Source organism: Histomonas meleagridis (genome assembly GCF_020186115.1).
Source record: "Histomonas meleagridis strain 2922-C6/04-10x chromosome Unknown contig_68, whole genome shotgun sequence".
In the NCBI taxonomy this organism is placed as follows: domain Eukaryota; phylum Parabasalia; order Tritrichomonadida; family Dientamoebidae; genus Histomonas; species Histomonas meleagridis.
In genome coordinates, this window is record NW_027150909.1 from 1 (window position 1) to 63,164 (window position 63,164).

Below are 63,164 nucleotides of genomic sequence, written 5' to 3' on the forward strand. Positions count from 1 at the left end.
ACGTCAACAATGAATATATCAATGAGTCTTGTTTGATACAATCATTTATTGCAAGTAATTTATTTACAGATAATGAAATTAATATGTTAAGATCATTATTTATAAATACTAGAACAGTTCCATTAGAACAAGTAAAAGATATATCTAATTTATTAAAAATTCATATTAATATTAGATATATGGCTAATAAAGGTTTTACTCACAGAGATTATGGAAAAGAATTTGATAGAACTATAAAATTAATCATTATAGATAATCATTATATGTTAAATGAAAATGTTAATATATCAATTGATAGTATTAAAAATTATAGTAAAAAATAAGATTATAGAACGTCAATTTATTGGCTTGAACCCTTCGGGTGAACATGCTGATAAAACTATATCTATATATTATTTAATTGATACTATAAAACAATGTAATTTATTAAAACCTATAAATATTAATACTTATAATAAATTATGCTGGAGTTATAAAACAGTAAATAAACCTTATAACAGCTACAGGCTAGTAGCCGTGCCTGATAAGAAGAATATACCAAAATGCGTCAAAAGAATGAAACACGGCAAAAAGTTATTTGGTTATGAATTAGATGATGATAAAAAAATAAAATACAGAATAAATGAATTACAACATTTAATAGATATAAATATAACTAAAAATTTACCCCATAAAATAGATGTTGTCAAATACTATAGATATAGTGATTTAATGTTGAAAATAATGTATGAATATGGGTGTTTTGATGGTGTATATGAGTTATCAGGTAATATAGCTAATAAAATACGTAATGAATGTATATTTCCTAAAATAATATGGCAACAAATACATTTAACTGGGAAATATTATTATATAGGGTGGCCGATAAGTAACCGGAATTTTGATGTGTGTTGAATTTCGAAAAAAGTATATAAATAAAAAATTATTGTTTATTGAATGTAGTTTCCATTATTAGCGACACAGGCTTCAAGTCGACGTATTAATTCAAAAAACAAAGATTTATAAAAATCTTCACTTTTTGAGGCGAAAAATTTTTTAATGGCTTCTGTTAGATCATCTTCTGTTTCAAATTCATTTCCAGCAAAAGAATTCTTCATAGTTCCGAACAGGCCAAAATCGCATATAGCTAGATCGGGTGAATATGGGGGATGAGACAGAATAATGAGGCCCGAATGTCTGAGAGATGCTCCTTTAACGGTCTTCGCCGAATGACAGGGTGCATTATCGTAGTGCACCAGGAGCTTGTGTTTCATATTTCTTGATTTCTTCATAAGTTCAGAACCTTCGATATTCATTAAAATGTAATTTATAAAATAATTGGCGTCAATTTTAACGTGTGTTGGTTTGACGTCGATTAATTGTACCCCCTTTCCATTGACAAAAATTGTAAACATCGTCTTTTTTGAAAAATTGGTTTCTTCAACCCTTTCTTCTAGATCATCTACATCAACTACCCACTTACTTTTATATTGGTAGCGATATATGAACAATGACTCATCCCCTGTTAATAAGAATTCGAAGCCTGTTGCTTCTTCTTGTTTAATAATTGGGATAAGAATCTTCGCCAATTTTACTCTGCAACTTTTTTGTTCGGGGGTCAAAAAGTGCGGAACCCATCGAAGATTCATACATTTATATCCCCATGTTTTAGTAAGATGCCTTCTTATTGTATCAGGTGATACATTTAACTCAAGTGCAATCTTACGAGATGAGGAGAATGGCACCTTTTTGAGATGATCCTGGATTGAGACGCTTAATTGTTCGTCTACCGGTCTTCCTTCCTTAGGCAGATTATTTAAATCTTCTCTGCCCATCTTTATCTCTTTAACCCAAAAATACACTTGGGTTTTTGAGAGGGCTTCGTCCCTATATACATCTTTGAGTTCCTTGACTATATCAAGAATCCTCATGTTTTTGCGTAGAAGATACATGATGACGTACCTTTGTTCGATCTGCTTAACGTACAATTTTTAACGTACAGTGGCCGTTTTTCGATTTTTCAGAATCCATTGATTCTGGGTCGACATAGGTGCGGGAAGCTACGGAATCATTCCATAGCCCAGTTTCATCCATCATGAAAATTCGTGATTCAGGAATATTATGTTAACATATCCGGTTACAGTTTCCCTGAACGTTTTCACTTCTTCTAATGTTTCTCTCACCTCTTTTTGGTTGCGTTCTTGGGTCCTCCTACTTGGCCAACCATTGTCCTTCCAGAATTTGCTTATGAATCCATTAGATGCATTTGGAACTCTTCCTTCTGTTACTTCTTTGATTGCCTGACAGGTCCACTCAATTGACACTTCTAGATGTTGATTACGTCTTTCCTTTGGTAACATGATGAGTCTTTCTTTTTCTTCTGATAAGATTAAACACCCTCTTCGAAAATGCACTTGCCTTTGGGATTGTGCTCGAATGGACATATCTTCATGCATCCATCTGTACATGGTAGTTTTTGAAACGGGGGATGAAATGCTTAATTCGTCCCATGTCATTCCTTTTGAACGCGCTTCTGATATTTGGTTCTTGATTGATTCTTTCCCTTCAAACTTGATGAATGAAGCTTTGATGTGGAAATTCATTAATGAATATTGGCGCCAATGATAATTCAAAAATTGATAGATCTTTCAAATTCTTTCTTTCAATATTTCAATGCTTTTTCCAAATAAACATTTGAATTTCTTCAGAAATATTCCAACCTAAAATGAAATGAACTTGAAGTTTAAGTGTAGTGAAAAAAGAGGTTTTGACAATCTAACCTATCGTGAACTATCAGTAAAATAAAAAAAAATAATTAAATAATTTCATTATTTAATTTTTGAGATGGCCTTGGCAGAATCTTTAAGAAAACTTAACATTTCTTTTTCGAACTTTTCCTTCTCTTTCTTATTTTATCTCGATGTTGTTTTCGCTTCATCAGATAATTCAGTAACACAATTAGATATTTCATTTTTGATATACGCTTCGATTTCAGATTTTATATTTTCTTCATTAATTTGGGAAAGAATTCCATTACATTTATTACTTAAAGTCGATTGGATATTACTTGGGAAGACGCCACTGAATTCACATGATTTACTATTTTGCATCTTAATTTTAGCGCTCATTTTCTCAATTGTTAATATAGAATTAATACTATATTTAGCATTTTGAATTTCTTGTTTTCGAGCTGTTGTTTGTTGACTTATCAAATCTGGTAAATTAGTAAACTGTGATGAGTTTACTAAAGCGTTTAAAACTTTGTTATTTATTATTTGTTTTAACTTTTCATCAATTGGAAAAACATTTCGACTTTTATCTATAAATGAATTTACACATCTTTCTAATAATTCATTTTGTATATCTGTTGGTATTTTATTATTTTGTATTGAGTTTTGTATGTTATTTAATTCTGTTTGTACAACAACTTGAATGTTTTCATCGATATATTTATTTATATTTTTTTTGAGTTCATCTTTTGCAATATTATTAATATTAGATTTCAAGTTTTTAATTTCTGTTTTAATGGATTCTTTTGCGTGTTCATCGATATATTTTTCGTTGTTTATTAATGCGTTATTAATTTCGGATTCGATATTATTAATATTACTTAAATTAATGATTTCATCTAAATTATAAATATCATTTTTACTATTAATAATATTTTCGGATTCATTTTCTTTTTGTTTTATAAGTCCAATGATATCGTTATATTTATTTTTAACATTTTCATTAAATGTTTTAATTCTTTCAGCTTTTTCTTCTGCAATTATTGTATTTAATTCACTTAAATTTTTAACTATTTTATCATTAATAATTTTTCTTATTTTCTTATTTGGCATTTCTTCCAAATATTGTAAACAATTATTATATATTTTGTCTTTTAACTTTGGAGTTATTTCATTTAATTGATTAATATTATAACTTTTAATTTCATTTGCTAAATGTTTAACAACAGTTGAAAAAATTACTTCAATTCTTTCTTCAGATTCTTTTAGTTTTTCTTGAATATTTTTCTCGATTTTTTCATTTACATATTGTTCAATATTATTCTTTAAGATGTTCATATGTTCGTCAATGAAATCATTAATGTTTAATTGTTCAATATCATTTAAATGAATATTTTTTTCTTGATAAAACTTTTGTATATATTCATCAATTTCATCTTTAATTTCAATGAAATTAATTGTGTTTAATATCTTATTCGAATCACTATCATCGATTTTCGCTTCTAATTGATCATTTTTGTCATTAAATAATTTGAGAATTCTTTGTTTAACAAATTTAATTTGTTGATTTTTAACTGAATTATAAATGTTATTAATTTCTTGAAATTTTTCTGAAATCGATTCAACATTTTAGCTTGATTTTTGGAGGAATATTTAATGTTTTAACTTCGGGATCAAGTGCTTTATCAAGTTTTTGGAATAACTCATTAAAAATTTCATTTTCATTAAGTTTAGGTAACTCAACATTTAATCCTTTGTTAAGTTTATCTTGAATATCAGAAATTAATTTTTGCAAATCTTTGATTTTTTCATTAATAATTTGATCAACTATTTGTGAACATTTTGTTTCGACGCCTTTTTGTAATTCTTGGCGATATAACTCTGCAACGATTTGTGTAATTTGTTGTTCTTCAGTTAGATTAGCTAATTGCTGAAACATTTGAACTGAATCTTCGGCTTCTAGTATAAAATCTTTTTGCGATACTTCGATATGCTGTATTACATGTTGAGCAAATATTTTAAATCCTTCATTAAAAATAGCATCTTGTTCATATGGACTTTTGTTAATGTTATATTAAGAAAGTGGAATTGCTTCGTTGATTCCAAGATCTTGGAATTTGAGCTTTTTTTTAATTATTTTTTTCATGCATTTGTTTTGGAATTTATCAAATTCAGAAGGTTTATACCCAGAAAGGTTTGATATTAAAGAAATCAAGTGCGTCCGTACTTTGTCGGCGGGTAAACCTTTGCGAATCCGATTTACAATATCAATTATTTCTTTAATCGTTGTTGCAGAATCAATAGTAACATTCTCAGGAAACATTGAAATGAGGACATTGCTAATAGAGGCATATGGTGCAATAAGTTGGAAAATAAGATGTCGATTAACTTCAGTATTTCGAGAACCTGACATAAAACCATCACTACCTTCGGTATCAATGAAAAAAATTTGTGTTTCATCGCCTTCTACGCTTTCTTTTCCAAATCTTTTCCGAAAATCATTATAAGAAATTGGTCCATACATAAAGGCACCTTTTGTGCTTTCGACCACTCCATTTCCTGTTATAGTTCTTTTGTCTCTTGTAAGTAATTTTATAGTTGTTGATTTTCCATTTTGATATGAACCAAAAATAGTAACAAAAACAACTGGTTTTTTTTTGCCTTCATTACAGCTGCATAAAAGACTTCAGGAATTACTTCAAATTTTATTGTTTATCCGTTCTCGTCTTTAATTTCTCTTGTTGTCTCCATGGAGTTAACTTTTTAGAACGGTTCCTATTTACTAAACGGTCGTTTGACACCAAATAGAATAAAATTATCTTGTTGTTCTCATTATTTTAATTATATCATTTTACATGTTCAAGCGGTTCAAAGTCAAATTTGAATGAGTGGACGTATAAAAATCACTCAATCAGCTCGTATCGTTCTCAAAAACAATTTTAGAATAAAGCTTGCTCAAGAAACCGTGGTATTGAATCATATTCGGAAAAATAGAGAAATTAACATCATTACATAGAATGTCAAATAAGTTGAAGACTGTAATATATTTAAAATTCGAAAGCACATAAGTAATGTGATATAAAGAAAATGATAAAAGTATCTCAAGTCAATATTTCGAAGATAATTCGCAAATTAAATTTGTATAGATATTTACTCAATAAAATTGAACATTTCGCTAAAATGCAAAAATTAAATAAAAGAACATAAAATACATCAAATAAATTCAATGATCAAGAATTGTTTATATCAAAAAAAATATATAGTTTGCATCAAGATATTTCAAGGATGAATTAATACAGAAACTATTTCATTGATCATAAATTATTAAACAGGTTAAATAAGTACATCATCAAGATGTTACGTAAATTATCATATCATTCATTTTTTCAATGAATTCATAAATTTAAGAAAATCAAGATTTCATATAATTATTTGGAATATAAAACAAATCACGATTCTATGATATAATTTCAATATTTCTATTTCTTAACAACCCAAGAATCATTTAAATTAACTGTTTACAAATTACAATGATAGAAACAAACAAACAACGTATCTCATCGAATAAAAGGTAAAAATTTGATAATATTTACCGTCATTCAAATTCGTTCCTATCGTCACTTATCGTTGTTGTTATCGTTCAACATAAACCATGCAAATGTCGATTAATGTCACTTTTTGGAATGAAAGAATAAATTTATCTCGTGCTAATCATAATATAATTCTTAGTTTTTTATTAATCAAATATACAACTATGTATATATATTATATATCCATAATATCAAGATCGTAGGATGATCGCTATATACGATGGGTGGAAATCGCAAGTCGAGTTTAATATATAGTATCAATTGAATCATATTATTTCATACAGCACTTATAAAAGCAATTGAAAATGGTCATCTTGGTGTAATTAAAGTGCTTCTTTCACGAAAAGATATTAATATAAAAAGTGTTGATATTGATTTATTCTATTTAAAGTTTATTTATGTGATTTTATATTTCAAAGTAATATTTGGAAATTATACAAATTATTTAACTCAGCACTTATGATTGCAGCTAGAACAGGTCAAGTAGATGCCATTAAATTGCTTCTTAAACAAAAAGGAATTAATGTAAATTCTAAAAATATTTAAATTTTTTAGTTAAAGATTATTTTAATTATTTAAAATTTTTAAATAATATTTGGAAATTATTTGAATCATTTAAAACAACGCTAATTTTCGCATGTAAAAAAGGACACACAGAAATCGTTAAGGTACTTCTTGAAAGTAAAGGTATTTTATATTAAAATTTATTTTCATTTTGAAGATATTTATTTTCTTTTACCAGTAATTTCTTTTTTGAAATGAAATTTTTGATATAATTTATGAAAGAAAGTATTTGTCTTAAACTTTAGAATCATAATTTTAGTTTTATGTCTTATTTTTTGAACTCAGAAACCATTTTCATTATTGTTTTCATAGGAAAGGAATGATTGTTCAGATATTTTGCTTTCTAATTATACCCACATTTGGAATATTTGATAATACAACAAAAACACTTACAATAAAAACTTCAGATGATTTTACAAATACAACACTCTATAAAAATGAAACATTATTTTTGATTATTGCTGATAATATTACTTCAATACCGCCTGGTGTATTTAGTGGGTGGATGAAACTTGCATCTGCTAAAATTGGAAATTCAGTTTCTCTAATTGGTAATAAGACATTTTATAATTGCAAAAATTTAACAAATGTTACCTTTGGCCAAAATGTTAATACGGTTGGTGAAGGTGCATTTCATAACTGCACTAAATTATCAAAAGTTATTTTAAATGAAAAATTGATTAAAATTTCTCAACATTCATTTGCTGAATGCTCAGCACTTGAAACCATTAATTTACCAAATTCGCTATATACCATTGAAGAATTTGCATTTTATAATTGTGAAAATTTGTCTGAAGTAATTTTTGGAGAAAATCTAACATCAATTAGCAATTTTTCATTTTATGAATGCGTTCTACTTGCAAGAATTAAATTTCCTAAATCACTGTCTATAATAGGAGATAAAGCATTTTCTCGTTGCCTTAACTTAAAAGAAGTAATTTTTAACGAAAATCTGATTAGTATTGGTGGGGAATCATTTGCTGAATCTTCACTTGAACGAATTAAATTACCAAATTCACTCTCTACAATTAAAATGCTTGCTTTTTATCTATGTTTAAAATTATCAGATGTTATTTTTGGAAATAACATAACTACAATTGAGCACGATGCATTTGCCTATTGTATTTCTCTTAAAAGTATCGAAATTCCAAATTCATTAACTACTATCAGTTCATATCTTTTTGAGGGTTGTTCTAATTTATCAGTTGTTATTATAGGTGAAAATGTGGTTTCAATTGAGAAACTAGCATTTTATGAATGTACATCTCTATATTGTGTTTATTATTATGGCCACTCACAACCTAATATTAGTAATTATGCATTTGCTAATTGTCCTGTCAAATGTGTAATGACATTAGATTCATATAATTCAACAAAATTTGGTGTATTTAATGTATCAAAAGGAACAACAATCGAAAATTGTAATCCATGGCCAACACATACATTTACACAATCAAACTCATTTACACAATCAAACTCATTTACACAATCTAACTCAAATACACAATCTAACTCAAATACACGATCGAATGCATTTACAACAGCAAATGCATCTTCTGTATCATATACAAATTCTAACATATATTCTAACTCAATCACGAACTCAAATATTACATCAAATTCATTTCCATTAAGATCTACTTCAAAAACTGTTACACTTGCTTTTGGTGCAAGTATTTTTTCTTTGCTAATATTATTTTTGTTTTAAATATCATTTTTGTTTTTATATTCTAAAAACAATAACAGTAATCAATATCATTTCTATAACATAAATAAATTGAATTACAACACTAAATCTTTTTCAAGTTTTTTGAAATTATCTCTTTATATAAAACTTAAATCTTTTTTTTTGAGAAAATTTAATTAACAATAATAAGAATAATAATAATTTGCAATTCATCAAGAAAGAAAAATGATTGAATTTATCTATATAGGGTATAAAAACACCAATAAAAAGTTTATCAAAATGCTTTAGTCAAACTCGACCGTTTAGAAGTTTAAAATAAAAAATTATTTTACTTTTTGTGAGGAGGTATGTATTTGCCTCCTTTATTTTCTTCTTGTGTTTTTTCTTGGGGAATTGATGCTTGCGTTTTGGTACCAAATGTAAAGGAGATCTCTTGTTTGGGTTGAAAACCAAATGGTTTTCGGCCATAACTATCTCTGCTGTAATTATCTCTATAATTGTCTCTTGAGTAATTGTCTCTGCTATAATTATCCCTACGGTTATCAGACCTATTATATCCATAATCATCATCATGTTGTCGAGGAACAGGATATTCATCAGCTTCACTATATTCACCTATTAATATGGTTATATTATTTCTGTATGTAGTCTTGTTCTTCTTAAGTGCAGCAAGTAAATCTCCTTTATCTTGAAATTCAATAATGAAGTATCCTGGGAATGTTTCAACCGATTTAAGGTTAAGGTCACTAAATATGCGTTTTACATCACTTTCTTCGATTTGTGTATTTCCTGTTGTTGCAAGAATACCTAAAACTCGATTTGATTTAACAATTTTAGGGCGACTTTCATGTGAGTTAAACTCTGTGCTTGTTGTTCTTCTTGGTCCTGTTTGTGGAGTTGAAGAATTCAAAAATTGATTTAAAGCATCTTGGCTTTTCTTGTTTTTATTTGCCTTAGATTTTCCCTTATCTTTCTTCTTTTTATTCATGTTTGCTTGTGCCATTTTCATTAGAGCTTCAGCACCTTTTTTTTCAGACATCTCTTATGTTTGGATGGCCAATGTTGAGTCAATTTTTCGGGCACTCCATTTGATTTAGAAAACTAATTTGTGAATTTCATTACGGCCGTTAATATGTTTGGGGTGGGACAAATCCAAATGAAATGGTCTAAACGGTTTTCAATTTTACTAACAATTATTTGAGCTTTATAAAAAATGGGTAGAAAGAGAGCATATTGTCCATATTGCGATGTTTTTTTAGTTCACAACAGTTTGAGGTCACGACGAGATCACTTAGTTGGTTGGAAACACAGAGCATCTTTACAAGCATATTATGCTCGGTTTCTCTCAAGCAATTTGAAACAAGGGAACTCAAATCAAGATGAAGGAGAATCATCAACTGTTACATATGAACGGAAAGCTCCGACATTACAGCCCACAAATTTTGCCTCGGGATCAACATTACCCATTAGCCAAATTAAAACAACATCTATCGTTCCTCCACCTACTATCCCTCAAGGTCCACCAAAAATCGCTGCACCACCAACTGTACCGCAAATGGCAGGTCCGCCAAGACTTGGTCCTCCTTCACTTAGTTCTCCAAATGTTACGCCATCAATAAGTGGGCCTCCAAGACTCGCTCCACCAAGCATCGGTCCTCCGAAGATCGGTCCACCAACAATTGGACCTCCAAAGATTGGACCACCAAAAATCGGCCCTCCAACAATAGGCCCACCTAAGATTGGTCCTCCAACTATAGGTCCTCCAAAGATAGGTGCTGCTTCCCCCAAAAGCTAACTGCCAAAACAATAACCTCTAGATTTTTGTTACAAGATTTTTTATTTTAAATTTAAACTTGCCTATCGAAGCGTATTTTTTTTAAATGTTTCTATATTCTTATCAGTTTGTATCTTTTTTCTATTCCAAAAATATTTAAAGATTCCTAACGATAGAATTGAATGAATGAAAAATTATCGTATTTATATTCAAAAACTGGAGTGTTTGGGAAACCACTTTATATTTTCATTTAGCAATTTTCTTGTCATTATTTGATTAAACAATTTTCTCTAACAAGGATAACACGTTAAAATTTTTCTAATCGCAAAACATATAAAATACAATATATATTTTCACTTTTAGTACAGATTTTTTTGTTTGTTTACATGATTTCCATCTCAGTCCATTAAGAAATCATTTTAAAAAAAATTCCTTTACTTTCATTTTATCGTTTTTTTTTTTTTTAGTAGAACTTCTTATTCATTGTGTTGTTGGAATGCATTTCTTAGTGTTATCACTTTGATATGTCAATATACTAATGTTTACATTTAAAAAAAATTATTTTTTATTAATTGGAACGTTTATGAAAAATAATAGTAGAAATTAGCCTTGTTCGTGTAAGCATTAATTTCTCCTTCTGAAAGGCTCTTCCAAAGATCATTCAATATACGGTTGATTTCTTGTTGTGAGGCTGTCGGATTTTCTTGTTTAATTTTTGGCTTATTTTCCATAGAAAATAAATCTAATGCTTTACTCCTAGAATCAAAGCAAGGGCGACCCCAACGAGTGCTTGAGGTTCTGAAGGAATGCATTGTTGGTCGTGTTGAAAATGTTTGAGGAGCTTGTGAAGATGTTGTCATCAATGTTGATGTGTTGAGGCTTCTTGTATGACTTGGTGTTAGTTGAGGTGTATGGGAATTACAATTGTTGGCAACGGGATGGCTTGAAGAATTTAACAGCGAAGTTAATTTTTGGAACCGGACGTTGTTATCGGTATGGTCTGGAACTTTTGGAACCCATGATGAAATAAGTGGTTTTGCAGTACTCATTAGCCACAAATAGTTTCCGTTTCGGTTTTGACTTGTGAAGTCCCATTATTGAAAAAGTGTCGATGAATGTACGTTTACATTTCCATGAATTTACAGAATAGTATTTGCAGTATAAGCTGACCAATAACATAGTATTTGTACTTATTTGTAAATACATAACAATAATCAAAGAGAATTATTAATTTAAGAGAATAATATGCAATACCAATGTTAAACATAACATAAAAATTAAATTATCCTTTTCAGAATGTATATATTTTGTTAAGAATGCTTCTTTAAAAGTTTCTTTATGTTGTTAGATTCTTAGATTGTTATGAAAAACAAAAACAAAAATACAAATTTAAATCTTCAATTCAACTATAATAAAAATTTAGGAGTATGATTAAAACAATGATCTATTAATTCATAATAGTTTTCTGGCTGTGTATAAAAATTTGAAAAACATTTAATCAAGGTATTTTAAAATAAACGGGAAAAAAAATGGTAAAAATGAGGGTCATAGACATCTTTAATAATTCTTATGGATTGGTTGGTGAACTAAGTCTTTGCACAAGTTTCTCTCGAACTTCTGCTGATTCTTTTTCAAATTGTGAAACTAAATCTTCTGAATGTTTTCTAAGCCTTTCTATCTGTTCATCACATTGCATTTTGAGGTACTCTTCAACAGTTGTTTCATCGCTGATGTTAGACAAATCAATGTTTTCTCTGGAAGACATTAAATAATAAACGTACGAAGTCAAAGAAGAATTCTGAACTTTATTCCTATTGTTCTTCAAAGTTTTAAATCAGAACATTCTGTTAGTAGCACATGAACAATAAGATTATTATTTTTCCCATATGTTGACCTTGACTATAAAAATTCCAATGAAAGGAAATATTTCTATAATCAATATTGGTTATTAACATTTCAGGGTTTATCAAGCATGTTCTTTTTTTCTCATTTTGACAAAAAACTTATCATTAACAACGCGTTGAATTATTTTTTTTTTCTCGAAATTGAATTGTAGATCTATGTGAATGAATTATTGTTTCCATTTTTATAATGAAATAGCGTATATTGATATCGACTGTACTTTATGTATAACTTTGATTAAAAGACTTTTACTTAGATTTAATCCTTTCCAGCCTTCTTAGCGCGGATCTTCTTACAATGTCCACAGCGTTTATGACGGCATTGTTCAGCACGAGCAGAAAGACGAGCATAGCATTTACGGCAAATTCTACGTTGGACGTTTGTTTTTTCTGCAAGAAGACGAAGTGATGGTTCATAGCTATCCTTACCACCGCCACCACGAAGACGGAGAACAAGGTGGAGTGTTGAATCCTTTTGGATGGAATAATCTTGAAGTGTGTTACCGTCTTCCAATTGCTTACCAGCAAAAATCAAACGTTGTTGATCTGGAGGAATACCTTCCTTATCTTGAATCTTGGACTTAACATCTTCAATGCGATCTGTTGGTTCAACTTCAAGTGTGATATGCTTTCCTGTAAGTGTTTTTACAAAGATTTGCATATTGACAAAGGCTCGACCATTGTCAAAACCGCTTTAAATTCAATAAACCAGAAAACAATTTTTGACAAGGTCTGTTTTCGTTTCTGGAATTTTTTTAATTTTTACTAATTACTCTAAGATTTTAAGTTATAAATGTTTTAAGTGATAAACAATATGTACCTATTGATTTCGGAAGTTTAGGCAAAGCAAAAGTATTATGATAATTCTGATTACATATTAAACATTCTGATATAAAAGACTCAGTATATTTTGTATTTGTTCAAATAAAAAAGAACCCACCTGTGTAATAAGTATTTAATTATTTAGTTAACTATATCTTGAAGCAATCCATTTATGTTATTTATATATAAGCAAATTCTTAACTTTAATGCACAAAGCAAACCAAAAAATATCTTTTTGACCAAACTAGTTCTTTATGTTTTCATTTTTCATGAATAAAGATCTTAGCTAAGTTTTTTAAGAACTATAATTTAAAATCTTCTGTAAAAATATCATATCCTTAAGAAATCGAAAAAGCATTTTAAAATTAGTAAAAAAAAGTGATTTTATATTATCTATATTGATCTAAATCTGTCTTATCAAAAACAAACATTATTTTTTAATATGTATTTTGTTATAGGAATTTTTGCTATTCATCATAATGCAGAAATTCCATTAAAACCAGAAGGAAATATTTTCCTTTTCCAATCTTTTAATGATTTAAATTGGAGAAACAAATGGATTATAACTACACTTCCTAACTATACTGGAGAATGGGAAGTAAAAGAATCAAAGCCACCTCAAACATATCCAGGTGAAAAGATGATATATATTAAAGATGAAAAGGCTTACTATGGACTTTCTACTAAATTCAAAGAACCTCTTGATTTAACAGAGAAAACACTTGTATTACAATATGAATTTCGGTATCAAAAATATTTTGATTGTGGAGGTGCATATATTAAACTTATTGGCGAAGAAGACTTTATGCCAACTACATTTTCAAATGAAACCAAATATATCATAATGTTTGGTCCTGATAAATGTGGTTCAAATAATCAAGTTCATTTTATTTTCACATATAAAAATCCAATTACTGGTAAAATTAGTGAGAAACATATGAACGAATACGTAGTAATCAAAAGAAATACACTTACACATCTTTATACATTAATAATTCGTCCTAATAATTCATTTGAAATTCTCATTGATGGAAATTCATCTTTTAATGGTAATCTTCTTGAAGACATTCATCCACCTGTAAATCCACCAAAATATATTGATGATCCAAATGATATCAAACCCGCAAATTGGGTTGATGAAGAAACAATTCCTGATCCAAATGCTAAGAAACCAGATGATTGGGATGATGAACCAGAATTTATCCCTGATCCAAATCAAACTACACCACCAGATGGCTGGTTATTAAATGAACCCAAATATATTCATAATCCTAAATCAGTTAAACCTGATGATTGGGATGATGAAATTCATGGTGAATGGGAAGCTCCATTAATTGAGAATCCAAAATGCGTAAATGCAATTGGATGTGGAAAATATGAACCACCTTTCATACCAAATCCAAAATGGAAAGGAATATGGGAAGCTCCACGTATAGGAAACCCTAAATTCATTGGAGAATGGAAGCCAAAACAAATTCTAAATCCAGTATATTTTGAAGATTTACATCCACATAATTTCCCTTTAATTTATGGTGCTGGATTTGAATTATGGGAAGTTAATAATGACTTAGGATTTAATAATATATTAATTTCAACAGATGAAGAATCAGTGAGAAAATGGAATGAAGAACATTTTATTCCAAAATTTATAAAACAAGAAAAAGATTTAAAAGAAATCGAAATTAAAGAAAGGTTAGAAGAAAGTCGAAAAGAAAAATCAAATAAAGAAGGAAAACAAAATGAACTAACAAATAATTCACAATCAGAAAAAAGAAATAATAAATCAATAAGAAATATATATGAAAATAATCAAATAGCTGTAATCCTTATTTCTTTATCTGTTGCATCAATACCAATTTTAATTTTTACAATATTTAAAGAAAATAAAAATTTAATTGAAGAAAAAGGTAAAATTATTGGAAATAATATCATAAAAATAAATGAAGAAGAAAATAAAACAAATGAAGATGAAAACATTAAAAATGAAAAAGAAAAAGAAGAAGAAAAAGAAATTAAACAAAATAAATCTGACAATGAATAAATAGCAACTAATTTTTTGCCTGATAAATACCATTTGTTTCATATTTATTTTAAATTTTTTTTCTTATAAACTACAAAAAATTTGATAATAAAAATAAACATATTTTTTCATTTATAGTAAAAGTTTGTGCTTATCATATTATTTTTAATTTTATCTCATTAAATAAATATTCTCACAAATCAGTTACATTACAATATTTTTATAATGTAAATGATAATTAATAATTAAATATATGTAGAATTTATTTTATTAATTTTTTTTCTTAACCCACACAAAACTTATATTAATAATTTTTTAAAGGATTTAAGTAATACTTCCCTTTATTTATGTTTTAGAGAACTCTTCATTTTATTTTAAAGGTTGAATTACATCAATTTGATGATATCATTTACTGTTGTTGTCTTTTTCTTCTTCGATATCTAAAAATATTATGAATGATTATTAAAATAAAATTAAGAATAATAAAGAAATAATACTTGCACCAAAAGCAAGTATAACAGTTTTTGAAGTAGATCTTAATGGAAATGAATTTGATGTAATATTTGAGTTCGTGATTGAATTAGAATATATGTTAGAATTTGTATATGTTACAGAAGATGCATTTGCTGTTGTAAATGCATTCGATCGTGTATTTGAGTTAGATTGTGTATTTGAGTTAGATTGTGTATTTGAGTTAGATTGTGTATTTGAGTTAGATTGTGTATTTGAGTTAGATTGTGTATTTGAGTTAGATTGTGTATTTGAGTTAGATTGTGTATTTGAGTTAGATTGTGTATATGAGTTAGATTGTGTATATATGTTAGATTGTGTATATGAGTTAGATTGTGTATATATGTTAGATTGTGTATATATGTTAGATTGTGTATATATGTTAGATTGTGTATTTGAGTTAGATTGTGTATATATGTTAGATTGTGTATATATGTTAGATTGTGTATATATGTTAGATTGTGTAAATGGATGTGTTGGCCATGGATTACAATTTTCGATTGTTGTTCCTTTTGATACAATAAGTTTACTAAATTTTGTTGAATTATACGAATCTAATGTCATTACACATTTGATAGGAGAACCATTAAATGCATCATTACTAATATTAGGTTCCGAGTGGCCATAATAATAAAGACAATTTAGAGATGTACATAAGTAAAATGCTTTTGCCTCAATTGAAACCACATTTTCACCTATAATAACAACTGATAAATTAGAACAACTATCAAAAACAGAAACATTAATAACAGTTAATGAACTTGGAATTTCAATATTTTTAAGAGAAGTACAAGAGGCAAATGTTTTCTGACCAATTTTAGTTAATTTATTTCCAAGAATTACATTTGATAATTTTGTGCATCTATAAAATGCGCTTTCTGCAATTGTGATAACATTTTCACCTAAAGTAGCATTTGATAAATTTTTGCAACTAGAAAATGCAAACTTATCAATTAAAGTTACTGAGTTACCAATTTTAACAGATGCTAGATTACTCCAACCTTTGAATGTAGAATTTGGTATTGTAGTAATTTCACCCTCTATAATTAAAAATAATGTTTCTTTTTTATAATATGTTACATTTGCAAAATCTTTTTGTGTTTTTAATGTAAGTGTTTTTGTTCTATTATCAAATATTTCAAATGTTTGAATTGTAAAAAGATAAAACATAAAAGAAATCATTCTCATTAGTATGAAAATAATATAACAATGATCATCACCTGTATATGAAAAAACGAGACACAAAACTTAAGTAAACAATACAAGACATTGTCTAAATATTAGTTTTTGAATATAATGTTACATAATTTGCAATAATGTACCCACATTCACTTACTGCTTTTAATAAGAGAAAAAGGTCGATCAATGTATGAATATAATTATAAGAACTTCATCATGTTCTCTCTTGAACTATATAAATGCATAATAATATATATATATATATATATATATATACGAAATTAATTTCTTTTTGACATTTAAAATATCAATGCCATCTCAATATCCCAAAATAAATATCACAGTAAAATATATTATTATTTTCAGTTATGCACATTTGTTAAAGATATTTTGGATGCATAAATTAATTTTTCATATCAAAATGCACTTTGATCTCAACTGAAGCAAATAGCAAAAACGGTTTTATTACCAAAAAGTTTTACAAATCTGAAATCAGTGATGCTTCTTGTATTCCTCCTTTTTTTAAGATTGAAACAACCAGTCGGTGAAATTCCAGGACTCCAAAATCTTTCTGGCCAAGAGCTTGTTGATTTTATTACTTCTCATCCAAAGACTGTTGTATTATTTACTGAAAAACCAGAGGATGTTAATGTTCTAAGTCAAGGAATTACAATGTACAAAGACCAAATTAGTTTTGTTCTTTCTCCACCTGAACCATCTCAATGTAATCAATTTCCATGTGTTGTTCCATTTATGAATGGAAAACGAATGCGAATCGGTGACTCAATTATCAGTCCTTTATTTTTCATCAACTGGCTTAAAAGCGTTGCCAATCCACACAATGTCACAATCAATTCCATTGAGCAGTTACGTTTCATACTTTATAACGAATTTCCATCATCCTTTTCTGTTGATGGCGCCGAGATTCCCACAAACTTTCCTGAAGATGCGATTGTATATTCTGTGAATTCTTCTTTATTCTCACTTCTCAATCTTAATGTCACAAAAGGATTTTACTACTACAAAGCTCCTGAGAGACAGCTGCTTGAGTACAACACATATATTGGTTACGAACAAACTTTTTCCTCAATTATTTCCATTTTTGACATTGGTTTGACAACGAAACCGTTAATCGGCGGTTATATAATGGATGGGCATAATTCAACTCTTTGTGAGAAGCATTATAATATTCTTAGTCGCTTAGGGAACAAATATGGGCCTTACATAGACTTCTTTGGATCACATGGTAAACTTTCAAATAGTATTATCAAACTCACAAAACTTCGTTCACCTCAAAAGCCATTTTTCTTCATCTTAAATAGTACTAATCTTAAAACTAATCGTTATTTTGTGTTTGATCCCGAACAATATAACGACGAGAAGTACCTTGACGCCTTCATCGCAAGGATCCAGAAGGGCCAGGAGAAGCCATATGTTTACAGCGAGGAAATTCCCTCAAAGGAGGAAACCGCCAAAACCGTCGGGGGCACCCTCGTTGAAAAGTTCAATCAAAAGGGCGATGATATACTTCTAGCAATCACTGCTTCTTGGTGTAATTACTCAAAGGAGTTTAAGAGAACAGCTGAGGTGCTTTCTAGATACCTTAAAAAATCAAACGTAAGAGTTTATTATATAGACGAAGATAAAAATGACGTTTTGGTAGATTACCCAGATACACAAGGTTACCCAACAATATACTTCTTTAAGGCAAACGAAAAAAATGGTATGCCAGTAATGTACGAAGGTGAGCGCGATTATGAATCAATACTCACTTTCATTAGAAGTAACGCAATGAAGCCATCAAAGGTACCGAAATATAATGAAAAGAAGATAAAGGATATAGAAAGGATATTGGACGAAGTTTCCTCGGAACTTTAAATAAATTTATAAACTCTCTTCATCACACTTAAATTGTTTCAAATTTTTTTTAATTTCTATTTTATAGTATTTATTTAAGTGCTTCCTCAAGAATTTGATTACAAAAGTCTTGAACTGTTATTGATTCATTTGATTTATCATATGAAAGTGTGGATTGTTCTGCGCCAATTTCATCCATGTATTTTGCTGTTTCATCTTTCCTTCTTTCGTTGTATGTAATTATTAAATGCATGCTTTTAGCATTTTGAAAAACTTCGATATATTTGAGGATTGATTTATGGTGGCCTTGTTTTTGCATAGTTTCGAGTCTTCCAACTTCATCAAGGAAAACAATTGCAGGTTTTCCGTTACTATGAATTGAGCATGCAGTATTATAAACTTCGTCAAAAACACTTGGCTCAAAAATATATGGGATTTTTCCTGGCTTTGCATGTTTCCCAAGACGTGCGAATTTGTATGTTTCGAGTGTTCTGTCATTTTTTATTAATGTAAGATCGTATCCAATTCGGTCTCCGTCTTCAAAAGCACTTGGCTGCGTGTATCCCGCAACTTGCAGATCTTGTCTTTGGACAAAGGAGTCAATAATTTGTCGCACTACAACACTTTTCCCACCAAAAACTTTTCCGAAAATCGGAATGTAATAAATTTTCACCATTTCTTATTTGACTGACTTTGTTCCAATCTTTTATAAAGACAAATTAGATGAAATATTGTTTTGTTTATTCTAAAAAAGAAGACGATTAACTTAATGTTGTTCTGGGTCGAGGTACTTCACTGGGATCTTTTCACGAATAACTTCAATTGTTGCTGGTGAATCGAAATCGAACCATTCAGTTACACCGAATTGTGCGCGTGCTGCTGTAACAGCGTCACGAAGTGCCATAAGCACTGAGCATCCCATACGAAGTCCTGCTTCGCCAGAAGCCTTAGATCCGACAACGCCCATATTGTTATAGTCATCATGAAGCAATGTCACTCTGAAGTCGTCTGGGATATCGTCGAGTGTTGGTATCTTATAAGTGGTGACGTTTCTTGTTCGAATGTGTCCGTCCTTCGCCCATATCATTTCTTCGAGTGTGTACAAGCCTTGGCCTTGCACGAAGCCGCCTTCGAGTTGTCCAATATCAATGCCCGGATTGATTGATGACCCGCAGTCATGCACAAGATCAGCCCTAAGGAGTACGTGTTCGCCTGTGAGAACGTCAATTTCGACCATGCTGAATGCGACTGACCAGATGAGATAGAATGACTCGCGCCCTTCATGCGTCTCGTGGTTATAGACTGAGTTCGGCATCTTGTTGAATGCTGATGACTGCATGTCGAACTTGTTGAAGTATGCGTAACCACAGACTTGCGGCCACGTCCAATCTGGATGCTCGTCTCTGATTGGCTGCAGGCGCTCTCTGAGTTCTTTGCATGCATTCTCTACAGCGCGGCCGTGGAGATCTGTGCCTGTTGAACCTGCTGTTGGAGGCATGTTCGCTGTCTTGTCAGTAGCTGTTGGGAGTACTTTGACGAAGCTGTAGTCGATTCCGAGTGTTTCGGCAGCAATCATTGCCATCTTCGTGTGGATGCCTTGGCCCATTTCGATACCGCCGTGTGATACAGTGACAGAACCATCGCCGTATATTTGGACAAGTGCTTGTCCCTTCATCATGAATTCTGATTCGAAGCCCATTGTAGATACAACTGGTGTCATTGCAATGCCACGCTTCTTGTAGACGTGTGTCTTGTTGAATTCTTCTACTTCTTTAACACGTGCATCCCAGTCACATGACTTCTTGCAAACTTCCCAACAACGACGGATTGTTTCATCTGGAAGTTCATAACCAGTGAGTGTCTTATCGCCTTTGTGATAAAGGTTCTTTTCTTTAAGTTCTTCTGGTCGTACGCCTAATGTGTGTGCAAGTTTGGCCATAGCAGTTTCTACTGCAATTAAAGATTGTGGAACACCGAAGCCACGGAAAGCAGTGCATGAAAGTTTGTTTGTACGGTATATGTTACCATATGAGTTAACGTTTGGACATGAGTAACCACCAGTTGCAGAGTAAAGCGTACGGTCCATAACAAGACGTGAAAGATCCATTGTCCAACCAGCGTTAGAATGATAAAGGAAGTCCATCTTAGTGAGCATTCCATTTTCATCACAGCCAATATCATAATCAGTTACATATTCATGGCGCATACCTGCTGTGGAAATATCGTCTTGTCTTTGCATAACGAGTCTGATTGGTCTCTTTGTAACATAACTTGCCATTGCAGCTTGTGCAGCATAGAATTGTGGACGATCTTGTTTACCACCGAAGCCACCACCAAGACGCATTACTTCACAGCGAATCATATTACGTGGAACATTAAGTACTGCAGCAACTGAGTCTTGAATCTTTCCTGGGTTTTGACATGCTGCATATATCTTCCATCCTTCAGTACCTTGTGGAACAACAAGCATTGAATTTGGTTCGAGATAGAAGTGTTCTTGGTTATTGAAATGTGATTGACCTGTGACTTCGTATTTGCATTTAGCTTCTTTAACATTACCTTTATGAAGACCAAGATGATCAACCATAAGGATGTTATCTGTTTCTTTATGTTTTTCGTAATAATCAAGTGCATCATAAATTGTAACAATTGGTGTCTCAGCGTTCTTATATGTGACTTTAACAAGACGTGCACCTTTGATGGCAAGCTTTTCTGTTTCTGCAACTACAACACCAATGACTTGACCATAGAAATTGACTCTACCAATAGCAAAGACATCTTCATCTGCTGGTGGAATAGAACATATCTTCTTTGCTCCTGGAATATCCTTTTCTGAAACAAATGCAATAACACCTTCAAGTGCAAGTGCTTGTGAAGCATCAATTGATTCTATTTCTGCACGTGCATTAGTAGATAAAACTGGATACGCATATGCGCATTTCTCTGGTGGGTCAATATCAGCAACAAATTTGGCTTCACCTGTTGTATGTCCATAAGCAGAGATATGTTGTGGTTGTTGACCAAGAACTTTATCTTTTCTTTGTTCCCAATCTTGATGAGATGTACGTGGCTTACGTTCTGTTGGAATAGAAGCGCTCATTATGTTTGCTGGAATATTACCTTGGATACGATCAAGAACCCAAAGGAAGTACTTGTAGATGCATGCACGAACAAGATCAAGACGAAGTTGTGCTTGACCGACACGATTTGATACTTGAAGGTCCTTAAGAACATCATCACGGAATTGTTCATATGTAGCGAAGTTCCATTCTTTACCTACGAGTGCATTTAATGCATCTTGTGGAATATATTGCTTAGCAGCAACAGCACCAATTGCTAAATGTGCAGCTGTAACTTTCTTGTTTTCGATTGTTATATTGAAGCAGCAATTACAAAGTGCTTGTGAATCTTCACGACGACGACATATCTTATATGACTTAACGAAATCATTTGGTTTAACGAATGGAACAAATACTGTGTAAAGGATTTCGGATGGTTTCAAGTCACGTTTGAGTACGAAGTCTTGTGCTGATACTGTACGAGATTCGCCATTAAGTGAAACAATGTTACATTGTGCATTAAGACCCATAAGGATTGGGCAAAGATCAGAAAGTGCATCACCAGCGCAAAGGGAACCACCGATTGTACCAATGTTTCTAATGTTATAGTTAGCGAATTGTTTTGTAATTGTTGTGATAGCCTTAGAAAGTAATGCTTGTTCACCATCTTTTAATGTTTCCCAATATTGACCGAATTCATTGATAGATACTGAAGCACCAAAGTAAACTCCGTCTTTTTCTGGTGTGATTTGTTTGAGTTCATCAACACGACGTGTTCCGCACATGAATCTCCATACCATATCTGGGTGGTAGCATTTCTTAAAGTTGAGATCAGTAGCACCATTAACAAAACTGCATTGTGCACCTTCTGAAGCACGAACTTTTTTAACTTGTTCGAAGTTGGATGGTGCAAACCATGTTGATTCTGGGCCAGAGACAAGAAGTGGATCTAATGTATGGAAGTTGATAAGTTCTTCTGGGAAATCAGGTGTAACAAGTGGACGTTCACGTGTTGAAATAACATTTTCTATTTCTTCTATATCTCTACCTGTTGTTGTAAGTTCTCCTAATGCTGATTTGTCGAAATCAATTGCATAACGACGAGCTGCATCAAAAATTGGACGATAACCTGTGCAACGACAAAGGTTTGTTGATAATGCTTCGTTAATTTCTTCAATTGTTCTTTCAGGATTTTCTGCGAACAATGCATATAGTGTGGTAACAATACCTGGAGTGCAAAATCCACACTGTGTGCCATGCATTTCAGCAAGATCTTTTTGGATACGATGAAGATGGTCCATTTGGCCAACACCTTCAGCTGTTGTGATTGCACAGCCATCAACAAAAGGAAGTGGAACTAAGCAAGAATTAACGGCAAAATGATGTGCACGTTGTCTTTTTGTATCGTATTCAGCAACTGCAACAGCGCAGCCACCACAACCACCTTCGCCACATGGCTTTTTAACAGATGTATAACCTTGGATTCTGAGCCATTCTAGAAGTGTAGTTTCTGGATCTGGGTTTTCGATTTCGTATCTCTTTCCATTAACATAAAAGATCATGTTATGTCTAACTCTAGTTTGAATTGATTGAACGATTTGACTTTCGCGTTCTGTAAGTTTAGCTGGTTCGATGAACTCAGCACCAGTTGAAAAGAATACATCTTCGTCTGCTTCTAAAACTGAAGGATCAGTGATTTCTGCTCCTTTCTTAAGAAATGCGCGAGTAAATGTTGCTCCAAGTTTCTCTGAAGCTGCAGATAAAAGTGCATCCATGTTGCCTTGGAATGTAATGACAACTGAGGCTTCTTCTCCATTGCGATGAGCAAAGATTCGGACCATTTTTTTAATGCCACTTTTAAATATGTCAAAAACGATGCTCCTAAGAAAAACACACAATTTTCTTCTCAATTTGAGCGGTTGCGTTCCTATTTAACGTACTACAAAACGATGAACAAAACGACGAGGTTGTAAAAATATGACACAGAAATTTTAACTTTTTGAGTTCAAATAACCACCCGTTCATTCAGAAAAATCGGCAACTTAAACCCTATAATTCGGTTATAAAAAGTGCCGTCTTTAATTTGAATGTTTCACAACAGATCAAAAGCCATTCAAAAAGTAGAATGATACGATTACAATCAATTGAAATACAATCATTGGTAAAATTTAACATGCTAACATTCATCCAAAAATCCTATCATGGAAATCAAATATAAATATGACTCACGCTTATTTATGTAAATTTTGAGTTAGAGTAACTACTCTCAACAATTATTATTTAATCATTTCAATGTAACCAATAGACGCTGATTATCAATCATAAAATTTTTCTAAATATTGTATATATTAAAAGAAATTAGTCGTTATAAATTAATGTCACAATATGAAATGTACACATCTAAGTGGAAATAAATTAACTTTCTATCATGGAAATCTATTTTCTCAAAGCAAAAGCAAATGTAACAAAACAAATTTACAAAAATAGACAATTAAATTACTCATCAGGTAACGCTTTCTTCCAATCATTCAATGTATCAGAGTTATCGTTTTCTTGAGAGGCTTGTACGTTTGGTTCAAAGTTTAATTTTACGTTTTCTTGGTTCTGTGTGAATTCATCATAATTTTGCCATATAATTGGAAGAGGTTCTGTTGAAATATCATTTGAAGTTGTAAGGTCATTACCGTCTAAAAACAAAAATTGGTATAAATCCGAATCTGAGTACTCAGATGAAGAATTTGCATCAGTTTTTTCCAACTCCTTAATGACATCTATTTTTTCTGTCCTCATATCTAAAACACGAGCCATTTCTCTTGCAATGGATTGATTTTCCCGTTTAAATAATTCGTCAAATTTATCTATTTGACTGGCAATTTTACATTCAATAACATCTCCTTTTTTTATTCCCTGGCTCGCCAGTGTTTCTGAAGGATTTAAAAAATTTCCATTATGGAATAAAAATACTTTTTCATGCTCAAAACATGAAAATTGGAGTGAATTTGAGAGTTCCTCTGCGGTGGAAGAGCTTCGCGTAACTACAGGGAGGATTGCGCCAGGGAGCCATTGTATTCTGACCTTCAATTCGTCGTCCATTTCCTGGCTTTCTGGGCAATCTTGATTCTGGATGAATTCTTTGGAAAATCATCGTCTTTCTTTGGAATTTTGTAAATATATATCGGTTACTCTCAAATTAAGTCCCTTTTATGGGTGAACAGCTTTTTATTAAAACTTTTTTTCAAAATGATGTATCGGTCATTTAAAAATTTGTAGAAGGGTGTGGGCATCTGAAATGTGATATAAAAACATGTCATTTTGTTAAAAAGTGACATTACCTTTTCCATTTTACAGTTAAAAAAAAAAAAAGAGTAATTCAAAATGCATTAGGTTCATCCAAAACATCAAGCCAAAATGCTTGAAAATATTTTCAAAAATTGATTTCTTATATTTTCTTAATCTGAAGAAATATTAACAAGTTGATATGAAAAATTCTTTTAAGAATGAAAAATTTTATTAAATTCCTTTTGGTTGCAATATAATCGAAGGGTTTCTTACTGTCCACCATAACTTCGATTTATTTTCATCTACTGGCATTTCCACCTCTAACACCAATCTACTTTTATTCTTTGTCATGAACCAAGGCACCAAAACATTATTTTCATTTTCATTTAATTCATCTATAGTCCACGTGATTAACAACTCATTTATATTACCCGTTACATCATCGGAAGGAATCAAACACTTCTTATTCCAATTAGCGTTTAATGTTTGTAATTCGGTGATAGTGATTTCACTTTCGTTTTTACTTTTTTGTAAATCAGTCGAAATCTTCATTCGAATTTTTTCGATTGGCCATTTATTAATATTAGCAGCAGTTTGTTTAGCTGCGTTAATTAATGATTCAGGTGATTTTAATAATCCAAGGCAAATTTTATCATTTTTATTATTAATTATATCATTCAAATGATTAATTCTTAAACAAAAGTCATTAATCCATGTTGTTAAATTATTACAATTAAAGTTATGTTGATTCCAATCTTTTGGTATTATTGATCTTTCTAAATCATTAATAATATTTAAATATCTTTGAGTCAAAATATTATTATTATTAAAAGTATTAATAATTTCATTTATATCATTAATTATAATATTTCTAGTTTCATTAATTGAATTAATTTCATCCAAAATTATTAAATGTATTAAAGAATTTATATTATTTTCATTGTTAATTATCACATTATTATTATTAAGTTTCTCTAACCATTGTCCAAATAACATTTGTATGAAGTTAGAACGTTTCGATTCCATATTATTTTTAGTTATTGATCCGATATTTATCGTTAAAATTTGTTGTAATATTTCATTACCTTTTTGCATGAAAAGGAATTTTCCACTATTTTTAGGTAACCATAAAAATTCTGGTGATTCATTATAAGACAAAGTTGAAACCCAATTTTGTAATTCATTAATATTATTAATTTCATCAGGTAAACTTAATGAGTTATCACCTAATTCGATATTTCCTTTAAATAATAATTTACTTAAATTAATTAATATTCGTTGATCTGAATTTAAGTCAATTCTTCCTCCATAAATACAATATGATATTAAATATCGAATCGCATACCATGGAATTTGTTCTTCATTAATATGACTTCTTCCATTAGCTATAGCTTCTATCCAACGTAAACTAATTTGGATTGTAAATAACAAATCATTATCATTAAATTCATAACTTTTGTTCCATCCTAATTTCTCATATCGAAGTCTTTCCATTATAATCGAATGTAATAATAAGAAATTAATTACTAATTTGCTTCGTTCTTTAGGTATATTCGGCCATTGGAATCCATTAGTAATAACTCGTTGTAAATTAGAGCGAATACCGGTCGAACTTTCAAAGACAATTATATGACATAATCGAAATATATTCGATCCAACTTTAGGATTAATTTCTGTTGTTAAGAAGATTCTAAATTGTGGATTACATTGAATGTTTTGTATGTTTTTAACAAACTTTCGTGTCCATAATGGTGCTAAATGTATATTTTTAATGATGATCCAATTACCTTTTTGTGATGCTAATTGTACTGATTCTTCAATACTTGAATAAGAATCAGATGAACCAATTGCTAATGATATAATTGGTCTTAATGAATTATTTTCAATTAATTCACTCGGATCATAACCGATTGAAGAACATAATAAAATTGGTATATTTGGTTGTGTTTCATTTGATATATTTATAATGTTTAATGGTGGTATATCATTAATATCAAATTCAAATGATTCTTTAATAAATAAATTAATCGTAGAGATAATTCGATCAGGTTTAAATTTACGAATTATTACTAAAACTTTTAAGAGAATAATCGAAGGATTTTCATTTTCAGATTTTAAGATTTGTAATATACTTTCAGGTATATTTTGTTCAGGTGTATCAGAATTAATCCAATCATTAAATGTTATATCATTATTAACTTTCTTAATGAAATCAGGTTCATTACCATTAATTAATGTGCCTCTAATAGCTATATCAAATAATTGTTCATCGATTTTAATACCTTTATAATCTAAAATAATTTGACTAAATCGAAATCCTAATATTGATATATGTTTATTTAATAATGAATATGATACATTAATAAATAAACCTTTCGATATTAATTCGATTAATTCATTAACTTCATCAGCTTTAATAATAATTTTATCGAAAATAGACCAAAAGAATTGTAATGAGAATTGATACATGAAATGTATTAATGACATATCTTTAATAGCAAAGTATAATGATGTTGATACTTTAGCTACTGGTGAATATTTCTCACTAACTTGTGTAATCTCTTGTAATGTTAAATTAGTTTCATTAACTTTTTGTTCGATTCTAATTGATTCTTTCTTAATATCTTCTAATAAATATAATAATTCATCATTTTCTAATATTTCTCCTTTAGTAGTTGAAAACACATTTAACATTTTCTCTTCAAGATTTCGTAAATCAATTTGCATCTCTGCTAAACTTTCATGAAGTTCTTTACGACGTTTTTCTATATCAGGTAACTTAAATTGTAATAATCGTGTTAAGCATTGAGAATATAATGAAAGTGATGTAACAGAGAAGTTAATAATTGTTGTTAAACTACTTAATGAAGGTTGAGGAGAGAAATCAGTATCACGTGTAATAATAAACATCTTAAATGAAGGAGAAATATCAATTTCATTATGATTTAATTCTAATATTATTCTTCCATTAACTTTCTTATATTCTTTAGATAATATTGGTAATATTAATGGATCTATTTGTTCCCCATCTTCGATAAGTATTGGTGTACCAAATCGAACACATGATTCAAATGTTTTAGGGAATTTCTTATCATTAAATGATGTACGAATAATACCTTTATATAAATTCATAATGAATTGTGTAGCTTGACCTGCAGGATCAATAATAAATGGAGTTCTTAAGTTTTCCGTTGTTAAAATTATTGCGTTTTGAATACATAAATCATCTTTAGGTAATTGTTTAGCACTCCAATTAATTAAATTCTCGGGTTCAATCATGAAATCACAAAATTGATAATCTTCCGAATATTTAATATTATTTTGATCTAAAACTATCATCCATTCATTTAATGAATCCATTCTTTTTTGTTGTTCTAAAAATCCACAATAAGATATAAAAGCAGATGATAATAATGAATTACCAATTAAACTTTGTTGTTCATTTTGGAATGTAATCTTTCGTTCTGCCCAACGTTTAGTTTCATTAGTTAAAGATGAAAGTAAATGTTTAGCTCGATTTAATTTAACTTGAATTTGTTCGGATTCTTTACGAGTTTTTTCACATTCTGATAATAATACTTTATATTCCGATGTTAATTTTTGAAGTTTCTCTTCAAATTCATTAATAGTTTTCGATAATTCTTCATGTTTCTTTTCAAATATTGATGCTTCTGATTCAAGTGCTTTAACTTTTTCTCGTAAAGGTTCAGTCGATTCAAGTATTGATAAATATCGAATATTAGCACTTAACCATTTAAATAATGGGCCACAAGCTTGTGAAGCTCTTTGAGCCTTTTCATAAGTTAAATCAGTCGAATCTAATAAATGTTGTACTTTCTTAATAGTACTTTGAGGTATATTCTCGACTTTAAATTCTAAAATTGTTTTAATGAATTGATCACCACTAATAACTTTACGTATACTTGTCCAATTAGGCGCATTAATATCTAATAATTGTAATACCGCTTGTAATACATTCTTAATTACATCTGGTGGTTGTGTTAATCTTCGAATTTCATCAAGATTTGATTTCTTGATATTAGATACTGAAGATTTAGCTTCTTCAATGATTGGTGTAACTTCAGCTAATTCAGCCATAGCTTTAGATTTATCTTTATCAATAACTTTCTTCTTTTCATCGATAATAACTTTAATTTTTTGTGCTTCTTCTTGTTTACTTGTTGTTACTTGTTTATCTTTAAGAATTTCTTCAAGTTTTTGTTCTGCTAATTTATCTTTTTCTTTAAGTTGTGTTTGTTTTAATGCTAATTCTTTACCCATTTTAGTTACTTCTATTTGGGTTTCTTCAAGTTTATTTAAGCCATTAGATAAATGTTGTTGTTCATTATTAAGTTTTTCACGTTTATTTATGAATATATAACAATAAACTTTAATGAAATCAAAGAAATAACGTGGTGACACATAATTATTAATAGGTAAAGATTCCGAAGTTTTAATTGATAATGAATGAATTTTAATCATTGAATTAATTAAATTATCAGTAATTTCAAGTTCATTTTTATTAAGGATTTGTTCAGCAAATAATTTTAATGATAAATTGCTCCATTTACCGATCCATATAATATTACATTGATTAAATAATGAAGGAAACATAATTTCTGTTTGATTTATATTTAATATTGCTGAATTCGATGTAAATATTATATGTAAATTATTTTTAATTCGTTCTAAATAGAAGTTAATTAATGATTCTTCATTATCTAATAATTGTCCATTAGAATGAGCAATTTCTTTAATGTTGTTTAATAATGAATTTAATTCATCTCCTGTAAATAATCCTGGAATTAAATATTCCGTTAATAATACATTAAGTCGTTCAGTAAATATTGGTAATATTATATCATTTTCTTTAATGATGAAACAAACTTTTTCTTCAAGTGAAGTTTTAAGGATTTTCCTTAAATCAGAATCGAAATTATTTATAGTATAATCTTTAGTAACATTTAATTTAAATACTTTCATATTTAAATATTTGGAGATAAATGTCGTCAATATTGATTTACCTGTACCACTTAAACCAATTAAATATAAATGTCCATTAGGTTGTATTAAACTATTTTCGATTTTTGTTATTAAATTAATACATTCATCAAAGAAAACCAAATTTTCATCTGAATAATCTTTTTGTAATTTATTTTTAATAGTATCTATATCATAAGGTAAAAATTCTTGATTAATTAAATTAGTATAATTAATATCATTATCATAAAGTGTTAAATCAGTATTTTCGAAATATTTTAAGATAATACTTTTAAGTGTATCTTTAGCCCAATTCTTTTCATCGATATTAATTAATCTATCATTAAATACTCTTAAACCTTCATAATATAATAAATGAGGCTTATCATAACCATCAGATAAATTTAATATATATTTATATGAATTAATCCATATAATTATATCACGTAAATTGATATGATAAAATACATTTTCATTACCTTTAAAATGTTCAATAAATTCATTATAATATTCTAATATTACATTTGTAATAATTTCTTGATTAATATTATCAAATTTACTTAAAATATTTAATAATATTTGTTTAATCGATTTAATTGTTGGTGTATCAATATTAAATATTGTCGTATGTCTTAAAAATCGTGAATTAAGTTTAACTCGACCATATTCTGTAGAAGGAGTACAAACACTTTCAAAGATAATATTTTCTAATTGTATCCATTCACGTTTTTGTGGATGCCAAAATCCATTAAACTCTAAAATTTGTCGTAAAAATTCAATAATTCGTTGTGTACCAAATTTATCTAATGAAGGTAAAGTTAAATTAATACATTCGAATATAATGAAATTATTTGTAATTTTAGGCTTAAGTTTAGTAACATAAGAAGTCTTTTGATATATACAAAATTGTTCAAATGTACTTAATACATAATCAATAGTTGAGAAATTAGAAAAGTTAATTCGAATTGTTTGAATTTCGGAATAATTAACAAATGAATTTTGTAATAAACTTCGTTTACCTATACCATTTTGACCACATAATATAATGGAATTACCTCCAATCATTATCATATTAATTAATTTCTTATATAATTCATTATAAGGTGTAATAATGTAATCATTTTCATTATTATTTTCATAATTAATTTCATTCAAATTAATCCAATCTTCAAATTCATCCGAAATTATATAATTATTTAATGTTCCATTTTTAGGTACAATATCAATGAATTTATTACTTAACATTTCACTCAGAATTTCTTTAAATTCGTTCTTAAAAGGTAATGAAAATGCATTAAACATTGAAAATATTGCATACTTATGTAATAATATTTGATTTGGTTCTTTTTCTCTAAAGAAGTTTAAATAAGAAGCAGATAATAAAGAAAACATTGTGGTTATACATGAAGCTATAGGTATTTCCATTATTGTATTATTTGCATATTTTTCCCAAAATTTAATACATTCATTAATACATAAATTAATTGTTGGCTTAATAATCTCTGTTAATTTCGTTTGAATTTCTAACATATCAGGTATAGATATATCCATATATTCATTAAATAATATATGGTTTTGTGTAATAATTGGTTCTGTGATAAGTTTATGTAAATGATATTGTATAATTTGTTGAATATTTAATGTCTTCTCTGAGAAAAAGATAATACCACAACGTGAAACAGTTGCAGGTGTAGCGAAATTTAGATTTTCAACTTCAAATACTATACGTACATTTGAAGGTAATGAAATTCGTTCACCATTAGGTAATGTTAATAATTTATTATCATCTAATACAGAGTTAAGGTTTTCGACCCATTCTGGATCAACATCTCCATCGAATATTATCCAATGTCTTTTACTCATTTCATTACGTTGATTATTAACGATAGTTCGTAATATTCTTGTAAAGATTCCATCAGTCCATTCTCTAGTAATTGGATCTAAAGAACCAAATAATGTTTCTTTAGTGACTGATTTAGGATTTATTATATACATTTCACTTTCTTGTTGATCTAATTTAGTTAAAACTTTTAATAATATTTTACGTGCTGAAGTTTTACCTGTAGCTGTAGGTCCTACAAGCATAAAACCATGTGAAATTTGTTGGATATAATATAATTGGATGATTTTATTAATCCAAATTTCAGAATTAATTAAACCTGATTTAGAAATTTCTTCATTAATTAAATTAATTAATTCATTTTGTGTAATAATTTCTGGTTGAATATTAGGGAATATATCATTAATAATACGCTTAAGTCGTATTAAATCATTTGCTATTAATTTAGGATAAATGGTATTAATTATACTAGAAATTAATAATTTACTTTCATTTTCAAATCGATTTTCATCATTTTCTAAATTGTTTTGTCGAATTAATATTCCTGCATTAGTTAAAACAGATTTCATAGCTCTTAAACCAAAATCATAATGTGTTTGATGACTTAAACTTTCTTTAGCCATTGAAAACAAAGTAACAAATTTCGGCGATAATTTTTCAGCATAAATAAAACCTTGAGAAAACAATAAAACTTCAGTAATTAATTCTAAATCTGGTCTATTCATAGCCATAGTTCTAAACAATTGTTTTAAGTTATCTGGTAATTCAACTCTACCTGCATATCCAGGATTCATTGTAATAAATATACCTATTGATTGATTTAACGTTGTATTTTTCCCTAATATTTCAATATTCTTTAAATTATTCTTAAGTCCGATTTGTATTGTTTGGATTTGTTGTGATACTGCTGATAACATTTGTTCATCTAAACGATTAAATTCATCAAAACATCCCCATGAACCACATTGACATAAACCTATAAAGATTCGACCCATAGCTTTAAAATCAAATGTTTCATCACAATTAAATACTAAAACATGTCGACCTAAATGATGTCCCATGTTTTTAACTGTTTCTGTCTTACCTGTACCTGCAGGACCAAAAGGACTACCACCCATTTTAGCATATAATGCTTGAGCCATTGTCAAATATACTCTATCTGTTAAAGGTGTACGTACTAAAGAAGGTATTAACCCTAAATATTCAAATCCATAATTAAAGATTGCATCACCAATTTTAATAATTAATTCACCATTTGAATAATTATGATAATAACGTAAGAATCGTGTCCATTCAAATGAGTTTGTACTTGTAATATTTTCTAATTCTCGTAATAAATTACGTTGATGTACTGATTCAGTAATTAATTGTTGGACTATAAATCGTAATACATTTGTTAAATCTGTATATACTAATTGACTTAATAATTCGATAAATTTAACAATATCTTCAATGATTTTATTTATGTTATTTTTGGTGATACATAACTCAGTTATATTTGTAGAAATTATGAAAAATGATAAAAGTATAATTTGTGCTGGATATTTCTCTATAAATTGTTTAAGATTTTCAAGTGTCATATTTTCCCAAAATTGTTCAAATTCTTTAACAGAAGTTAATAAAATTTGTTTTAATGTATTTCGCATTTCATTTTCTAAATCATTTAATGTTTGATATATCGCTGAATTAATTTGTATTGGATTCTTTAATAAGATCGATTCACCTTTATTACATTCCATTTTAATAATTTGATTATTTTCTACAATTACACCTGAAATCCCTTCAAACATTTTATTAAAATGTCTTTGAATTTCTTGAATCGCTGAACTTTTACCGATAATTTCAAGTAAATCTTCATCACCAATAAAGAAGAAACGTGGGAAATAACTTCTTTGTTTTTCTAAGTAATCACTTAAATCTTTTTGTAATAATAACAATGATTCATTTAAGTTTTGTAATATTAAATTAATGTTTGGAATTGTTAATATTTTAATTACGAATTTTAAGTTTATAGCTCTTTTAATTAAAGTAATTATATCTTTTTCACATTTCTTAAATATTGTTGTAGCTTTAGTTAAAATAGATTTAATATCAGAAGATACAAATATACCTTCCAAATATATAAAATGTCGTTGTACATCAAGCCATTCATCTAATAATACTTGTAATTGATTAAGTTTTGTTTCCCATATAATTGCTTGTTCTCTAAACACATTATAAAATGGTGATGTTTGCATTGCTGTTAAAAAGTTTAAATGATCATTAATTGTTGTTAATATTATATCCCAACCTTTAATTAATTGTTTACCTTTATAATCATAAAATTCAAATTCTAATGTATCCCAAGTTTGATTAAGTTGTTCAAGATATTGATATAATGAGAATTCTCCTTGTGCATTACGTAATAATTCGGCGAAAAATGTTTCGTTTTTAATTAAATCTAATGATATTATATCATTAACAGTCATTTTATCAATGTTTATATTCATTTTAAATTCAGTTGATACCTTTTGCCAATGACGAGCTAAAATTGCTGGTGATTTAAGGTTTTCAATTGTTGGATATATTAATAAAATATTTTTAAGTTTTTGATTAAAATATGACCATGATTCATATTGTCTAACTATGTTTGACATGTTTTGTAATTTATCAATTAATTGTTGAATCTTTGTTTTAAATTCAATTGGTATTAATGTTAAAAATGGTTGTTGTAATATAATATTTAATTTGTTCCATATAACTAATAATAAGTTCCATACTTCTATCATCGAATTACAATCATCAATCATAGCTTCTAGTGTAGAATTTGTTAAAATCGTTAAATGTAATGCTTCTCGTGCTGATAGAATTTCATTCCAAGAATTTTGTAATTCATTAAATTTATTTTTATAGTCTTGTAATATGTTTAATGCTTTATCTGGATTAATATCTCCATTTAAAGGCTTTTCAATATCCCATTTCTTTTTAATAGTTAATGTTAAGTTTAATAATGTTGAACATTCTTCTTCGACTTGTGTACAAAAGATTTGATTATTTTTATCAATTTCATTTTTACGAGTTATATAAATTTGATTAAATATATCAATTGATGAAATTAATTTTATATAATTTTCATTTTTATAAATTTTTTGTGTATTAGTAATTGATGGTATTATTATATCCCAATTAACTTTCTTAGTTGAACATTCTTTAAATGAATTTAAATAAGAAGAAAGTTCTTTAGCTTTGAATGGTATTGGCATTTCAAGGATTTCACGTGATTTTTGTATTTCTTCGAATAAATTCAAAATAATTTTATTCGAAATGAATTTAATATTATTAATTACATAATCTTTCCAAATATTTAATCTTTCGATTGAATTCTTTTGGATATTTATTGTATCTATAGTTATTAAACTAATTGATTTTTTAGTTGAAGAATTTTGGATATCTTTTAATTCATTTTCTAATTCATTATATAGTTCTAACCATTGAATAATATCATCTTCGAAATTAATAGAATTCGGTTCATTCATAAATAATATTTCCAAATTATTCCATTTTTCACAATATTTCCGAACTTCATTTATTAATGAGTTAATTAATTGATAAATTTTATATATATAATCATAAGGAATTGGAATTATTTCTTGATATAATGGCATTTTTGTAGAATTTAATGTACATATTTGATTTTGTAATAAATAACTATTAATTTGTGATGAAAATTTCCGATTAATTAATGAATGAATATTTTCTAATGAAGGATTTATTATAATTTTATTTGATGATTGAATGATTTTAATATTAATATTAAAATTGGGTTTAATTTTATTGGATAATATATCGATCCATAATAAACAAGTTTCATTAATTTTTCGTATTAATAATTTCGATATTCTTTGATTTAATTCATTTACAAAGATTTCATCATTTGTCATTTTACTCCAAAATAATTGATCAACATTAGTCATTGTTATTGCTAAATATTCTTTTAACTCATCAAATGTTTGAGAATTTTCTATTTTTTGTATATTTTCATTAATTTTATCCAAAATTTCTTTTGCATTTTTCATAGTAACATTAAATTCGGAAATAGTTAACGCAAATTTTTGTGAATATTCTTGAATTTCTTGTGAATTCCATTTTAGATTATATCCATTTTGTATTAAATTATAAATGATTTGTATTTCATTTGCAGCAATTTTTTCAGTAATTACATCAAAACTTTCGATAATATTAATAAATGTCGTTAAACTTTCTTGAATATTTACATATGAACGAAAACTTTCATTAATTTTCGACATATTATAAATAACATCAAAAGATTTAATTAAATTAAATTGATTTAATGTTCTAAATGTTAAAATCGCATTTAAATTAAATTGTGAATAATTACATTTAATATTTTTCTTATTATTAATAGTTTCGATAACAAATATATTTTTGTTTAATATATCATCGGCTGAAAATGATATTGTTGAAATGATTTTATCTAAGTTACACCATTTAGTTGCAGAATCATTACATTCTTTAAGTTTAGAGATAAGTTGTTGACATTCATTTGTATCTTTCCATTTCTCTCCTATTACATCATTTAACATTTCTTCATATTTCTTTAATTGTCCAATAATATGATAATAATGTAATAACTTTGCAGAGTCTGATGTTAATCCTTTAATTTGCATATACATCATTATAGGTAACTTTTGGATATTAACAAATTCTTTTTTCTTAAATTCTTCAAGTTGTTCATATATTTGTAATATGAAATTATGTTCAAATTGATGTACACATGATTGAATTGTTGGTCTACGAACAAATGATTTATATTTCACAAAGATATTTCTTGTCTCTGATATGTTTTTACAATTAGAAAGTATTGAATAAATCTTTTGACCAATTTCATTTTCGATTTTTTCTAAGTTCTTTTTATATTCATTTAATGATGAATTCCATTTTTTATTTGATTCTTTCGAATATTCGAAATATGAAAAATTAAGTAATAATGAAAATGATTGTTCTAATGGTACTAATATTGTTTCAATGTTTAACTCATCCATTGATTGAATTTGGTGTATTAATTGATTATAATCGATTTTAATGTTACAGAATTCTAAGATTTGATTCATATATTGTGATCGATTTAATGATATTTCTTGAAGTTTTTGTTTGATTTGTAAATGTTCTTTCGTAATAATTTCAATCATTTCATTCTCTTTAATGTTCCATTGATCATTAACAATATTAATTAATTCTTTCGTGTTTTCAAAACTTTGTGGTGATAAATGAATAAATGAAATTTTGGACAAAACTTTACTGAAATTAAATAATGAAAAATCATTAAAAAGTGTATATATTTGTACAATTTTGTCGACTTTTGGACATCGATTAAAAAATGATGTTAAAAAATTATATACATTAATTAACTTATCATTAAAATCCATTAGCGTTTGACATTCGAGATATATATCAATGTTAAATTGGGAAATCGCTTCAGAAAATGGTTTAATTTCAGTTAAATATTTTGATGTTTCTTCAGATAAATTTTGAATATATTCGGGAAATGATTTGCGATATTTCTCAATGATATCAAGCAAATTGGAATTAAGTAATTTGGTGATTTGTGATTCAATCGTTTGAAGATGATTAGAAAGTTGTGGCCAAAAATTAATTTCATTTTGTAATGTTTCAAATTTGGGTGGCGATTTGGCATAATTATTAATGGATCCTACAACGGTCTGCCATTTATCTATTGCTGATAATATTGATGACTCTTGTGTAATAGAAAGTTGATCAGAAGATGTGATATCAAATAATTCTGGACTTATGTCTAAAATAGGCTCTGGAAGATTAGACTTATGTTGAAACCTACTTGCAGCAATCTCAAAATTAGATAAAGAATCAATTACACCTTTAGCTAAATTATCATTGGTTGAGGCTGAACTCTGTAAAAGTGGTAAAAAGAAATTCCCTACAATATTTTGGAAGAAAGAAATTGCATTTTCTTCTGTTAATGAGACAATTGAAATTAATGATTGGAAATTTTGATTTGGTAACTCAACTGGTTGCTTTTGACAGATTAAAATAGGTCCTTTTGAATATTCAAATGATGTCTGTAATACAAAAGGATCTCCTTTTTGTGCCATTAAAAATGTTTTCGATGGATTTTCTATAAATTCCTTTAAATCTTCTTCATATTCTTGGACTATATTGCTTACTTGGAATTTCCCAAACATTGAAGTTAATGCTGGTGTTAAATATTGAAGAAGATCTTCTGGAACAAGAGTATTCATTTGAAGACGTTTATGTCAGCGGCCGTTAATATGCTCCAAAAAGTGACAAACTGATGAATAAAAAAGAAAAGAAAGAAAAAACTAGAAAACCTAAAAGACTTTTAAGATTTACAACCACTCAAGAATCTGCTATTCCTCCACCATTAAAAATTAATTTTAAATATAGTGGTGTTCGTACCCAAGGAACTAGAATTACATTATCTATTGGAAAACGTGATCCAAATGCTCCACCAAGAGTTCCACCATCGCCAGCACTTGTTAAAGCTATCAATGATTTAGTCAAGAAGGTTTCCCAAAAAGATATTCAAAAAATTTTTGCTCAACCAGTAACTGAAGATATAGCTCCTGGCTATTTTTCAATTGTTAAACATCCAATGGACCTTTCTACAATCAAATCCAAAATTCATGATGATGAGTATCAATCTCTTCAACAATTTAAAGATGATATGTACTTAATGTTTAACAATTGTATGACTTACAATCCACCAGGAAGCTTTGTTTTCAAAGAAGGATCTACCATCTTACAATTTTTCCGAAAACAACTCAAACTTGTTAAAAAACAATTAAAAGGAGAAACTCCCCATACACTTTCCTCTTCTTCTCGTACATTATCTAATGACACAACTCAAACAACATCTATTTTTGAAAACTTAGATATTCCTGTTATTTTTGAAGAGACAAAATCTCATACAACCGATGTCCAAACCTTCCCAGATACTCTAGGTTTATACTTTTCTCCTTCAACAAATGAAAGTGATCTACCAAGATTCAAAAGTTTATGTTCTGCAATCAGCAATTCAGCAGACATTCGTAGCTCACTTCATACTATACAAGAAAGGTTCGGTAGCCTTGTACTCGAGGACGCATTACGTAGGTTAGGCGGCCTCTCAGAAGCATTTCAAATCGATAAAGCATTACTTGAATCGGCAATGAGTTCAACCGCCGATAACCGCCAGTTCATCGGAATCGATGAAGTTCCTGTTCCTTATGATTATCTTGTTAATCTTGCTAGAGAGTTACCGGATATCCCATTAGATTCAGTGCGATCATACAAAGATATTGAAAATGATCTACTTGAACAAAACCTCCGGTTAATGTTGTTTTATAATAATTGTATGAAACATTGGGGATCTGAATTAAGTGAAGCAAAAAAAGAGGTCATGAAAAACATAAGACAGAACATAGTAAAAATAGTAAAGGAAATGCCACCTTCAAAAGTATTTGCATTAAATACAGCTCCTGATAAAAATAGAGATTTGTCTATTCTCGGTGAAATACTGAAAAGTACATTGTGAATCAAATAAATAAAATAATACATATAAAATCTTTTCGAATAAGTGTAAAATATTTCTTTTACGATAAAATTTTTACTATATTTTCATCCTTGATTTGTTTCTATTGTGATTCACAAAAACGAAAATCAAATACTTACATAAGCCTTTCTGAATCTATTTTATCTTTACATGCTTGCAAAAGCACAGAGAATTCTTCTAATTATTCGACGTGAATTCAAATCCAAAGTGAGACTTGGCTAAATAATAATTCAAAAAGTTGTCGAAATATGCCTTCAAATCATGGAATTGACTGAGTGTGTTTGGGTTATGGACCATAACAAAAATATGTCAACCCTCACAACACAACAAAGAAAGGAAATTCTCTTGTCAATTGCTGAAGATGCTCAAGGCGTCGAAAAGCTTGATGAATTTTTAGAAACACATCCAACATTCCGCGCATATAACGGGTTTGAACCAAGTGGCAGAATGCATATTGCTCAAGCTTTAACAACATCCATTAATGCTAATGCTATAATTAAGGCAGGAGGAACAATGGTTCTCTACATTGCAGATATTTTTGCAAAGCTCAATCACAAAATGAATGGAAACTTAGAATGGATACATGATGTTGGTGTTTATTTCATTGAAGTTTTTCGTGCCTGTGGCATGGATCTCAATCATGTTGAGTTTATCTGGTCAATGGAATTTATCAAAGCTCATCAAAAAGAATATTTTGAACTTGTTAACAAGATATCTGAGTTTGCCACACTTAATCGTATCAAGCGTACAGTTCAAATCATGGGACGTAAAGAAGGTGATAATTTATCACTTTCTCAATTTATCTATCCTTGCATGCAAGCTGCTGACGTTTTCATGCTTGGCGTAGATTTCTGCCAACTTGGTGTTGACCAAAGAAAAGTTAACATGCTTGCAATTGAATATGCAAATTCAATCAAGCGAACACCACCAATGATTCTTTCACACCACATGCTTATGGGTCTCAAAGGTGCTGAGCTAAAGATGAGTAAGAGTGATCCAGATAGTGCTATTTTCATTGAAGATACAACTGAAGAGATCTACCGTAAAATCGGAATTGCAGCATGCCCACTAGAGCCATCGAAGAACCCTCTCTTTGAGTACTTGAAATACATCATATTGAGGCGATTTGACGAGGTTACACTTTGTGGTAAGACATACACAAGTCCTGAACAAGTACAACAAGACTTCCCAGAAATTCTTAAGAACGAGAAACAATTTAGAGAAGATGTTGCCAAATATGTCGATATGCTGATACAACCAATAAGAGACCACTTTAAGACACCAGAACTTCAGGAACTTTTGAAGAGAATCGCAACATACAGAGTCACACGCTAAGTAAAGTTTATAGCTAAAACACAATTAGAAACATTTTTATATTTTGTAAAGTAGTCAATTAGACATCCACCGTTTATTATTAACCGTTGTCATAAGCGGTTATCGGTTTGGCCTTCCTTTCGAATGTCACGAAGAACAGCTCGTGCTCAACCAGAAAAAGTTATTTTGGATGCTGATATCAAGAACCAAGACTTCTTATTCACACAAGAAAAGAAGCAGGCTAAGGTTGTTGCAGCATCTAAAGTTCGTTTCCCCAAGTATGTCCGCATCCAACGCCAACGTCGTATCCTCATGAAGCGTCTTAAGGTCCCACCACCAGTGAACCATTTCAACCATGCTGTTGATAAGGCTACTGCTGTTCAAATCTTCAAGTTCCTTGAAAAGTATCGCCCAGAAACAAAGGCAGAAAAGAAACTCCGTCTCAAAGCAGCCGCTGAAAAGTCTGAAAAATCACTTGCTCCAGCTGATGTTTCTGCTAAGAAAGCACTTTCTTATGGTATCAAGGATGTAACATCTCTTGTTGAAGCTAAGAAAGCAAGCCTTGTTGTCATTGCTCATGATGTAGATCCAATCGAAATTGTTATATGGCTCCCAGCTCTTTGCCGCAAGCTTGACATCCCATATGTTATTGTCAAATCAAAGGCTCGTCTCGGTAAAGTCGTCGGTATGAAGACATGCACATGCATTGCTGTTTCTGATGTTCGTCCTGAAGACCGCAAGGCTCTTTCACAGATTGTTGATTCAGTCAATGCTAACTTCCTCATGAAATACAAGGAAGAAATGCATCACTGGGGTGGTGGTGAACTTAGCGAAAAGACAATCGCAAAACTCCGCGCTCAAGGAAAGCATGAGTAAACAAAGAAATTTTGAAATTAAATTTCAATACAACGATAATTTTTTTCAGAAAAGAACGATTTTTTGAGATTGAATTTTTTGTTCTTTTGGATTCTGATAAAAAATTATTTCTAAATTCTTCTTATAGCTGATTATTTAAAAAAATAGATCTGAGCTAGCTAAATATTTTGAAAGTCTCGTGGTTTATTCCTAAATAAATAAAATTTGACCATTTTTACATTAAGTAAAATGCACATTTAAAATGATTTTCCTAAAAAATTATTGTTACTTTGATTGGTACTAAATGATTAATTAGGCTTAAGATCGTATGAAAAAAAATCATTTTGAACAAATCAATCAAACCGAAAAATATTAAACGAATTACATTAATGCCTTTAAAGCCCTTGTCTCTTTCTTGCATAAAAAACATATTAAAAATAAAGAATAATGAATTCTTTACCGATTCCGATTATTTTCTTCTTTCATGTTCACTTTTTGTTTACCCCTTTTTCGCTTTTTCTGTTGTTGTAAACTTCCAAAACCCATGAACAGTGATGCAGAAAGTTCCCACAAAGTTGTGATGCTTGGATCTTCAAGCGTAGGGAAAACAAGTATTGTTCTACAATTGCATGAAAAAGTATTTAAAAGAATGGTTACTCCAACAGTTGGATCTGGTGTAATAATGGAAGAAATATCAACACACAAAGGAATCGTTCAATTACGTATATGGGACACTGCTGGGGAAGAGCGGTATAGAACATTCACCGGTTTATATTCAAGATCTGCTTCAGCAGGAATTATTGTTTTTGACATTACAGAACCAAGCTCTTTTGAATCATTGAATTCATGGATACGGGAATTTAAAAATAATGCACTTGAAAACGCACCTTTATATTTGGTTGGGAATAAGATTGATTTGGTAGATCAGAGAATGGTATCAAATGAAGAAGCAAAAAACTTTGCAATACAGAACGGACTAAAGTACTTTGAGGTATCCGCTAAGACAGGTGAAAATGTTGAATTACTTTTTACTGATCTTGCAACAGAATTAGGTCCGAAAATTATGCCTATTGATGAATTGGCTCCAGTAATTAGCACGCCAAGAGACAGTGGATGTAATTGTTAAATTGCAAATAATTTTTAGTAAAAAACAATTTCTGTGGTTACTCATTTGATATATTAATTAAGTGCGATTTGATACAAAACAACAACAAATAAAATTGAGTTTTCAAAATAGTTGAACTATTATATTTATTAGTAAACAGCAGTGAAAAACATGTAGGCCGACACCTTAATATAACTTACATCTACACTGTAGCATTATTCATAGAGAACATACTTAGTAATATATATTTAATAAATTTTTTTTCGATTTAATTTTGTGATTTTCGCAATATTCCTATTTGTCACTCATTTCACTAAGGAGAACGTTAACAATAAAAAAATCTTTTCAAGAAAATCGATTTTCTTTTCATATTTTAATTAATTCATATTTTTGGGACTGAACATATGTTAAAATTTCTATTTGCTAACAAACTATATAAAAATTTATGATTTATCTAAAGTTTTGTTGTCGGTCTACAGGTTTTTCACGGTAGTCAATCAAAAATAATATATTTATATTGTGGCTATATAACACTAAGACATTTGCTATTTAATTTTGTACTAATGAATTATTAATAAAGAAAATAATTGAATCTTGATTAAATTTTATTAGGAATTGTTTTTCTTGTGCAAAATGATAGCAGTAGCTACACCAGCAATGATGATTATGCACACTATTACAATACCAACGATTAGTCCTACATTAGATCCTTTCTCATTTTTATTAGCCGAAGCTGTTGAATTTGTTGATCGTGTTTTATTTTCTTTTGATATTTGCTTTTGATCTAATTTTGGTGCGCCAGTAACTTTTTGTTGTATTGGATCAATACTTTGGGCTGGTGAATGGAGTGAAATTTTAGATGGATCTGTTGGTGCATTTGGATTTTGTTGTGTAATTTTTCCATCCGTTGATGATTGTTCCTTGGGTTCTTGTTGAAGTGGACCAACAATTTGTTCTTTATCTTTATACACTTCGAAAGTCCTGTCTTCTTTTACTACAAAATTATTAAATCCTGCTAATGACTTTTCATCAAAAAGTTTTCTGCTTTTTGGTGTTGTATATATAAAGAGTTTTAATTTCGACGCTTGATTTTTATCATCTTTTAATACAATTTTTGTTGAATTGATGACTTCATTATTTAGATATTTTTCTAAGTTAATATAACCATCAACATCAAAACCATCTAAATAATTATTATATAAACTAAAAGATGGATTTTCGAAATATATATCCATATTAGAATTTTCAATTTCGTTTGTCATATCAACAATGATTTCTTTGGGTGAATCTATATATGGATTTATAAATATTGAACTCAAACTGATTTCATTATCAATTTGAATGTTTTCCTTTGTAATCTTTATTTCATTGATGGAATCATAGTAAGCAAAAATTTTTTCTGCTGTGATAGTTTTTGTCAATGATAAAGGAGCAATAATAGTTTCACTACTTATCTTTCCGCCTTCATATGACTTGACGAAAAGAATTTTTGCTTTCATATTGCCATTTATTACAATAGGAACATCAAAAACAAGAACAGGAATTGAATCATAGTTCATTTTCCCATCTACATAAACTTTATCGACCGCTTCTAATGCTTTTATAACAATTTTGGTTCCTGAAATACCAGAAAGATCAATTGGTGTTTTTTGATTATCAGCTCCAATATATATAATAGCAGTGTCGATTCCTGTAACTTCATTCTTAATGTTTTTAATTTCACTTAATTCCCTGTATATAAAGTATTTTTCATATTGTTCACTGATGGTTCTTAATGTTTCACATTTTTTATCTTGGGGATTGTTATTGCATTTGTTATTATAAATTTCTCTTAATTTAAATTTTTCATCATCATGTTTGGATTTATTACCATAATAAATGAATTTATGTTTAATTTCTTTACTGAAAATTGTTGTTATGAACAAAAGAATCATTAACAAAAAATGATGTGAGTTATTTGTGAAATGTTTAAGTTTTTTTTTTTTCTTTTGTGAATATCATAATGTATTAATAAAATCAAAAGTTTCATTTGAAAAATACACAAGATATGTTTAAAAATTTATATCATAATTCTCAAATTGGTTCAAAAAAATAAAATATAGTTTTTATTCATTATAAAAGTCTGAATTTTCAAATTAATTTAAATGCTAAGCATATATTGAATATTAAAAGTTTCTCCATATAATAAATAAAGAAGAAATTCAATGCATACTTTCATGTTTTTAAATGCCTTATAAAACTTATTTTCCAAATTCTAAAAAAAGACTTATCAAAATGTGTGTGCATATATTCAATTTGAGTTTATTCCAATATCATTATGATTTTTATATAGTTTACTTTGGAACATTAAAATTAAATCACATATCATTGGCCCTATTGCTCCTAAAAGATATGGGAGTTGTGACCATAAATAATCAATTTTAAAACTTTTAATTAAGACTGAAAAAATGTATGATATATTTCCAAGAACTGATAATAAGATAAAATAAATATTAATATCACCAATTGTTTTATATTTACAATTCATTAAAACCTGTGGAATACGCGATCCAAAATAAATTCCAAATGAAATCCAACCAAATATTGTTCCAATCAGTTCCTTTCCTTTGTAAGGTTTGTTTAACTCCAAAGAATAAGACAACTGTGCAGTGAATAATAATGAATTTACAGGGAAATGATACCAAATATAATTTGGTATTTCATTAGTTTTCTCATTATTAAAATTTTCTTCTATATCTTTCTCTATACAACATTTATGAATTACATGTTGATAATATAGGTATTGAATAAACAGAATTCCATCAAGAATTAAAAATACAAAGCCTAAGACAATTTGAGTTGAGAGAATATCTTTTTTAACAAACAGTCCAATGAGACCAATTATGTCACCAATAAAGATCAAAGTAAAAAATAAAGGTGAAATCCCTTCAACTCTTTTAAGCATGCAATTTTGGAAAATTTGTGGTGACGAACATGAAAGCCAGAATACGATTGAAATAATACCAATTCCAAAGCTGATTTTATCACTTGTAGTTAAAACACATTCTCCGAAAACCTTTTCAATAAATATTATTGAACCATTTGGACATTTCATTAAAATGAGATCAAAACATAATTCTATTATCAAACAATTTTTCCTAAAAGAGGAGGATGAAAATTATCATTAACAAACATAAACTAAAAAACGAATTCAAATATTTATTCATTTTCGGTTTCCATTAACAATTTTTCACATATTTCATCAGCTTCTTTATGATAATTTTTTTGTTCCTTTAAATTCTTTTTCAACGAATCTTTAAACGATTCAATTCTCAGACAATTTCTAATTAATTTTTCCATTTCAGATCTCATTTCAATACTATCATCATCGATAAATATCAACAAATCGTTCCATTTGTCATCGATATTTACATTATTACATTTCGGTAAATATTCGGCCATAATTTTCACAGCCAAAATTCGAATAGTTAATAAGTTATCGTCCATTCTTTGTCTAATAGCAGAATAAATTTTATCGAAATCATTGGCGTTAAAATCGATTCTCTTAATAAAGTGTAACATTGCTTTCATCCCTGCAACTCGAACTTCATCTGCCCATGTATCATCCATCGATGATAAGATCATTGGTAAAATTTTCTCTTCATTTCTTTTAAGCGTTTCTTCATTAATTCCATTATATTTAATAATGGATGAAAGTGATAAAGTTGAATTTTCTCGAAAACAAATTTTATCTTTTCCTGGATACCAAACCATTCCTTCCAATATTACGTCGATAAAGTCATCATTTAAGTTAGAAAAGATTTTACGTTTTGACAATTTGATTATTAATTCATAAAGTTCCGATTTAACATTTGATGAATTTGTACTTTTTATTGTATCAATTAATATATTACAAATAAGTTCTTGGTTTTCTTGTACTGATATAATTGGTGCAATTAATAGTAATTGCGATAAGTATTGTGGTGTTATATCTTCCATCTTTAATAATGTTTGGATATGTTGTGAAAATATTATCGAAATCGATTCATCAAATACATTTTCAAATAATTGTAATGAATTTGTACTTTCACAAAGTTTTAATATGAAATGTAAAAGTTTCGACGTATTATTAGTTGAATAAGTTTTCGATTTTCTAATTATTGCTATTGTTAATTGGATTAATGAATCATTACATTCTAAACATTCATAAATATGTGAATTAATACATTGTGTTAATATATTATCTAAAAATTCATCACTAATTATACTATTGCGTACGATAACTATCAAAAGTAAAATAATTTCTTTTGGTCCTTCGTTTGTAATTTTGGGTAAAAATATATTAATAATGTCATCACAATTAACATCATATGAAGCAACAGATGCAGTGTCAAGTGCATTTTGTTGATCTCCTCTCATATCTCGTAATGAAAAATATAAACGCTGAAATATTTGTGGAATATAATTTGTGATATTCATATGCGAAATATATAAAATTGAAATAAGTGATGAAAACCCATAAATTCGATTCGTTTCTTTCCAATCAGTTAACATTGGTAAAAGTAAATCCATAAATTTGTTGATATTATCGCATATAATTCGGATAATTCCAGTGGAAAGAAAATGATTTTGATCAAATTGAAACGTTTCATTTGATGTTATAGAATTATCTTGTTCATATTGTTGCGCAATTTTACATATGGAATCATATGAAAGAATCGCTTCTTCAGTAGTAGATGAACTAATTTGATTTGGTGGTATAGGTATTAATGGACGTAGAAAATATAAAATTGGAAGAAGAAGTGGATAATATAATAAATGTCGATGCTCATGTGAAACTAAAAGATTTACACAAAATTCAATAACACCTTTGCGGACTTCAGAATTAGTATCATCCGTAAGAAATTGAAGTATGTCTTTGAGCTTGTCGATTGATTCAATTTCGCCAGTTTTGGCGTAAAGCACTGAAAGTGACGATACCGATAGCTTACGCACTTCATAATGCTTATGAAGACAATTCGGAATGATTGAATTGATAAGAGTAACAGAAACTTGTTGCAAAGACTCAGGAGAAGTAACTTCCATAAGTGAATTTAAAACATAACAACCAGTTTTCTTCATTTTGGCATCAGTAGCTTTAAAAGAAACAGTTAGAGGAGAAGAGAGCATTTCTGTATAATCGTTAAGGCTGATTTCTTGTGAATCTTTTGGAACCATTTTGATTATTTCCCATATAAGCTTTAATAAAGAAAGACGAATTTGTTCAGCTGGCTCTATATCTTCACTTTCAAGACGTGAAACAAGTTTTGGGAAAATAATTTGAAAAATTTGATGAATAAAATTTGTTCCTAATTGTTTAATATAAGATTGAATTATTTTAACACAACTTTCACGCACACTTTCTGTCTCATTTGAAATATGGTGTAATACAGGTAATAGAACATCATTAATAAATTGTTCAGGTGATGATATTAAAGAAGGATAAACAGGAATATTTTCTAATTGAGAAGCAGCACGAATCTTTGCACTACGGATTGGGTTATCGAGTTGTTTAATTAATCTTTCAACTTCGTGAAGTGGAACAATTTTTTTAGTCATTAAAAAGTGAGTTCATTTAATAACGTACGCATAAATGGTCTCAAGAGACCGATTAGAACACGTTTAAAAAGTTTCAAAGAATATATCGTTTAAGTTGAAAAAGTGTTATCTATTGATACAAAAAGTGTACTTCTTAATGGCGGTGTAGAACAAAAACCAGAAATTCTTGTAATGATTTGATATCAATATCGTAAATGTCCTTAATTTATATCTTTAAATGATGATACTATTCTTTTGTTTAAAGAAGCTAATCCAGTATTTGAACTTGTGCATCTATTTTGAATTTTATTTTTCTTCTTTGTATAAATGGAATTAAACTTTCAATGCAGTTCGCGCGAACGTAAATCATTTATTTTTCTTTTCGATTAAAATTATAAAAATTTTGATAATAATTTTCAAAAATTAATTTTTTTAGAAAACTAAGCTAAGCATAGCTAATAAATGTGTGGCACATTGTTATTTATTAAAAAAGTCGATAAAATTATAACAAATAATGATTTTAGAACAACGAAATTGATAATTGTGAAATTCACTCATAAAAGTGCCAATGCCACGTAAAATCAAAAAAGAAAACAAATCAAAAGAAGAATCAAATTCTATTGTGAAAGTGGCAACATATCCCCAAGCGCAATCACAAAAAGAGTTATCTGATACATTATTAGGGTTCAAAATTATTGAGCCAATAATTCCCAAAACATTTCAAACACCTTTTAATATTCCATCCAAACCAGGCATCACCGAATTCAAAGAAAACATGTTACCGCTCATCCATTCTGTTCTTTATTCAGAACGACAACCTTCGATAACATATTCCAACCATTTATTTTTCAGAGCACTCAGTAAAACCAATTATTCGCAAGAAGCCACAAACATTTTGTCCTCACTCTTCCGTCAATTTAGTGAAGAAATTCCATCACATATTATAAAATTTAATAATTCCATCGAAATTGGCGAATATTGGGAAAATGTCATTTCCAGAACAACAAATTTAACATTTCTCCTTTATCCACTTTTCGGAACGACCACAGATATATTTACAAATTTCATAAATGATGCATTTCTTCATAACGAAGACGCATATGTTACTGCTTGTCAACATGCCATTACTTCGTACAATGAGTTACGTGACACCGGAGACATGACATCACTTATTCCGATTTCCAATTTTCTCAAATCGAATGTTCTTTTTCCCAAACATTTCATACCAATGTTCATCCAATCCATTGTTAATTACTTACGTCCGATCATTAACATGGAGTATGAGAAACCATTTTCGGAATATCTTACGAATTCATTAGAAATAATATCAAATGAACTTCAAAATGTCCAAATTTTCGATCATAAAAATCTTCTTCAAACACTTGAGTTCCAACTTCATAAACTTATCTACAGTGATAAACTTAAGGAAATATATGCCAACGATTTACGTCCATCATTAAATGAACATGACTCCAATAGTATTATACAATGTGCGAAACTTTCACGAGAAACGAATACATTCCAAAGTTTTCTCCATGAAATTTCATTACTATTTGAAGAAGAAGCTATAAAATGTTTTAAGGCAAAGAACCCGATACAAAAGTTATTAAATTTACATAACTCATTAATCGAATTATGTGATAAAGCATTCGGTCCACAAAGTTCACGAACTATTAAAGTCGCATTTGAACGAGGGTTTAATAGTGAGCCAGAAAACGTCGCAAGGCTTTTAGCGTTATCATTGAACAAGATATTTATTAATGAAAACGTTGATATCGAAACACTTGACAAATATTTTTATCTGTTTAAGATGTTATCATTGAATGACGTCTTTGAAACTTATTATACGAAATTATTAACAAAGCGAATATTGTCATTAAAGAACTTTAATATTGAAGCAGAATATTATATCATCAAGAAGTTTGAAGCCGAATGTAATTCGGATTATACTAAAAGAATGGAATCGATAATTAATGATTATAATAATTCAAATGAAATACAAAAGGAATTCATAGGTAAATACAAGGAAAAGAATATAAAATTTGCTGCAATTATCTTATCAAAAGATTCTTGTGATTTCCATTATAACCCTTTAATTGGTCCACCAAAATGTTTAACAAAAGCATTTAAGTTATATACAAAGATTTATAAGGGGAACTTCAAAAGAAGAAACGTGGAATGGATTAACAGTCTGGCTAGAGTCACATTAAAGGCTTCTAACTTCCCGAATCTGGAGAAAGTTCATTGCTCTGGTGATTACGCATCAATTTTGATGTGCTTTAACGTCACCCGCCCTCAAAAACTGGAAAAAATTGCTCAAAAATTGGGAGTCAACGATGAAAATGAAATTGAAAAGAAACTGACGGTTATGGAAACAAAAAAGTTCGGAAAGATTTTGCAATCAAAAAATGGCGAATACTCATTAAACTTAGGGTGCAATGCAGATAAAGCTGTACTGAATATGGGACTGGCATTCCATCAACTAAGTATGGAAGATGAAGTAAAGATATCAAAGGTAATCGCACAAAACAACGACTATCAACTGGACGCAGCAATTATGTTAGTGATAAAGCCAAATAAATCAATGGACCAAGAAGCATTAAAGACAAATGTAAGCGAAGTTGTTAACTTTAGATTGGACGATGATTACTTCCAAAGAAGACTCGCAATATTGAACAAAAAAGAATACGTGAAAATAGATCCGACAGGAAAAGTACATTATATCCCATAAATTATTTATAAATATTTATTAATATTTCCAAATTTTCATTTGTTTTTATAAGTTCACAATCAGATGGATATCACCACTAAAGAATATATAACTCAATGGAACATTCGAATGCTGTAAATATATTTAAATAGAAATTACTAATTCATGTAACGAATATCCAATTGAAGTCGAATATGACAAATCCCCCACATAATTAACCCCCTGATAATTATCTCCTATTATTTAAAGTGAAGCACCAAAATAATTTCACACAAATATGTTTTCATTCGTTCCAAATTTATTTTTTATATTTTCATCATGATGAAAATGTGTTGAAAATAAAGACGATAAAATGAATGCTGAAAGTAATTAATAGATATGTTTCATTTTTTTATATTAATTTGACGATTGCAATTGGAAGATATATTCTTGATTTTAACTCGAACAAAAATCATTCAAATTATCATCAAAAATGAGAAATGAAATATTGAGAGCAAAATAATCGTTTATAAGTCAAATTTCTGATGATGAATTACAAAAATTACAAGAAATATCATCACAAAATAATTTTGATTTTAATCAAACAATTGAACCATCACTTTATGAAAAATGTTCATTTATTAATCAAAACGATGTTTCATTAATTGATTATGCAGCATTTTTTCTTCAGTTAAATGTTTTAAATATTTACTTATGAATAATGCAAATGTAAATAACACGGGTAAATATGCAATTGCAGGAGGAAACTTAGAAATAATTCATTTATGTGAACAAAATAACTCATCATTTAATAATGCACATGAAACAGCAATTAAATTTCATCAAAATGATATTTTTAAATATATTTATGAAAAAGACATAGCAGGTTTTGGATTGAAATCAGCTGATTTAGAAAGCATATGTTTTAACAATGCAAATTATGAAATTCTTTCTTATTTAACAGAAAAAAAACAAATTTTGGTTATTGAAAATTATATTTTAAATGCAACAAAAAATGGAAACTTATATCTCGTAAAGTATTTTATACAAAATAATCCAATACCAAAAGGTATTTTATTATCATCTTTAGAAACAAAAAACATTGAACTTATTAAATTTATTATAGAACAAAAAGGTGTTAACATCAAAGAAAATATTCATTTGTTTTATTTAAAATTTCTTTTAATGATTTTATGTTACAAAATAATATTTGGAAATTATTTAAAACTTTTAAAACACCACTTGAAATAGCATATAAAAATGGTTATAATGAAGTTGTAGATTTACTTAATAAGAAAAAAAAAGAAATTAAAGAACTTAAAAATGCATCCGAAAAAGGTGAAACAAAAAAAGTTGTATCACTTATTAAAAAAGGAATTGATATAAATGTAAAAGATTTTCATTTGTTTTTTTTTTAAAAATTATTTTATTGTTTTAATTTTTTTCTTGATTATATGGAACTTATTAAAATTATTTCAAACAGCACTTATTAAAGCTGCAGATAAAGACAATTTAGAAATGGTTGAATTCCTTCTTAAACAAAAAGGAATTAATGTTAGTGATGAAGATTTTTATTTTGTTTTATTTAGAATTTATTTTATTGACTTTATATTTAATAATAATATATGGAATTTGTTTGGATTATTAGAAACAGCACTTATAAAAGCTACTAAAAATAATGATTTAGAAGTGGTTGTTTTATTCCTTGAACAAAAAGAAATTAATCCTAGTGTTAAAGATATTTATTTATCTTTTTTTGGATTTAATTTATTGATTTCATATTTCAATATAATATTTAAATTTTTTTTATATTTTTTCTTTCACCACTCCATTTTGCATCTGAATATGGAAACGTTGAAATAGTCGTTTTGTTTCTTGATCAAGATGGAATTGATATCAATCCTAAAGATTTTTATTTGCTTCTTAAACAAAAAGGAATTAATGTAAATTCTAAAAATATTTAAATTTTTTAGTTAAAGATTATTTTAATTATTTAAAATTTGGTAATAATATTTGGAAATTATTTGAATCATTTAAAACAGCGCTAATTTTCGCATGTAAAAAAGGACACACAGAAATCGTTAAGGTACTTCTTGAAAGTAAAGGTATTTTATATTAAAATTTATTTTCATTTTGAAGATATTTATTTTCTTTTACCAGTAATTTCTTTTTTGAAATGAAATTTTTGATATAATTTATGAAAGAAAGCATTTGTCTTAAACTTTAGAATCATAATTTTAGTTTTATGTCTTATTTTTTGTACTCAGAAACCATTTTCATTATTGTTTTCATAGGAAAGGAATGATTGTTCAGATATTTTGCTTTCTAATTATACCCACATTTGGAATATTTGATAATACAACAAAAACACTTACAATAAAAACTTCAGATGATTTTACAAATACAACACTCTATAAAAATGAAACATTATTTTTGATTATTGATGATAATATTACTTCAATACCGCCTGGTGTATTTAGTGGGTGGATGAAACTTGCATCTGCTAAAATTGGAAATTCAGTTTCTCTAATTGGTAATGAGGCGTTTTATAATTGCAAAAATTTGTCTAAAGTAATTTTTGGAGAAAATCTAACATCAATTAGCAATTTTTCATTTTTTGGATGTGCATTTAGTAAAATTTCATTACCAAATTCACTTTCTTCCATTGGAGATTATGCATTTTTCAAATGTCGAAAATTAACTGAAGTTAATTTTGGAGAAAAGCTTATGAAAATCAATTTCAGCGCATTTTGTGAATGCGTTCTACTTGCAAGAATTAAATTTCCTAAATCACTGTCTATAATAGGAGATAAAGCATTTTCTCGTTGCCTTAACTTAACAGAAGTAATTTTTAACGAAAATCTGATTAGTATTGGTGAGGAATCATTTGCTGAATCTTCACTTGAACGAATTAAATTACCAAATTCACTCTCTACAATTAAAATGCTTGCTTTTTATGAATGTCATAAATTATCAGATGTTATTTTTGGAAATAACATAACTACAATTGAGTATTGTGCATTTGCCTATTGTACTTCTCTTAAAAGTATCGAAATTCCAAATTCATTAACTACTATCAATGAAAAAGTTTTTGAGAGTTGTTATAATTTATCAGTTGTTATTATAGGTGAAAATGTGGTTTCAATTGAGACACAAGCATTTTATGAATGTAAATCTCTATATTGTGTTTATTATTATGGCCACTCACAACCTAATGTTAGTGATGATGCATTTGATAATTGTCCTGTCAAATGTGTAATGACATTGGATTCATATAATTCAACAAAATTTGGTGTATTTAATGTATCAAAAGGAACAACAATCGAAAATTGTAATCCATGGCCAACACATACATTTACACAATCAAACTCATTTACACAATCTAACTCAAATACACAATCAAACTCATTTACAACAGCAAATGCTTCTTCTGTATCATATACAAATTCTAACATATATTCTAACTCAATCACGAACTCAAATATTACATCATCTTCATTTCCATTAAAATCTACTTCAAAAACTGTTACACTTGCTTTTGGTGCAAGTATTATTTCTTTATTATTCTTAATTTTATTTTAATAATCATTCATAATATTTTTAGATATCAAAGAAGAAAAAGGCAACAGTAAATGATATCATCAAATTGATGTAATGCAACCTTTAAAATAAAATGAAGAGTTCTCTAAAACATAAATAAAGGGAAGTATTACTTAAATCTTTTTAAAAATTATTAATATAAGTTTTGTGTGGGTTAAGAAAAAAAATTAATAATATAAATATAAATATATATATATATCTATATATAATTATTAATTATCATTTACATTATAAAAATAAAATAATGTAATGTAACTGTTTGTGAGAATATTTATTTAATGAGATAAAATTAAAAATAATATGATAAGCACAAACTTTTACTATAAATGAAAACATATGTTTATTTTTATTATCAAATTTTTTGTAGTTTATAAGAAAAAAAATTTAAAATAAATATGAAACAAATGGTATTTATCAGGCAAAAAATTGGTTGCTATTTATTCATTGTCAGATTTATTTTGTTTAATTTCTTTTTTTTCTTCTTCTTCTTTTTCTTTTTCATTTTTAATGCTTTCATCTTCATTTGTTTTATTTTCTTCTTCATTTATTTTTATGATATTATTTCCAATAATTTTACCTTTTTCTTCAATTAAATTTTTATTTTCTTTAAATATTGTAAAAATTAAAATTGGAATTGATGCAACAGATAAAGAAATAAGGATTACAGCTATTTGATTATTTTCATATATATTTCTTATTGATTTATTATTTCTTTTTTCTGATTGTGAATTATTCGTTAGTTCATTTTGTTTTCCTTCTTTATTTGATTTTTCTTTTTCGACTTTCTTCTAACCTTTCTTTAATTTCGATTTCTTTTAAATCTTTTTCTTGTTTTATAAATTTTGGAATAAAATGTTCTTCATTCCATTTTCTCACTGATTCTTCATCTGTTGAAATTAATATATTAACGATTTTTTACAGAGTTTACCTCTAACATATAAATTTTTATTTATTTATTATCACTGTGCAATAAAACATAGAGACATATAAGAAAATATATTCTATGCTAAATGTAAATAAAAAGAAATGTAAATTTTATTTCAAGCTCATTATTGTCAAATTGAACACTAGGTGAGGTCTACTTGTCACAAAAAATTACAACCTTCCTTCGATAAGACAGATTTTTGATATCTTATTTCATGATAGAAAAAAAAAAAATGTAAAATAATTTTTTTAGGATTTTCGATTTTAACTAGAAAATCAATAATTCTCTTATATTGAATTGACCATATACAATGCGCTAAATAGTAAATGAATGAATATATAAAACACAAAAATTTTGTTTATAAACCAATTTTATATGAAGATATATTTTTTTTAATTTTAAGTGTCAAATCTCTATATAAGAGTTTTTGTTATATAAATATTTAAAAATATCTGTTGCTATTATTCTTAATCTCTGTCAAATACTTATAACGAATTATGAACATAAGAATAAGAGATAAATTTGTTTGATCGAATTCCAAACGACCGTTTAGAGAATAGGACACATCATATATAAAATAATAACTTTTTTTCGATTGGGTTGTGTAAAAGTGGCTTTTGTTCACATATGTGCAATAAGGTCTTCAAAAACTAATATTTAGACAATGTCTTGTAATATTTAATTTAGTTTTGTGTCTCTTTTTTTTTCATATACAAGTAATGATCATTGTTGTTTTATTTTCATACTAATGAGAATGATTTCTTTTATGTTTTATCTTTATACAATTCAAACATTTGAAATATTTGATAATAAAACAAAAACACTTACATTAAAAACACAAGGAGATTTTGAAAGTGCAAAAAAATATGAATAATGTTGCTAATTTGGGATATTTTTTTTTGCCCCGGGCAAAAAATACTCAAAATCATTTGAGATTTTGTGGTGTGTCAAAAAACGTTAATGGTGCCTGACGAATATTTCCTCAATAAAATGTTTAAATATAATATTAGTATATAACACTAGATATGTAATATTTAGAAACATTGTATTATTATGTTTAGATATATTGTATATTAAGATATTTTGATTTTTTTTTTGATTTTTAATTCAATAGTTTATGCAATTTTTGAATTTAAAATGATCGTCTTCTTTCAAATACATCTGTTAATATCTATCGGGTATAATTGTAAGAACAGTTTATAATTATTTATTTATATCTAAACACGAAGAATTCTTCGGAATGTTCCTGGCTTTCTAGTCTTTTTATCAATTAAGCCAAGATATTCAAGATCACTTACAGCTACTTGGAATCGAGACAATAATATGGCTTTATCTTTAATTCCAACTCGTGCTGAAAAAGCTTTCATCCAATTTGCTATACTAACTACTTTATCTTGTTCAAGTAATAACTGATAAGCAATAGCAGTATCACTTTCAGAATCTTCGTCTAAAAGCATCTCATTTAGGGTGCCCCTTGGATCAAATGAGGCACCCTCACAAATATGGAGGACGTTAATTGTGTTTGATTTTGAGGGTGCCCTAAAAACTTTGCTGATGATTGTTTCAAATGCATCAATAAGTGGTTGCTTTTTCTCAACCTTATTCATAAGTGCTAACTGTCTACCTTTTCGTGATCTAGATGGGTTAGGTTTAGATGAAGATTTAGGTTTTTCATTTGAAAGATTTTGAAAGATTATTGAAAGAGGGCCTGATTTAGTAATTAAGAATTCGTTCATTTCATTTTCATCTGCTGATTTCATTCTTTCAAGTAAATTCTTGTATTTACTAGATGTCCAAAAATCATCTATTGAATCAACGTCTGTAAATAAATAATGTTCAAATCCAAAATGTTGTAAAAGGTTTTCAGTTAAATCCATTACAGGAACTCTAAGTTTAATAACAGCTGTGGTTGGAAGATATTTTGAGTTGATAGGTCTTTTTAGAATTTGATCAATGAATTGAGTTTCATCAAATGCAAATACATTTTGGACTTCTTGAAAATCTTTGTTAATTATGTATGTGAAAATTGTTTGTTGTATTAAACTAATTAAATATGAAAAAGATCGATATTTATCGAAATAAAGAGATTTTAATTCTCCAACAAAAGTTGGCAGAGGTGTAATTCCATGTGAAAAGAATGTTCTGAGAACATTGTCAATAAAAACTTGGAATAATTTATTTGGATTAATACAATGAAAGAATTCTAAAACTCTTGGAACATCAGATGGAGGTGAAGAAGGATGAAATAATATTAATTCATTTTGTTGGATATGATGAATTTTCTTTTCAATAACTGGAACATCCAAAGTTTGAAGTGCTTCTAGAAAATAACGGGCATCAGCTTGATCTTGTGGAGGAGTTACATGTGCAATCATAGGGAAAGGTGATCCTTTATGTTGTTCAAAAAAATTTTTGATTGAAGTAATTAAATCATTAATTGATGGATTAAAAAATTCACTCCACCATGAATTAATATCTTCAATAAAATTATCATATATATCATTTGAAAAATCTAAATGTATTTTATCATGAGATGGTTGTATAATTTTTATATGTTCCATTTTTGGGTTATAGGGGCACCCCAAATGGACGTTGCAAATTTCAACAGAAAAGCTGACTTAGCATTTAATATGGAATTACCATCTGACATCATATGCGGTATCCTCGGAATCTCAATGCCAGAACAAATTCCTACACTTGAAAAAGGCTCAGTTATTAGTTTTTTCTATCATGAACTCGTTAATGCACAATTTGATCATATACTTGGAAATATCAATTTAATACAAGATGAAAATAATATGGTTCGTGTTACAGATTTAAAAAAGGATCTCAACCTAAAAAGCATTTCATTTAGTGTTTTCAATTCTTTGAATATTAATGATTCTTCCAAAAATTTTTTCTACATACTTATCTTATATAATTTTCTTATATGGACTACAACTGCTGATGATAACAATTATAACGAGATAAAAGATGTTTTAAATTCAATGGTTCGAATTTCAAATTCATGTTTTCTTCAAATAGCAACAGAGATATTTTTCGCAATATCAAAACAGTATATTTTTAAATCAAAGAACAAAGAACTCAAAAACATCATAAATCCTTTTAAAGAAATGATAAATCAATTTCCAAGCCAGTTAAAAACTCTTGAACCTTTAATTCCACTAATTTTAAAAAACATTGTAAAAAAAGGTTCAGCTCTTACAACAGATTGTATTGATTTTCTTGATTATGTTAGTACAATTCCAATATCCCAAGACATTGCTATTAAAATCATTGGGAAAATTATGTATAATCTTGATGCATTAGAGCTTCCTGCCTTAAAATTTTTTCTTGCTGAAGCGACAGTATTAGACAAGAAAGAGACTCTTGAACCATACACATTATTATTTGCCAGTACACTTTTCAGTCAAATAAACTCTCACAAAATTTACTACTACGATAGCGTTCCTAAATTTGAGAGCACGCGGATCATATTTGATTCAATTCCCAAATCTTATAAACCCAAGCAAAAATTTAGTGAGCATACTACATTTGAATCAAAATTAACATATAATTCTATGAACTATAAAACAAGTCGAGCAGTATCATCATTTGAATTTGATAATCCAATTAATGAAATCATTCTAATATTTTCTCAAATATCACATAAATGTTTTTCAGTTATCTCAAATTTTTTTAACTTATTTAAATCAACATATTCAAAGCAGAAAAGTTTTGATTCAATATATGCAATAATATTATATGCATCAAATGTTAAATTAGATGATCATCTTGTTACATTATATTGGGATAGTTTATTATCGACAGATTTATTTTCTGCTGATGTTTCATCATTTGATGGAAATAAATATTCGAATTTTATCTCACAACTTCGAGCAGATGCAATTTATTCATTAGCTCAAAATGGATTTCGTAATTTATCATATATAATCGAAAGTTTATTTGATCGACCATTAATATTATCAGAAGTTATACAACGTGTAGTAATATATTATGATTATATAAATCAAGATGAATTAATGTCAGTATCATTAATTCATTCTATTTCTAAATCAATTATTTATTTCCAGAAATTACATTTTACATCAAATGAATCAACTACACAAATTATTGAAGCAGCGCGAACTTCATTATTCCAATTTATATCGAATGCACTTCATTATAATCAAATTATTTGGTTATCTAATCAAAACTTTGTTAATGTTTTTGTCTCATTACTTTATGAAGATCCTGTTCGACCTTTTATATTAGAAAGTATTGGAACATTTATAAATGAAATGCCATCCGAAGGTATTTATTCATATTTATTTAATTCATTAATTGAACTTTTTAATCGTGAAATTCTTTTTATAAAAGATCAACGACATGTTAAATTATTAGCGTTAGTCTTAGAGACTATAAATAATTTCATTGCAAGTAGTTCTGAACATGATCGAACTATATGGGATTATTATTCATTATTTACAAGTTTAAAAGGTCCTTTATATAATTCGATGGGTGATTTAAAAGATGATGATCAAGATTCATATGATTTATTTATTCAATCATTACAATTTAGTTCTTATGATTGTAATAGTATATCATCTTCTGACATTATAAAAGGTTGTTTACATTTTAAAGATCCAAAATATTTCTCTTTAATTAAGAAGAAATTAATACAAATATTAGCAGGGAAACCTCGATTTGAAAATTCTTCAAGTTTTTGTATACAACAACCTAAGATTTTACCGGCGTTAATTAAGTCATGTCCAAATAAAGAAAAATTAATTAAAGTATTAGATTTCATATATGAACTTTTAGTAGGTTCTTATATGAATCGGAAAACTGTACATGATAAAGGTTTTGATAATTTCATTTTAGATACATTAATACAATATAAAGAAGATTTTGAAGATAATTCATTAATTGTTAATAAGTTTTTATCATTATTAGTATTAATATATGAAAGATGTACAACGATTTCTATTGTTAAAAAACATTTTAGTTTATTTACACCTATAAATGTTTATTATCAAAGTATTTATCAACCAATTTTCATATCAATATTAACAGAAATGTTATCGAAAAGTAATAAGAAACCATCATATTTTATTGAGTTATCATCGAATTCTAATCCATTAATGATAGAAAATATTCCATGTGAAATAATCAAAAATGGATTTGTAATAACATTTTGGTTATTTTTAGAATCATTTCCTGCTAAATATCAAATTACATTATTTGATTTCATCGATAAAAATAAAAATCGATTAGAAATTATTTTATCAGGTGATAATACATTATCTATAACAATTGAAAGTGAAACATTACGATGTTATTCTAAATTTGTTGAAACATTACCAACACGTTCATGGATTTTAGTATCCATTAAACATATTAATAATGAAGTTTGTGGATTTTATCAAAATGTTAATGGAAAAGTTTCACCATTTTATAGATCAATTCAATGTCCATTTAATAATAATGAAACACTTACATTAAAATGTTGTGAACCTGATAAAGAAATTGGAGAATTTCCTATTATTGGATATTTATCATCATTTATTATCTCACCAAGTAAATTAGGAACTGATGATTATTTCGAATGGATTTCTAATTTTAATATGATACCTAAAGATGCACAAATCATTGTTAGTTTTACTCAAAATAATAATCAAAAAATTCAACCATTAATTACAAGTAAAATCGAAAATATTAATTTAATACCATCACAAAAGATTTTATCTCCTTATTATTTAACATTTAAAGATATATTAATTAATGAGATTAAAATCGAATCATTTTTACCTTTATTAACTCAAACTAGATTAATACCATTAAATGGTAAAAAGATTATAAATAATTCACTTTTATCATTAGATTTATTCCAACAATTATTAGAATGTTCAGAAACAGCAGTTAAATCATTAAAAGAATTTATTCAAATATTAACTTATTTAGTTTTAAATTTCCCGAATAATGAAATTAATTATAATTTATATTTACGATTTACTCAATTTATACCAATTATTCATGATAAAGAAGTTTTAGAGGATTTATTTAATTTGATTTTATTAAATTTTGATATTTGGTTAAAAGGTAGTTTTCAAGATCAATTTCGAATATTTAAACATTGGAATCGATTTTTAATCATTGATTTCATTGAATATTTTGATTTTAATCGAATTTTATTTCGATTTATTGAATTAAATGATAAATTATTACAACAAAATATTATTAATTTATTATTATTAATAGCAGAGAATAATTTAACAGAAGAAAATATTTCATTTATTATTGGAATACTTTTAACTCATAGTGAACCAAATATATTAATAACATTTTTAGAATTTATTGAACAAATATTAAACAAAAAAGAAAACATTCAATATGTCTTTAAATATATTGGTTTAATCCATAATTTAATCTTATATAATAATGAAGATATAGTTATTTTAATCATTAAAATCATATTAAAAGTTAATATTAATGTAGGAATTCAATTACGTTTAATTTCGAATTTATTAACAAAGAAATTATCTACAAAATCATTATTATTTAAATTAATGGGTTTAACAAATATTCGATTATTCCCTATCGAATGTAAATTAGCAATTTCATCTGATAATGTATTAGAATTCTTAAGTATTTATCAACCTTTTGATATGAACAAAGTCAGTAAATTCTTTTTTAATCAAACAATATTAAGTTTATTAGCATTATTTCAAAGTAATGATACTTCTTATGATATAGTAATATTTGATATGTTAAGTCGAATTACTGATAACTTTTTAGATGTATGTATATTAATGGAAATATATTTCACAATTACTAAAGCACAAAATCGAGTTACTAAATTTTTAGAATTTATTGTTAAAAAAACAGAATTAGATGAAAAACATTTAAAACAATTTTTACAAATTTCATATTTCTTTATATTATTTAGAAAGAACATTGAAAGTGAGAAATTTTTATATTTAATTTTTAAGAAATATTCGAATTTTAATATAAATGAAATCACCAAAACTAAATATGTATCATTTATAGATGAATTAGATAAATATATTGATAATGGAATGAATTATGTCTTTGGATTAAATATCGATGAAAATGGTAATTGGAAAGATTTAGATTTAGCTAAATGTTGTATTACGAATTTCGAACAACATTATGATGAATTATTTTTAAATTATGATTTAATATTATGTTCATTTATATTACGATTTGATTCACCTTTAGTTATAGATCATATTAATAAAATTAAGACTAAAATCATCGAAAATGAAAATTCATTAAATTTCATATCATTTTATTTACATAAATTTAATATAAATTTAAAATATTTAAAACAAAATATATCACTAGAAAACGTTGTTAATTTCTTCCAAAACATTTCGGAATTATCAATTTATTTACGTATTATTAGAAAAGTATCAATAACATTACAAGAAAAAGAGAAAAAAGATATTAAAAAACAATTTATCTTCTTAAAGAATTTCCAACATGGTATTGAAGGAGATACAATTGAAAGAATACAAAAGATGAATGAAGAAGCTATAAACTTAAATGAAATTAACTTTAAGAAATGGCATCATTTACGTACTGAATTATTCCAAACTATATGGAAATCATCAAATGAAAATAAAATGAAAATGATATTTAAACGTGATTCGACATATTGTAATAAAATTGGGATTCCAATTAAACTTAAAAAAGTATTTTTGAAACGATTAAAATTAAAGAATAGTAAAATTGATGAATATAAAATGATAAAATTAAA

The 63,164-nt window shown here is 27.9% G+C and overlaps 17 protein-coding genes across 17 annotated transcripts; 8 read left to right on the forward strand and 9 right to left on the reverse strand.

Annotated features, from left to right (window-relative positions):
* Window positions 1-929: 929 nt before the first annotated feature.
* Window positions 930-1,931, reverse strand: GO595_008360 (histone-lysine N-methyltransferase SETMAR-like protein; the record flags this gene model as incomplete). The annotated part of the gene is made up of 1 exon (XM_067921926.1): window positions 930-1,931. One exon carries the CDS (start codon window positions 1,929-1,931, stop codon window positions 930-932), a length of 1,002 nt encoding a protein of 333 aa, XP_067771126.1.
* A 6,946-nt stretch (window positions 1,932-8,877) lies between these two features.
* Window positions 8,878-9,588, reverse strand: GO595_008361 (uncharacterized protein; the record flags this gene model as incomplete). Its single annotated transcript, XM_067921927.1, has 1 exon — window positions 8,878-9,588. The coding sequence occupies one exon, from the start codon at window positions 9,586-9,588 to the stop codon at window positions 8,878-8,880; it is 711 nt and encodes a 236-aa protein (XP_067771127.1).
* Window positions 9,589-9,762: 174 nt separating this feature from the next.
* GO595_008362 (U1 zinc finger family protein) lies at window positions 9,763-10,344 on the forward strand (the record flags this gene model as incomplete). The annotated part of the gene is made up of 1 exon (XM_067921928.1): window positions 9,763-10,344. One exon carries the CDS (start codon window positions 9,763-9,765, stop codon window positions 10,342-10,344), a length of 582 nt encoding a protein of 193 aa, XP_067771128.1.
* A 560-nt stretch (window positions 10,345-10,904) lies between these two features.
* Window positions 10,905-11,372, reverse strand: GO595_008363 (uncharacterized protein; the record flags this gene model as incomplete). The annotated part of the gene is made up of 1 exon (XM_067921929.1): window positions 10,905-11,372. One exon carries the CDS (start codon window positions 11,370-11,372, stop codon window positions 10,905-10,907), a length of 468 nt encoding a protein of 155 aa, XP_067771129.1.
* A 1,111-nt stretch (window positions 11,373-12,483) lies between these two features.
* On the reverse strand, window positions 12,484-12,885 carry GO595_008364 (ribosomal protein L40-like; the record flags this gene model as incomplete). The annotated part of the gene is made up of 1 exon (XM_067921930.1): window positions 12,484-12,885. One exon carries the CDS (start codon window positions 12,883-12,885, stop codon window positions 12,484-12,486), a length of 402 nt encoding a protein of 133 aa, XP_067771130.1.
* A 603-nt stretch (window positions 12,886-13,488) lies between these two features.
* GO595_008365 (Calreticulin family protein) lies at window positions 13,489-15,087 on the forward strand (the record flags this gene model as incomplete). The annotated part of the gene is made up of 1 exon (XM_067921931.1): window positions 13,489-15,087. The coding sequence occupies one exon, from the start codon at window positions 13,489-13,491 to the stop codon at window positions 15,085-15,087; it is 1,599 nt and encodes a 532-aa protein (XP_067771131.1).
* Window positions 15,088-17,253: 2,166 nt separating this feature from the next.
* GO595_008366 (Thioredoxin family protein) lies at window positions 17,254-18,633 on the forward strand (the record flags this gene model as incomplete). The annotated part of the gene is made up of 1 exon (XM_067921932.1): window positions 17,254-18,633. One exon carries the CDS (start codon window positions 17,254-17,256, stop codon window positions 18,631-18,633), a length of 1,380 nt encoding a protein of 459 aa, XP_067771132.1.
* A 70-nt stretch (window positions 18,634-18,703) lies between these two features.
* Window positions 18,704-19,288, reverse strand: GO595_008367 (uncharacterized protein; the record flags this gene model as incomplete). The annotated part of the gene is made up of 1 exon (XM_067921933.1): window positions 18,704-19,288. The coding sequence occupies one exon, from the start codon at window positions 19,286-19,288 to the stop codon at window positions 18,704-18,706; it is 585 nt and encodes a 194-aa protein (XP_067771133.1).
* A 90-nt stretch (window positions 19,289-19,378) lies between these two features.
* On the reverse strand, window positions 19,379-23,512 carry GO595_008368 (Xanthine dehydrogenase; the record flags this gene model as incomplete). The annotated part of the gene is made up of 1 exon (XM_067921934.1): window positions 19,379-23,512. One exon carries the CDS (start codon window positions 23,510-23,512, stop codon window positions 19,379-19,381), a length of 4,134 nt encoding a protein of 1,377 aa, XP_067771134.1.
* A 2,639-nt stretch (window positions 23,513-26,151) lies between these two features.
* On the reverse strand, window positions 26,152-29,231 carry GO595_008369 (Dynein heavy chain family protein; the record flags this gene model as incomplete). The annotated part of the gene is made up of 2 exons (XM_067921936.1): window positions 26,152-26,160; window positions 27,471-29,231. The coding sequence occupies 2 exons, from the start codon at window positions 29,229-29,231 to the stop codon at window positions 26,152-26,154; spliced, it is 1,770 nt and encodes a 589-aa protein (XP_067771135.1).
* An 8,867-nt stretch (window positions 29,232-38,098) lies between these two features.
* GO595_008370 (bromodomain-containing protein 7) lies at window positions 38,099-39,340 on the forward strand (the record flags this gene model as incomplete). Its single annotated transcript, XM_067921937.1, has 1 exon — window positions 38,099-39,340. One exon carries the CDS (start codon window positions 38,099-38,101, stop codon window positions 39,338-39,340), a length of 1,242 nt encoding a protein of 413 aa, XP_067771136.1.
* Window positions 39,341-39,664: 324 nt separating this feature from the next.
* Window positions 39,665-40,693, forward strand: GO595_008371 (tyrosyl-tRNA synthetase; the record flags this gene model as incomplete). Its single annotated transcript, XM_067921938.1, has 1 exon — window positions 39,665-40,693. The coding sequence occupies one exon, from the start codon at window positions 39,665-39,667 to the stop codon at window positions 40,691-40,693; it is 1,029 nt and encodes a 342-aa protein (XP_067771137.1).
* Window positions 40,694-40,816: 123 nt separating this feature from the next.
* On the forward strand, window positions 40,817-41,548 carry GO595_008372 (ribosomal protein L7Ae; the record flags this gene model as incomplete). Its single annotated transcript, XM_067921939.1, has 1 exon — window positions 40,817-41,548. One exon carries the CDS (start codon window positions 40,817-40,819, stop codon window positions 41,546-41,548), a length of 732 nt encoding a protein of 243 aa, XP_067771138.1.
* Window positions 41,549-42,071: 523 nt separating this feature from the next.
* Window positions 42,072-42,653, forward strand: GO595_008373 (small GTP-binding protein; the record flags this gene model as incomplete). The annotated part of the gene is made up of 1 exon (XM_067921940.1): window positions 42,072-42,653. One exon carries the CDS (start codon window positions 42,072-42,074, stop codon window positions 42,651-42,653), a length of 582 nt encoding a protein of 193 aa, XP_067771139.1.
* A 587-nt stretch (window positions 42,654-43,240) lies between these two features.
* Window positions 43,241-44,566, reverse strand: GO595_008374 (uncharacterized protein; the record flags this gene model as incomplete). Its single annotated transcript, XM_067921941.1, has 1 exon — window positions 43,241-44,566. The coding sequence occupies one exon, from the start codon at window positions 44,564-44,566 to the stop codon at window positions 43,241-43,243; it is 1,326 nt and encodes a 441-aa protein (XP_067771140.1).
* A 4,190-nt stretch (window positions 44,567-48,756) lies between these two features.
* Window positions 48,757-50,919, forward strand: GO595_008375 (Cullin family protein; the record flags this gene model as incomplete). Its single annotated transcript, XM_067921942.1, has 1 exon — window positions 48,757-50,919. The coding sequence occupies one exon, from the start codon at window positions 48,757-48,759 to the stop codon at window positions 50,917-50,919; it is 2,163 nt and encodes a 720-aa protein (XP_067771141.1).
* Window positions 50,920-56,619: 5,700 nt separating this feature from the next.
* Window positions 56,620-57,777, reverse strand: GO595_008376 (uncharacterized protein; the record flags this gene model as incomplete). Its single annotated transcript, XM_067921943.1, has 1 exon — window positions 56,620-57,777. The coding sequence occupies one exon, from the start codon at window positions 57,775-57,777 to the stop codon at window positions 56,620-56,622; it is 1,158 nt and encodes a 385-aa protein (XP_067771142.1).
* Window positions 57,778-63,164: the final 5,387 nt, after the last annotated feature.